The 60,948-nt window shown below is 40.0% G+C and overlaps 6 protein-coding genes and 1 pseudogene across 8 annotated transcripts; 3 read left to right on the forward strand and 4 right to left on the reverse strand.

Annotated features, from left to right (window-relative positions):
- Positions 1-3,147: 3,147 nt before the first annotated feature.
- On the reverse strand, positions 3,148-7,909 carry emx2 (empty spiracles homeobox 2). Its single transcript, XM_022196328.2, has 3 exons — positions 7,176-7,909; positions 5,857-6,041; positions 3,148-4,369 (listed from the first exon to the last, which is right to left on the reverse strand). Exons 1-3 carry the CDS (start codon positions 7,564-7,566, stop codon positions 4,202-4,204), a joined length of 744 nt encoding a protein of 247 aa, XP_022052020.1. The 5' UTR covers positions 7,567-7,909; the 3' UTR covers positions 3,148-4,201.
- Positions 7,910-9,784: 1,875 nt separating this feature from the next.
- On the reverse strand, positions 9,785-15,126 carry LOC127537461 (nicotinamide riboside kinase 2-like; annotated as a pseudogene).
- Positions 15,127-15,233: 107 nt separating this feature from the next.
- eif3s10 (eukaryotic translation initiation factor 3, subunit 10 (theta)) lies at positions 15,234-25,220 on the reverse strand. Its single transcript, XM_022196330.2, is given in 23 exon segments — positions 15,234-16,095; positions 17,436-17,626; positions 17,740-17,860; positions 18,520-18,983; positions 19,066-19,169; positions 19,493-19,674; positions 20,085-20,238; positions 20,328-20,450; positions 20,543-20,656; positions 20,730-20,834; positions 20,920-21,267; positions 21,698-21,883; positions 21,988-22,104; positions 22,196-22,294; positions 22,430-22,534; positions 22,668-22,795; positions 22,798-22,838; positions 22,920-23,128; positions 23,336-23,535; positions 23,849-24,012; positions 24,146-24,282; positions 24,368-24,558; positions 25,036-25,220. Coding segments are annotated over 23 exon segments (3,717 nt in total). The 5' UTR covers positions 25,085-25,220; the 3' UTR covers positions 15,234-15,910.
- Positions 25,221-28,093: 2,873 nt separating this feature from the next.
- Positions 28,094-37,154, forward strand: dennd10 (DENN domain containing 10). Of its 2 annotated transcripts, XM_022196333.2 has the most exons (10): positions 28,094-28,273; positions 28,356-28,410; positions 29,591-29,787; positions 30,647-30,726; positions 30,807-30,955; positions 32,584-32,695; positions 32,777-32,877; positions 33,039-33,146; positions 33,227-33,321; positions 34,372-37,154. In XM_022196333.2, exons 2-10 carry the CDS (start codon positions 28,365-28,367, stop codon positions 34,537-34,539), a joined length of 1,056 nt encoding a protein of 351 aa, XP_022052025.2. In that variant the 5' UTR covers positions 28,094-28,273; positions 28,356-28,364; the 3' UTR covers positions 34,540-37,154. The 2 variants fall into 2 exon arrangements, with proteins under 2 accessions (XP_022052025.2, XP_022052026.2); XM_022196334.2 differs by lacking the exon at positions 28,094-28,273 and having other exon boundaries at positions 28,393-28,410; positions 29,591-29,668.
- On the reverse strand, positions 36,512-43,302 carry sfxn4 (sideroflexin 4). Of its 2 annotated transcripts, XM_022196335.2 has the most exons (14): positions 43,138-43,302; positions 42,962-43,027; positions 42,789-42,845; positions 42,675-42,701; positions 41,824-41,878; positions 41,234-41,259; positions 41,094-41,147; positions 40,951-41,013; positions 39,969-40,037; positions 39,768-39,858; positions 37,862-37,977; positions 37,696-37,781; positions 37,492-37,609; positions 36,512-37,415 (listed from the first exon to the last, which is right to left on the reverse strand). In XM_022196335.2, exons 1-14 carry the CDS (start codon positions 43,174-43,176, stop codon positions 37,338-37,340), a joined length of 945 nt encoding a protein of 314 aa, XP_022052027.1. In that variant the 5' UTR covers positions 43,177-43,302; the 3' UTR covers positions 36,512-37,337. The 2 variants fall into 2 exon arrangements, with proteins under 2 accessions (XP_022052027.1, XP_022052028.1); XM_022196336.2 differs by lacking the exons at positions 42,962-43,027; positions 43,138-43,302 and adding an exon at positions 42,373-42,435.
- A 1,826-nt stretch (positions 43,303-45,128) lies between these two features.
- On the forward strand, positions 45,129-59,344 carry prdx3 (peroxiredoxin 3). Its single transcript, XM_022196339.2, has 7 exons — positions 45,129-45,255; positions 52,494-52,605; positions 53,443-53,584; positions 55,916-56,051; positions 56,322-56,425; positions 58,030-58,195; positions 59,170-59,344. The coding sequence occupies exons 1-7, from the start codon at positions 45,220-45,222 to the stop codon at positions 59,218-59,220; spliced, it is 747 nt and encodes a 248-aa protein (XP_022052031.1). The 5' UTR covers positions 45,129-45,219; the 3' UTR covers positions 59,221-59,344.
- LOC110952679 (uncharacterized) lies at positions 45,265-52,487 on the forward strand. The gene is made up of 2 exons (XM_022196337.2): positions 45,265-48,888; positions 49,874-52,487. The coding sequence occupies exons 1-2, from the start codon at positions 48,759-48,761 to the stop codon at positions 50,665-50,667; spliced, it is 924 nt and encodes a 307-aa protein (XP_022052029.2). The 5' UTR covers positions 45,265-48,758; the 3' UTR covers positions 50,668-52,487.
- Positions 59,345-60,948: the final 1,604 nt, after the last annotated feature.

Below are 60,948 nucleotides of genomic sequence, written 5' to 3' on the forward strand. Positions count from 1 at the left end.
TGTCTGGGTGGTGACCTCAGCAAACATGGCCAATGGAGCACCAAAACCTCCTGAGTGAAACCCTGCATGGCTCTGTCAGAGCAGCTTGTAATGTGGCGCTTGGCTTTGTTCATCCATTAACAATCACATTTTGGTGCCAGGCTCTTAGTGTGTGTGTCTACAAACTGTAACCGTGCTCCCAGTCCATTCATCCTGATGGGGGAATTTAAAAAAACACCTCACTTAGCAGCTTCACATATTTGCCACCTCTATTTAGAAAATAATTTTGAACAATATGTTCACTGAGATAATTTTCTGTAATGGTTTGGGCTTCAGTGTGCTATTGAACGCAGCAGCAGGCCGACGTGCTGCGTCTGTGTGCGTAATCTCGCACGTAAACGCATCACCTGCTTCAAAATCTTTCAAATCCGATAAAGAACGTGTTATTTTTACAATTATTGTCGCGCCTGCGCAGTTCATGCGGACTAGTTAGTGAGTCCGAGTCAATAAGTGCTGACTGTACCCGATGGCAAATTGGAAAAATTGCTGCGTTCGGAAAACATAATCATTGGAGCACATCGTGGCTGCCAACGCTCCTCCTTCGTTATTAATAATAAAGAAAGAAACAGAATCCGAGGCTGCGATGTTTAATTTATTATTATGTAAGCTATTTGAAGAGTGATTGTATGGTAATTGCTCATTAGTCTTGTATATTTATCGCTGCACCTTATGTCGAGGCCAGGGGAATTGTGTAGGGTTCATTCTCTCGTTTCAAGGATCAATTTCAGAGGCAATTTGTGAAACAGGACAGATCAAGTTAGACGTGGTTTGAAGACAGGGTCGGCCTACAGGTGCCACCTCACACACACTTCTGCTGCTCGGTGGAATAAACCCAGAAAGGCTCCCTGCGCTGTTGACAAACTCTCCAAAGCCATCCCTTCACAAGCCACTTCTCCCAACTTAAAAGATTTCAGCTCGATCAATTATTGACACTAATACGGAGCCTGTCTCCTGCCTGTTCCCTCCCTCAGCCACTATTCACATTAGTGGTGTCAGCGGACGTAATTATACCTACTAATTGCAGATTAGAGGTTTTGGGTCAGTGGGGTCACATGATAGGAGCGACTACTCTTTTCAATGACGGATAATCATTTCACGTTGCAGACTAAATGTTTAATGCGGCGGGGGCTTAGATCCAAAACGTCCAAAAAAAGCGATTGAATATTTAAGGAATAATCAAATTGGAGCTGTGATGCTTTTTGGAGGGGAGTTTGGCCCCTGGACCGAGCGCAGCAGCTTCAGTTAAGATAAGCGGGTCAGCAGAGGTCTCCACCGCTGGCCCTTTACGCGCAGCAGAGGATCTGATATGTGAGGGCCCACTTCACATCATAACGCACACACACCGTTTGAATTGTGTCCAAACCAATTATATTCATGTGACTTTAGTCTCAAATAGCGCTCCAGTAGGTGCAGCGTCTGAAGGAAGGAGCGCGTTGAATTTTTAAGACGCATTTATTTACATTTCAGGTAAAGCTGCTGTTTTGGAAAATATATTATTTCACCCCGGACTGGACTCCAATCAATTGTTGCGCTTCCTGCAGCTATTATTATTTAAAATGACACTTTAATGTTTAAAATAAAAAGTCACTTACATTTTTCTTAGAAAATTAAAATATGAAAAACAGCCGCACATGAGAGTCTGGTCAATTTTGTTTGACATTTCCGTAAAATATTATGTTTATTTGCCTAAACAGAGCTGCCGCTAATTTGTTTTTTTTAATTTTTTTTAAGGAAGGAGAGATTTTCTGGTTAAAATCAGACGCGTTTAAATTAATCAAACTGTGCCAGGCTCTAATGAGAAGCCCGTCCTGTCTCCTGTGTGTCCATACAGGCGCACACAGAGGGGGGGAGAGTGCGCCAAATTTGTTTGCGGCGGATCAAGGCTCACCGCCTCCACTGCACTTTCTTTATCTTAATTCCAACTTGAAAAGATATAATTATCTAGTTTGAACAGGACTGCTATCAAATCCTTCTTTATAGGCAGGGTAGGGAAAAGCTCGAGTGGATTGTGAAGCTCTGAGCCGCTCGGTGTTGCCCGAGATAGGAGTAATGAAGTTGTGGAGTCCGGAGATACAAAGGGCATTAACCTCATTAGCATGAAACCTTTTCTTCTAACTATTGTGGGACCCTTTCAGTCCTCTAATCCCCCCTATTTCAAAGCTGGGTTTGTAATAAAGCTTTTAGGGTTTTTTTTTCAAAGCTAATGGTATTCTCTATAGATTTTTATTGCTGTTATAATCTATGGGCCGATTAAGAATTCCCTATATGCCATGCCCCCCCAACACAAACCACAAAACAGCTCTTTTTTTACTTTGTGAAACAATTAAACAAACACATGCACCTCGCACCAAAAACCCTGCAGTTCGGTTGCATTCACAAGAAAAAAAAAATCATAATCCAGTTTAAATGTGTCTGATTTTTTAAAACTGAGCTGCTGTGTTTATTGTTTTGTTTGTGCGTAAATGGGGAATAATTTCCTGCTGTAAATAACATCTTTTGAGTTGAGCCCACAGGCTCCTAAAGAGTCCTGTAATGTTCCCGTTCAGTCCAAAGTAGCAGCTTGCAGCATGATGGAGCCTATAAGACAAGATTTTAAACAAAGATCCCATTTTGCGGCACATTGCAACCTTCCCTTATCGCGTCGTGAGGGGTAGTCAGATTGTACTAAATTATGTCCAACCAAGCCCCCTTGGATCCGTGGATTAAGAGATTAAAGTGGACCACTGGGCAATGCATCCCCTTTCCCCCTCATATTACTCGCATGATAATTGCCCAAACTGATTTGCACTTTCACAAAAGCTTGTAGGGACTCTTTGTAGCTGGAGCTGGAGCAGACGCTGCAAGCCCCTGAAAAAAAATAAAGCCACTGCAGTCTGTGTCAGAAACAAAATGCAAAAGCGGAGGACAACAAATTACAAGCTGCAGCATTTTTCTCTCTATGTTTTTAAATCAGCCCCAAACTCTGGTGTCCTGACGCCACATCAGCAAACCCTCACTCTGCGCCCTGAATCCGAATTATTCTGCGCAACAATAAAGATCATTTTTGTCAGAGGCCTGCATTCAGCTGCTCTGTATAATCAAAAGCCTATACTTTTACTGCGCGCAACATATTGATAAAACTTTATTGACAAAATATTGACAATTACATACTTCTTGGAAGTATACTTTGTGTTAAAATTGTAGCAAACTTAACACAAACACAAAAATTATTTACATTCTGTAAAAGAGGGTTTAACAGAAACATTAACTTTTAGCATTTCTGTACATGGAATACGCTCAGTGCTTGGAGTTTTTTTTTCTGTCAATTCTTGCATTTAGTCCTTCGTAGCAACTTTCTCTGGAGGGTCAAGTCCTGACAGAAGGCTGCATGGGGCCACAGCGACACATTGGTAAAGCTTTAGGTTAAGGGAATGTCCTGATACCGTCCCTTTAAGTACTTTATCTGTGGTCTGATTCACTTTTAGAAAGAGTTTTTTTTTCATCGAAAATCCACTTTTTGTTCTCTTTTCTTTAAAAAAAAAACACTATAACGCAGCACCGCTACTTCATATGTTTTCACAATCACTTTTACACGAGAATCATTAATTAAAGACTGCACACTTTGTAAAAAGGAAGAAGCACGACATCTCTCAGTTTGAAAATAGAGTTAAAAACAAAATCGATTCTTTTTTTTCTCTTCTTGGTTTGATAAAACTTGTCAAATTAAAAACAACTACCAGGGAAAAAAAAAAACTATATCATGCAATTCAAGTTTTACAAAAAAAAAAAGCAGTTTGGTGTTTTGGTATCTTGAGTGGAAACGTTTGAAAAAATAAAATAATTTGTTTTGGAAAAAAAAAAAGAAACTTCTGAAGTGCAAACGTCCAATGTGAATTGGAGAAAAATAGAATTATGTGGTGGTAGATGGGGGATTGTAGTGGTGGTGGTTGGTGCGTGGAAGGGTTCAGGTAGGTGGACCGAGACTCTGTCAGTCACGTTTTCCCGGGTCATTTGGACTGACAGACCCGCATGGTGACAGCAGTGCCAATCGGGTTTCTCTCACCCTCAGCTGCCGATCTCCGGAGATCTGAAATGTGACGTTGGCTTTGTACCCTCTCACTGTCTCTACACGGCATCCTTTATCCATGTCCTCCTTCATTCAGACGCTTAAATAGTCTTTCTCTTAATCGTCCGAAGTGACATCGATTTCCTCTGGGCTCGCCTGTTTAGTCGCCAGTCTCCACCGGTTTATGTGATGCGATCCTTTCTTCTTCTGCTGAGACTCCGAGCCCTCCTCCTCCAACTTCTGTCGCTTGAACTTCGTCCTTCGGTTCTGAAACCACACTTTTACCTGAAGAGGCAACAAAAAGAGAGAGAGAGAGAGAAAGAAAAGAGGGGGGAAACCCGTATCAGTATCACAGGATAAAGCGCGATTGGTCAGTGCGTAAAAGCACGCGTAAAAGGAGAATAGCTGGACTGAACGCAGGCAGCAGGCAGTGCGGTGGAAATAAAAAGCTAAACTGACTTGCATTCGAGAAAACAACAGTCACAATTAAGAAAGATCAGTTGTAATTTCAAGAGAGCATAAATTTAGCCTTACAGAGAGCCAAATGCTAACATAAGAATAGTTACTCAAATTAATAATATTGATTTACTCCAAAAAAAGGCGTCTCCAGCCTTTAAAACTTTAATAATACGACGGTTCCAGTTCTAAACATTAAATGCAACATTAAGCTTTGCAATAAAAATGGAAATAAAGTAAACTCAAGGAGCTGCAATAATGTAAAATATTTTTGAAATGGGCTCATAATCATCTGATGTCTGGGGAAACTTTAACGCCTCATCCAAACTAGGTCAGAACACATTTCCACAATATTTCTGTCAGCATGTGAGCGTTTAAAGAATTAAAGCCACGGCCTCTGTGTGGATTGTTTAACATCTATATTTTCACACACACTCCTCTAAATCGATTTGTAATCATCGGACCGCCCCATGGGGAATCAACAACATCTAAATCGATAAATTATCTTCTCCTGCTTTGTCACTCTGCAGCCCTTTTAGCTCTTAAATGGTAACTGAGGTGCATTTAATAAGCCTTCAGTGGGCTAATTGAAGTAGGTGATGGTTCATTTCTCCCTTCAGCTCCTCCAAAGGCCCCGCCGTCCAAAGGAGACACAGCGGACAAAAGACAGCGGCTGATGGGCTCAAACAGCATCTTAAATATGGCAGGGGGAATTCACTGAACCCGCCCGGCTCTTTGTACCGTCTATCCCATAAAATGGTTAACTGGTTAATTTGCCCTCCATTTTGAAAGGCAACATTCTCCCCCCAAAACAAAGTAATTCAACCCCTCCTAAAATGAGGTTAGGCCCATACAATGACGGTGGATTTGGTCCAGCAGAAAAGCCTCTGTCTTCGGTTGACAACATGCATTTACGGACTCCGGTTTGTAGAAACAATTCGCTGGCTGATTATTTCAAATGATTGTTTTGCAAATGATTTTACTCTTGTTCAGTTTCGTGCGTGAGCGTGCAGTGGTTTCACAGCGGCCTGATTCTAAAGGTCTCCATTACGCACGGTGTCACGTTAAAAAAAATAGAAAAAAGTGCCACATATAGTCCACTTTATCTGACATGATGTAAGGGATATATTTTTGTGATGACAAAATTACACGCCAGGAAGTCCAAGCAGGTGTGTTTTTGTAGCCAGAACGTCACCCAACACGCTGAGAAGCAGCATAAAAATAAACCCAGAATCAAGCGCGTCGCTGCCGTGTCCAGGTGGAATAAAGAGACAACATGTGAGCTTCAATGTTGAGCAAAATGCATCTTTTCTTACCTGAGTTTCTGTGAGGCTAAGGCTGTGGGCGAGCTGTTTTCTTTCTGCTCCCACCACGTAATGGTTTTTCTCAAACGCGTGTTCGAGCCGCAGGAGTTGCGAAGGTGAAAAAGCTGTCCGGATTCTTTTGGGCTTTCTGGCCAGCGCGTTGTGCAAAAGGAAGCTCTCTGGACTCGTTTCATTACCTGGGAACGAGCAGAAGACGTGGATCCTTAGTGGCTTTAAAAAAAAATCTAGATTCTATTATGGATATGAACATTTCCATAACAAGCAGCAGGCCTGAGCACAGCTAGCCCTGAAACAATAGTCTCCTGAAGGCAGCACTGGAAATATGGACTCATAACAACATCTGCGGTGAATCTGCTCACCACCGAATTAAAGAAGATCATTTATCGAAAACGTGTGGATTTTAAATTCTTGCTTATGGTCGACTTTCTTCAGCCAATATTTGTCAAACCCTCCCTATGAAGTGAGGAAGGAACCAAAACAAAGCAGAGGTATAATCCTGGGCTTAATTAAATTAGCTCAAAACCTGCCTTTGTGGGCAAAATCTAAATAAACAGCAGTCAAGAAGCACTTCAAAAATTAATCAACATTAAATTGCTTTAAAATATAACAACAGTGGCTTTAATTTCTTAGAAAAAACGAATAATCACAAGTATAAATGCCATAAAACGAGCAACTAAGCAAAAAAAGCAATAAACGATTTAAATTTCTCAGTTAATAAAATTATAATTTAATCCAAATTTGCCAAATGTCAGAATTAGAAAACGACCAACAGCAGAATTAAATAACCATCCAAAATGATTTTTTTTCTTTAAATACAAAAATGTTTAGATCTTTGCAGTTAAAATGTAAAATAAGTCCAAATCGCAGAGCAGCCACATGCATTGTTTGGTTTTTAGTGGTGAATATACATCATGTGCTAAATATAACCTGCAGACTAACAGTGTACAAATATGTCAGAATTTCTGCTGGTCTTTTTTTTTCCAGCCCTTCATTAGACACTCCAAACAGCAGGCGGCTTCACAAACCAAGCAACAATTATTTCTGTTCTCGGGATTGTTTTTCTTTCCTCTAAAATAAAAGAAAAAAAAGGAATCACTTAAACGCTGTTTTTAGAGCGAAGTAACCCTTTAAATAAGCGTCTGTTTTGCCCTTTAAGGTGATGAGCTTTAAAACTGTTCTACTTAGCATATTTTTGATTCCATCTACATCCTGCTGTCTGCACTGATGGAGAGAGAGAAAAAATCACACCGCAGCAGCTCGGCGCATTTCGTGCGTAAAACTGAGCCAAACGGAACACTTCGATAACTTACCTTGAAATCTGTGTCCCAAGTACCTATATCTGTGTAATAACCAGGGGTAGAAAGTTGAGGGGTCCCTTTGCTGGCTGGCGAAAAGCGGATGCGGACTGTGTGAGGATGAAAGCGGGTGAGCGGCCAGAGCGTGCGGCGGGGCCACCGGGTGCACCGGGACGGCGGAGTTAGGCGGATGAGAGACCGCCTCGGCGAACACCAAGTCCGGGTTAGAGTAGACGCCCCTGCCGCCGGAGTGAAAGCCGTTCAGAAATGGGTTCATCTGGCCGGAGTTTGCATAGCTGAGAGCCGCTGGCCTGATGGGCTCCTCGGAGCGGGACGCCGGTACCGGATTATCCTTCGCCACTAAAGACTCTATAGTAAAACACCTCTTGGGTGTAGGTTGAAACATGGTCTGATAGTCCAGATTCCCCAGTTTAAGTTAAAGTTGTCGTAGGCGCTCTTGCTTAAAAAATACTCCACACCCAAGAAAGGGGGAAAGTTTCTGCGCAGTAAATAAGTTGGGAAAAGGCGGCAGTGTCGAGAAAGCCAAAATAAAAAGTGCTCGGCTACTCCCAGACTAATCCATGGATGTGATCGTTTTCCTCGCCGGGTTCGTGCAGGCAGATTTGTTAGTTCATGAGCCTAATTAGCGCTGCAGCCCCATAAACAGCTTCCTCTGAAGGCTGTAATGGCATGGTGATTGGTCGCTGCCGCTGCTGCTCGCCTTAAGGTGGAGAAGGGAAGACGCTTAAAAAGTGCGTCAATGGGAAGCAGGGGCGCGGAGAGGCGGACTCGAACGCGCAACACGGAACGGATTCGTCCAGAGAGGAGCCCCCGCGTGCACGCGCGCGCGCACACACACACACACACACACACACACACACACACACACACACACCAACGTGCACATATCTCCAGGACATTTAACACATTCATCCGAAGCAGCAGAAAAGCTCTAGGTAGTGTGCTTATTTGCATTTAAGGCCTGTGACAGGTTCAAACTGATTTTTTAGAGTGTGTGTTGGCAAGTGATTATTTTTAATTACGCACAACAATGTTGCGCAAACATCAAATCAGCTCTATTAAAGTCTGTTTTGGAGGCTGTGTGCGTGGATGATATTTAGGAGCAGCGGCTTAATTGCGCCATCAGTCAGTCGGACTTCATTTATTTCTCTGTTCTGTTTTGGGGTTTTCTCACTGGATGTTTGTAGAGAAATGTACTCCCGTTTGGTTCCTGCTTGTTTTCAATTTTTTTTTGTCTTGAGATTCTATTAGGATAAGTTCCAAATTGAAGACTCTCTTTTATTCCTGCTGGATGGGATGTCTGGAGGAGCGGAGAGGCTGTAGCTCAGATTTTAGAGCTCTGTTTTTTTTCCTTGTCAAGTGTGCGGGACGCGACGGTGGGAGACTGACAGCCAGCATTCAATAAGAGCGAGGCACTGACGAGCCTCAGTGTGTTCCGGTGGAAGGTGTGAGCGCTCAGGTGTGAGGTGTAGCCGTGTACCTGTGCGGCTCCGGGCTGGATCTGCGGCTGAGGGCAGCGGCGCAGAGCTGCGGCCGTGGCGCACCGAGGGCCTTCAGCAGCACAACACACACTCAGAGCGCACAGGCTGCAGGGGAATTAATGGAAGCAGCTCTCAAAGTGGAAAATTATCTACAGACAGTTGTTTTTATATTTCTATTCATCATTTTTATTTCTGTTTTTGTTTTATTTTGTCGTTTAATGGAACTCTGCATAGACTAGAAGGCGATTATTTTATTTAAATGGCCCTGAAATCCCAGAAAAACAATTACCTTGTATTATTATTATTATTATTATTATTATTATTATTATTATTGTTATTATTGTTGTTGTTGTCGATAACTTGTAGGCCTTTGGGCTGCTTATTATTTGTGCGGGTAAGTTAAGCATCTCCATTTAATCAAATGCAATTTAAACATTAAAACAATCATTTCCAAAGCTGCCAGAACAGATATATACACATGTAGAATATGTATAATGGAAATATTAAAAATCCAGATTACATCTTGTTGTTTTCAACACATTGAACAATCTCTGTTGGATGTTTTATTTACTCAAATAAATGCTTGTTTTGTTGTATCTCCTAATGTCAATGTCTCAACCGTGGGACACATTATTATCATTATCATCATCATCATCATTATTATTATTATTACTATTATTATTATTATTATTATTATTATAGTGGACTATAATAAAGCGGCCCAAATTCAAAAGTAATTTGTTGTAATGAGACAGGAAGTTCAGCAGCATGCTTGGATGTTTTTTTTTTTTTAATTTTACAGCTCCAGCAGCTCGTCACTGCTTTTCTAATTCGCCTCCATTGTGAGCATCGCCTGCGTGTTTATGTGTCCCTGAGTTTTATACACTCAGTTAATTGCTCATCATGAAGCCACACACTCCTGCTGCTCCCACATGGAGCCTGTCTGCCCGCTGCACGGTGCTTCACTGACCTCTACTGGTGACAGCTGCAGCTCACATCCTGGACCACAATGGTGAGATTACTGTTGTCCTGCTGCCAGACAGGGGTGGATCCAGATTCATTTTGGGGGGGGGGGGGGGGGGGCACAGGGGGGTACAACAGATTTAGAGGGGGCCACCGAAAAGTTGTAGGAAAAAATGAAAGCTACAATAGACCTCTCGCTTCTACAAAGTATTTTTCATGTTTTTTTGTGTTTTTTGGCTCTTAAACCCAATAAGAAAGCTGTATATGACCTTTTCATTTTGGACTGTTAACATTCAAATTATGATGGACTTGTTTTCTTGTTTATGTGAATTACATTAGCTGCAGCATCTGCCTGTTATGTAAAACTAGTAAGCTCAACGACAGAATCCTGAGGGCAGTTAAGTGACAAATATTGTGCAAGAACAGATACAACCCTGTTAATTTCCACTTCTTATAATGTTTACTGACAATTATCACACCTACAATAAGAAATAATATTCTGTACTTTTAGCAACTAGTTCTCAGCTGTAAACCATAAACATCATAGGGTTCTGTATACTAATCAGTCTAAATCAAAATGAGTATCCAATACACAGTGAACAACAACAATCTGTACCCTTGATCTACGGTAAAATAATCTGAAATGTTCTGTGCAGTAATGCAAATTTAAAAATACAATAAAATACAGTAAGTAGCACTCTGTACATTTAATAGTAAACCTGAGAACAATAATAAACAGTAACAATATTCCATATTATTAAGTCATTTAATAGTTCACAGCTCAGCAAACATCATAGTGTTCTGCATAGAAATCACAAAAATCTGCTCTCAGTAATCTTTCACAGTGAGCAGATGTTCTTGTGTTGCAGGTCCATGGTCCAGATGTGGCCATTGAACAGGCCGGGGCGGTCTGGCACTGTGTATTTCCTAGAGCATCTCCTCTTTTTGCATTCTTCATATGGGATGGATAAAAGTAATGTTGGTTTAGCACGTCCATCAAAGGCCTGTAGGTGTAAAGCAGGAAGCCCTCCACAAGGAGGATGTGAGTCTCCTCCTCTTCCTGCTTGTGGTCGGACTTCAGGACCATCTCTGTGTCCAGGATGTTATTAATGCCATGAGACTTCTCAAACTTCACCGGGTTCTCCAGCCACGTGTAGATCGTACTCATCATGCTGTCCATGTCCAGAGCAGTGATGACATCGTACTGCTTAAAGCCATCTTCACCAACTTCAATCTGAGCTTGGGGCTTGAAGAAGTCATCCTGATGGACCATGCAGCAGTTGGGCAGGTTCTTGATCAGGCGGTTGGTGAGGGTGGTTTTCCCTCCATCGGTTACGCCACCGATGCCGATGATGTACTTCATGTTCTCGGATTGATCAAAGCTCGAACAAAGGTCAAAAACGTCAACAAAAACAGGGTCAGGAGCGATCGGATGTGGAAGAAAGCTGAAAAAGAGACGGTTGCAGCAGGAAACGTCAACTACTGCAGTCCTCCATGGGACTTGAGTTTAGGGAGTAAAGAAAGAGCAGAAAGGGAGCTGCCACTCGGTCACAATTGTTCTATCAAGAGAGGACCTCTTTTGTTGTCGCTGCTACACATAAAGCCCTAGTTGAGGTTTTAGGTGGAATATTCCTTTTAACCAGCCCCTCAGGTCTCTTTGAGGATTTGGGATGGAATACTCGGTTAAACCAACATTTTAGGTGCATGTTTTGGTGGAGTGTTCTTTTAAGGTGGATGTGTGAGGAACTTGTAGGTGGAATACTTCCTGAAACCAACCTTATAGAATAGAATAGAATAGAATAGAATAGAATGACTTTATTGATCCCCGAAGGAAAATTCAATTGTTTGGTCTTATCTTTTTGCTTTTGAATTAAACAGTCTGAGTGCTGATTTTAGGTCAAGATTCAAAGATTTAAGGTGGAAGATTCCTTTAAACCAACCTAAATATCATGTTTTGATCATTATCAAGTGAGAAACCTCAATCCAGACTCCTCATAAAGACGTTTGAGATTTATGCTGCTGTTATTTGTTTAGTCCAGACTAAATGACAGAAATCCACAACTGTAATTTTTTTTCAGGACTCGGTTATTAAATGTCAAAACAATCCATGTGACTCTAAAAACTCAACAGCTTTACAAACTCTAAGATTAAACTCTCCACAAGGATCCAAAATAAGTTGGACTTCTACATGAGAGCTTTAATTATTCTTCATCTACTTCCTGAAACGTTTAGCCAATAAAAAAGACAACTAATATTTTCAGCTGAACTAAAAGACTGTGATTTTTCTGCTCACATGTTGTGTTGTTAGAAACAACCCCCTGGAAACCAGCGTCTGCCCTGTTTTTGTGTTGCTCCTCAGCGACCCTAGACAGCCGGTTGTAATGTTTTTTGAGCAACACACCATACTATGACGTTTTTACAGTGAAGGTTCTTCTATGAAACCAGTTTGACATGTTCAGGTGTTCTATGTGTGAAAACTCAGAGATTTCAGGTATCAGAAGGTGGTTTTCAACTTTCTTTGTTAACTTTCTGCTTCAACTTTAAACTAAATTTCCTTCACTAAGCCAGCCCTCTGGACTTCCAGTAAGCTGTGTTCCTATTGGCTGTCCAAGTGGCTGCTTGGTGTTATCAGGAACACCTGAGCAGCTCAGTGTCTTCCTGCTTTATGTCTGCAGTCAAACATTTCCTCTGCTTCTCTTCACTGAACCGGGTTTGGCTCTGTTGCTTTAGTTTGTTCTAAAAATTAAACATTGGGAAAGAAAATGAAAATTTTCAAACAAGCCAATAAAACATTTGAAAAAAACAACAATTAAACATTAAAAAGACAAAACATTTCAAAATCCAATCAGACATTAGAAAAGAATAAAAGATGAGAAAAGAGCAAAACTAAACATTTAAGAAGAATCAAACTAAAGACAAAACATTTTAAAAGACACCAGTTAGACTTTAGAAGATCAAATTAAACAGAAGAGACAATAAAACGATCAAAAAGAGCAAAAAACAGATCAAGGTCTTGAAGCGTTTTCTAGTCTGAAATGAAAACATCAAGTTGTTTCTTCAAACATTTCCTCTTTCTATATTCTTGGTTTGTTTGTGGACAGATTTACTAAGAACTCATTTCAGAAAACTGCTTTCCAGATAAAGTCTACTAGTAGTTGAAAGCATCGATCAAACTAATGTTACCTTCTGATCTCCACAAACTTTACTGTTCAGTGAAGAGAATCAAAGTTTGTTCAGGATTTCTAAAGAACCCACAGATGAAGGTCTGAGAAGAACTCAGATGGATGGTCTAAATGTGAAATCAAGACTCATGGTCACAAGTTTTAAGGCTTCTGTTCACCAGAAAGTTCAAACTAACAGAGAACTGCTGAGAAACTTTTAAAATTCCATCCCTCAGACTGTCTAAAGGTTCAAACTAACAGTGAACTACTCTGGAACTTAGAAGATATCAGTCCTTGGACTGTCTGAAAGTTAAAATCTAACAGAGATCTACTGTGGGACTTAGAAAATTTCAGCCCTCAGACTGTGTGAAAGCTCAGGTCCTGAGGACTCAGGAGGTCTGGAGGCTTTGGAAAGTCTTGGAACTGAGGGTTCAACCCTCCAGCACAAAGGTTGAAGTCTAACCTCCTGAGAAAAACGGTCGAGACAAGACACGAGTTAAAAGAAAAACTCAAAAATGACAAAAAAAATGATAAATGCACAAAAAAAAAAAATAGAGGACTTAGTAGCTCGGGGTAAGAAGAGAGACCACTAAGTGGAAGGTAGCTGGTTCAAGACCCACTGCTAGTGTTTTTCTTTGTCAGGATTTTGAAAAGATTTAAGAAGGTTAGGTGTTGAACCAACAACCTGGAGCTCCTGGACTGTTTTGTGTTGCTCCTCACCTACTTCAGACAGCCGGGACAGAACAACATTTTGTGGACCAAAGGCTAAACTCTTGACGTTTTTAGAGCGACATGCTATACTATAGGCTTTTTTTAAATGACATATTACTTTATGACTTTTTTGGTTTTAATATATTCTAATAATTTGAACAGTTTTAAAATTACTATACTTTAACTTGTACAATGAACTATAATTCTATGGCATTTTTTTAGATATTATACTCTGATGTTTTCTTGAATAACATACTATTTTCACAACATACTGCACTATGACATCTTTTGAACCACATATACATGACAATTTTAGGCAACATCCTATCATTTTGTGCTTTTTGAGCCACTTAATAATCTATGGGTTTTGTTTTTTGTTTTTTTTGCTGACATGCTATACTATGAACTACAGGCCATACTATGTTATTCTTGAAAAGTATACTATACTTTGACATTTTCTAAACTACATCTTGTACTATGGCGTTATACACACAGTGCTTTGGTTACATGTTGATTTATAATCTAGATTTTTCTGTTTGTTTTTTTCACAGGATTACCACAGACCTGACCGTGAACACCGTTGACACCCACTTGAGGGAGACGCTGCCTAAGATCTCCAGGCTGCTTGGTCATGGTCTTTCTGGTCCGGAAGGCCTTCATCAACTACGTCTTCTTTTAAAGAGGCCCTCAGATGCTGCAACCTCTGACCTTAAGGAGGAACTGCTACTTTCACTCTGTAACGAGACGGCGGTTATTTTAAAGACCCAGCTCCTGGCAGCTTTGAGTGAAAATTTAACATCCATCAAAACAGAACTGCAGACAGTTAAATCTGAGTTGTCGGTCAGTATTTTAAACATCAAGGGTGTCCTAAAGCGCGCTGTGGGTGAAACGGAAACTTCAGTCTCCACATCACAGACGACATCGTCTCACTCCAAAGCAGAGCACCTGTCTGCTGAACTTTTAAAAGTGGACTATAAAGGTGAAGAATGTGAGCAGAGGAACAGGTGTGATCAGAAAGAAGTCATTTTCTTATTTCTTTTCTTTCTGGTTGACTTGATGCTGTCTGATGCAGATGTTGGAGCTGATTTTGATCTTTCAGGAGAAAAAGCTGCTTTTCCTTCATAGACTTTTCAGGAAATTCTTCTCTCAGGTTTTCTCTGCTGCTTATATTTGTATTATCTGTGATTATTTCATTATTGTAAAAAAAAGTTTGCGGCATAAAGACTCAGTTATTTTATTCCTGAAATCTTTGAAACATGTGGAAACATGTAGCACATTCAGAGAGTTGTCTTTCAGTGATGTAGGAAATGTCTTATATCTTAAAAATTGCATATTTTAGCATTTTTCCTGGCTCCTATAATGTCTTTGGGGGTTGTTAAACATGCTCCATGTACAGTGAATCTGTCACTTTGACAGAAAACTGAGGATTTTCTGGAGCTAGAATCTCTCTCAGTTGCATCTACAATATATCTGATGGGGTAGAAAAAGCTGTTATACACTTAATTTTTAAATATGCTTTTTATGAGGGAAAAAAAGACAAAGTTGTCTTGTTGCTCTCTACACACCTGTAGACTTTACAGGCCTCCAGCTCAACTTAATACTAAACTGTATTTACAAACAGGCATTTTCCTTCTTTTCTAATGAAATGTGTTCATTTTCAATGTTGCTTAAATGTAAATGTTGGCAGAATAAGATGTTCTTAATGATGTTCATTTAAAATGGAATTAACAAAGCCCTGGTGAGCAAACATCTTTATTAATAAAGGCTTTATCTGTACACAACCTGGTTTGACACCATTGATTGCAGAAAGATAGAAGCACACACTGGATATCAAGCGAGACCATTTCAATACTCTTAGCATGCACATCAAATTGTAAATTCCACTAGTTCTTAGAGGTTAAGAAGCATCTTGTATTTGATGAAGAGCAGAAATCATTGAGGCAGATGACAGATTTCTTTTCAGTGTTATAGCAAGAGTAGCTGTAGATTTGTGCTGTAATATAACATCTATGGAAAGTATAATTATTTAGAAGAGGCAGTTGGTGATACACTGAGATTGCATTGAACGTTGGAACAGGTACATTTCTTTTGAGTTTAGTCAGTTTCACTTTGTCACGTGAGGTTATAAACACTCCTAACCACTGGGGGCAGTCGTGCTCAGAATGTTTGTATGAGGCTGCAGTGCACATGTGGTCATTCAGTGATGGCGTTTTAGGTGATGAGTTGCAGGAGGTCAAAATAAAGATAAAACTAAATCAATTCCCAGGAAAACTAGCCTACAAATATTGAATTCAAAGGAATAACACACAAATATCAGAAGCTTACAGCCATTAATTCAAGAATGTGGCCAACTGGCTGATGGGGTACTGAATTATTTTATTCTCAACCCATTATCGTTAACTGGAGTGGATGCTCAGCGGCGCACAGTGGTCCAGCCATCATCGTCTGTCTCATTCTTGGTGCGACGAGGGTTTTCTTTGTCGGAGCGCCATCCCTTCTCTCCATCGGCATCACGCTCCCGATCTCTGTCTCTCTCTCTGGGCCGTTCCCTATCTCGTTCCTCACGCTTATCATCGCCTCCACGACGCCAAGAGCCACCTGGAGGAACGTAGATGCTGATTATGACGTAAACAAGCAATAAGATGTTGACTTTACAACAATAATGACAGTTCAGAAGTCTGTACGTGAGTGTGAACTTGTGGTTGTCTTTATAAGAAACCTTCAGTAGTAGTTAAACAGTGACACCTGCTGGCTAAATTAAGCACTTTCACATAGTTGTCTTGTTTGTATCAGCTTTGAAGTACTGTGTACAATTTTGTATAGTAACTGGCCAAAAAAGGCTAAAAGCTAGTCTAGTGTTTAAATCACATCATTACTGATCTGAGGATAAATCAGTAGGGCTGGCCCGAATAGTGGTTTCTGGTCTCCGGATATTCGGGCCCTATTAAAGACGAATATCCAAATATTCGTTCCGCCCCGTAACGTCCAACGGGGGAGGGGGGAGTGGCGGAGACGGCTGAATATTCGGATGCATTCCTCTGGTCTCCCAGATGGCAAATTTTGCACGCTGCCTTCGTTTTGTCTTCAGTTAAACTGAAGAATTCCCAAACAGCGGAGGTCTTCGGCATCTTGTCTTGTGTTTATGCAACGAAGTGAAGCGTGACGTCAGAGTCGGCAGCCACCCGGACATTCGGGTGGTGTTTACAAACACGAATGGAGGAGCCGAGACAGCGGGATGAGCCGAAGGCGAAGGGAAGAGACGAGCTCCGAATATTCCTATTTTTGTCTGGGGGAGGAGAGGGCGATTACATAGACATATGTGTATATGTTTATGTGATCACACGACAGGATGAGCCGAAATGAGCCGATGTGGGCCGAAGGCAGAGGGAAGACAGTAACGCCGAATATTCGTTTCACCCGGTCAAGTCCGGGGGGGATATCCGGATACCGCCGTAGCAAACGAATATTCAGATATTCAGGTCCAGAGCCTTATAAATCACACAAGTTGGTAGCCTGAATGCATCTCATATTTTGGCTTTAAAAATGAAGTACCGTCACATCGTCAAGGAAAACTAACAATACAGCGCCCTCCATAGTTATTGGCACCCCTAGTTAAGATGTGCTGAAAGCTTTAAAAATTCAATTTTTATTGCAGAAGCATACTCTCACACAGAAAATTGTAGAAAAATGTATTATAGGAGAAGATTAGGTGCTGTTTTGTTGGCAAAGGGGGTTGGACAAAGTTTTAACATCAGGGTGCTAATAATTGTGGCACACATGATTTGATGTAAAAGAATTTTTTTCCCCACTGAATAAATGCACTTGAATTAAAGGTTGGATTTTCCTCTTTTCTCCATTGTGTTCCTAAAGAACACTTCTTAACCAGGGGTGCTAATAATTATGGAGGGCCCTGTATGTATGAATCCCACTCTGCTTACCGTCGTCATGATCTCTGGGTGGACCTCTGCTTTCACGATCATCCCGGCGGTCTCTGTCACGTCGGTCACTGCGGCGATCGTCACGGTCACGACGATCATCCCGACGATCATCACGGTCAGTGTCGTCTCTGCGAGAGTCCCTCCAGCCGCTTCCTTCATCTGCGCCTCCTCTTCTCCAGCCACCCTCATCTCTGTGAATACACAGCAATACAGAGTTATTAAACACTGACAACTCACTAAAAGATAATCCTCTGTGCTCTTACTAAAAATACACCAGCACTCCTGAAAGCTCTATCAGGCCCACCTCTGTGGACGACGGTCTCTGTAGCGGTCGCTGGATCTTTCCTCTCCATCTCCATCGTCATCTCCACCACGGGGAGGTCCCCAGCTCTCCTCTCGGGCTTTCTCCCGCTCACGCCAGCCACCTATAACAGAACCATTCACATATTATTTAGTCAGACTTTACATTGAAACACAGAGCTGTTTCTTAACCCTCGTGTTGTCCTCAGGGTCAAAAATTACCCGCTTCCACTGAGCCTCAAAAATAGAGCAGCCTAATTGAATTTTCAACCAAAAATCTAATTTTACATGAAGAAACAACCTGTCCTGCATCACACACTTTGTGAATGTCTGGGTTTTCCCTCTTCGGAAGGCAGAAAGACTGTATTTAATCAGTGGACACCACTTGTTTATAATCACATATTAGAACTGTTTTCTTTACTAAAGTTGAGGTTTATGATTATTATTGCTACTAAACGTACTGCATAGGTGTAAAATCTTTTGTTTAGCAAAAGATAGTACTTCTATATCTTAAGAAAGAACCAGAAATGTACATAAAGTAGCTTAAAATGCATTTTTGAAGGAAAACAACAGTGCACTGTATACTGTAAAATGGAATGGTACAGTGTACAGCATGGAAAAGTCATCCAATTTCAAGTTGAAACAAGGTCATTTAGGGTTTTTTCTATGCTATTAAACGTAGTGGCTGGCTCATTTTTGACCTGAAGATAACACGAGGGTTAAACAAATCATTCTCCACATACATGTCTATTACTTGCTAACAGCTAAAAGGCCACAGACTTACCAGGTCTGCCCAAAGGTTTCCAGGGTTTGGAATCATCACCGCCATGACGTGGTCCATCCTCCATGCCTCTCCTTCCACCTCTGTCATCATCTCCTCCTCTTCTGGGACCCCAGTCATCATCAGCCCCACGCCTGGAACCCCTGGAGTCATCCATGCCTCTGCGAGGCCCTCTGTCATCATCAAAGCCACGTCTTGGACCACGGTCATCATCAAAGCCACGTCTCATGGGACGGTCGTCATCTCCACCCCTCCTTGGACCACGGTCATCGTCAAAGCCTCTGCGTAGAGGACGATCATCGTCCATTCCTCTGCGTAGAGGACGGTCATCATCGCCACCACGACGTGGGCCTCGATCGTCGTCAAAGCCTCGACGAGGTCCTCTATCGTCTCTGCGTGGACCTTCTCGTCTGAAGGGCCCCTCTTTGTCCTCTTTGTCTTCGTCTCGGCCCTCCTGTCTCCAGTCCCTACAGAGAACACAGGTGTTGTTGGAGCAGCCACTCACAGCTGAATGCAGTTAAGAAGATAAAAGGAAGCACCAGCACTCACCTGTCAGGTACAGGACGACGCCACTCTGAATCCCCTCCCTCTGTGCGTCTCCTCCATCCTCCTCCTCCGCCTCCGCCTACCTCTTCCTTGTCACCCCAGTCCTGCTAAAAGCAAAACATGTTTAGGGCACAGTGTGTCATTACAGTGTAATCATTCCCTGATCCCACCCTGTAAGTTTGTCCCTACACAATAAAACACATGAACACATATGCGCTTAAAATCAGAGTGTGAACTTATGTGACAACATATTTGAGTTCTCCATCACATAGAAATGGTAAAAATGACTCATCAAATTTAGCACAATGATTCATGGAAAATCATGTCAGATTCCCATACGTAGTATATAAAAGTTCAGCTGATTGGTAGACTCAGTGTACAGTGTGTAGGCTCTGACTGTGAGTTCAAACCTAGAATATGTTATTTGTACCTTGGCTCTCTCCTCTGGTGGGCCTCTTCTCTCCTCCTCACGACGGCGTTCTCGCTCCTCGATCTCCTGCTGACGAGCACGCTGCTTCCTCTCCTGCTCTTCAAGCTTGCGTAGACGCTCCTGGTACTCCCTTTCCTCCTCCTCTCGCTGTTCTTGTTCCAGGCGTTCGCGCTCTTCTCGCTCTGTACCAAAAAGCAGGAAAGATGCTGAATTCTATTCTGATAGAAAAAAGCGTGTGGCACACATTAAGCAGCTGCCATAATCAGAAAACGGTACCTGTGACTAAAGTAGAACACATTTCCTGAACCCTTTCATGACACCTTTATTGACTCTTGCCATATTTAATTTGCCACAGGAGCTTTTTCTGCTAAATGGAAAGTACTAGGTGGCATTACATTACACAGAAATACTTAAGTTCCTCAAAAAACCTACTTTAGTTCCTTAAAAACAACTTTTTTCTTTACTACTGCCAAATTTTCCACCACAATTTCCTCCATTTTCTCTCTGCCAGTTTTCAAATCCAGATGAAATCCTGTCATCACTTTAACAGGACTGGTTGGATGACATGTTTTACTGAAAACAAATTCAGTACCTTTCTTGAGTTGCTCCTCGTGAATGCGCTGTGCCTCCTCCTCCTTCTGGCGGTAGTAAGTATTACGCCTGTCCTCTTTACGCTGCCGCTTCCTGTCCTCCAAACGCTTCTTCCTCTCCTCGACCAAGCGCTCTTGGAATGCTTTCAGTTTTTCCTTAGAAGACAGAAAAGTGATTCTGAAACCACAGCTTCTATCTTACAGGTAGTCAGCTGAAGATACTGGGATGGATTAAATTGTCTTACCTCATAAATGAAGCTACGGGCAGCGGTTATTTTTGACAGGAAGTTTTCTTTGTCCTCCATCATCCTGGACATGCGCTTTTTGTGCTCCAGAGCCTTTTCCCGTTCAACTTTCATGTTGCTAATCTACAACAAGATAACAGAAAATTCTTACATTCTACATGCTGTATTTGATGTATTAAATTCTTGGAGCGAAACTTTTCGACTAGTTCACATACCCTCTCCTCCTCTTGGAGCTCCCATAGCTCCATGTCCTTGATACGCTGCTCTTCATAAGCTTTTTTGATAAGTGGAATCTCTTCTAGACGTTTTGCCCTCTCGAAGTAGTCAATCTGGAGACAAATAAAAATTAGTGCTCGATGCTCATCTAGGTTATTTATAATTTACCACATTTCTCTCATTTACTTTCTTCTCCTGGTTCTTCAGACGCTCCTGAAGTTCCTTCTTCTCCTTCTCCAGCTGCTCCACCTGTTTAGCCATGATGAAGTCAGGATCCAGTTCCTCCAGGTCCTGTACAAAACAAACTTGTTAGTGTTGCCTGAATAAATGCATTCTATCAGGAGTCAATCAGTTTGTTTTTTGGACAACAACTTACCTCAATGTCAATATCCTTAAAGGCCTTAGCACCGAGTTCGGTCTTCTTGATCTGCTCCAGGCGTTCACGGACTGTCTTCTTCTTGATCTGCTCATGCTCCTGCATGATGCGCTCCTTCTCCCGCTCTTTGGCCTCTTGTCGCAGACGCTCCTCCTCAGCCTTTCGAACCTTCTGCATCTCAGCTTCTCGCTGTTCCAGCTCCTCCTTCTCACGCTGAATGTTCAGGCTCTCCAGGCGCTCCTTACGCTCTTCAATGGTCTGTCTACGAGCAAGGATGCGCTGGTGATCCTTGCGGGCATTTTTCAGATAAGCAGCGATGGCCTGCTGGTTTTGCTCATCACGCTCTTGCTGAAAAAGGACAAAAAGATCCAAGTCCAATTTAGTACTGAAAAATAAAAGCAGACAAGAGACTACACAAGAAAAAGATTTAACCCTTATACTGCCCTCCCAGTTGCCATACACCTTTTGTCCTCTGGGGTCAAAAATAACGCCGCCTGGTTTGATTGTTATTTAAAGCACATACAGTAGTATAAACTGTCAATCAAATTCTTCCTTCAGTCCAACCCATTACCACAAATTTTCCCCTTCATTTTGGAATTCTGGGCCAAATGGATCTTGTTTACATAAAAGTATACGACGGCTCAGAATGACAGCAGGACAACAGGAGGGTTAACACTACATTAAGATGTGTGCATATGGCTGTTAGTATTATATGCTAGTATGTAAAAAGCTTAAGTTCATCAGCTTCCTCTGTGTTTCAGTGAGAGGATGAACTCACCAGGATGGAGGCAGGCTTGATGATTTGGATGGCTTTAGCCAAAGAAGCAGACATGGCAGTCAGTTGGTTCCTTATCTGCTCTGAGGGCATGTTCTGCAGGAAAGGACCAACAGGAGCATCCTCTTTCGTCGAGTAGTTCAGGTCAGAACCAAAGCTCAAAGTTCGAGAGGTGTGGTCTATTCGAACCTACAAGGCAAAAGAAAACCAAAGTCAAACAATGCGTACCTCATCACTTTTGTTTACCAGTCATTAGTGTCCCAATTGCATCATCTCTGCTGATTTAATCTTACCTGCAGATCACAGTGCCGTGCAGCGTCCACGATGGAGCGCTCCAGCTGGAAGGCGTCCACAAATGGAACCAAAGAGGCCAGACGGCTGAACTCGATGCTTTGGTAGATCTGTGCAACCTAAAATAATGGAGGCAGAGAAACAAGAGACATTACAACTATTACAGGGGAGTAGTGATTTAAGGAAGAGTGACAAGAAGAAGAGGTTTACCTGTTGTAAGAGTCTTAGGATGGTATTACTCTGCAGATGTGGGACATACTGTTGCAGATCTGCCTCCTTCTCAGCCTGGTCTCTCACCCAGTTCAACACCTACGAGGAGAATATGTTTGTTACTACAAATTAGTAGCTTTGATAACAAAATGAATATTCAGTAAATTGCAACAAAAATGCTGTATGTTCCTTATTATTAAATCATCTGCTGTCAAACAGTGCTGGATGTTTTACCTTGGTCACTCTCCCGCTCAGCTTCAGAGGATGAAAGTCGACCTCCAGCCAGTTGTAAAGTTCCTTCACTTCAGGTACTACATACTGCAGCAAGTTAAATCTCACCTAAAACCCAAACATTAAAACAGTCATTCACAAGTATTTATTTCTTAGGAGTCCTAACCAATGTACTTATTACAAAAGAAGAATTCATGGGCATAACATAAAACAAGTCTTCTTTCTTGTTCTCATAATGTACCATGTCATTGATGAGACTCTGGCGGGTCGGTGGAGACTGCAGGCCCAGGAGGGTGGCCAGCCTGCGGTGTTTCTCCACAATGATACCGTCCATGTCCAACAGCCGAGCGATGTCAGTGCGCTCGGGGTGATGGGAATAGACAGCGTGGCCAGCAGGACTCTAGTGGACATCCTGAAGATCAAAGGTAAGTGTTATTACCATTTGTCCACTACCAGAGAGAAACGTCACATCATTTATCTGCGAACAACACACCTCTGCATCTCATCCTGGGTCAGATTCTTACGCATCTCCCTGGACAGGTGATAGAGCCGGTGGAGAGTGCAGGCGTGGAAGAGAGCATTTCCAGACTTCCAGAACACAGTAGAAACCTTGTTGTAGTAGTTGGCCATCAGCTGGGGTTTGGGAGGCTTTTTGGAAAGAGCAAACAGGCCATGGATGTCCTCAACAGCCTTAAAAGCTTCCTGTAAAAAGAAAAACGGAATCAGTACCAATACTAGTCCCTTTGCTTTTATTTATCACATAATTACTATGAAGGAAACTGGAAGGACAGTAAAGGATTTTACAAGTTTACACAAATATAATAAGTATTACCATTGCATATTTTATTCACTCATAACTACAGGGAAATATGTTTTATAATCAAGTATTCTAGTGATCGGTTTACAAACCTGCCAGAGCTCCATGCTTATGGCGCTGTCCAGCTGCACTAGACGTGTCTCCAGGTGCATGGACTGGCTTTCAGGGTTGTTCAGATTGATGGCGGTGCTCTGGTTGTGGTGGCGCTGGATCTGACCCAGATGCATGCGCAGGTTGTCACACAGCTTGCGAAATTCTGCTTTACGCGTGTACTGCAGGCAGAACTTGAATGCTGCAAGGAACATTTCCAAAAGTTACTTCAAATAAACTGTTAACTACTAAAATTTTATCACAGGCAAAATACTTTTTTAACATTGAGAGTGATTGTCCTGTAAAGATATTACAAATATTATTTACATAGTTTTAACCATACAGTTTATTTTATTTCTGGCAGCAAAACGTATTTACCCAAAGCTTCATCAAAGTCTTTTTTTTTTTTTTCGGATAGTAGCTTTAATTTGGCCTTGACAAAATCCTAACTTTGAACAGCGACAGATCATATGAACACAACAAAGTACTTCATTCATTATGCAATGTGTCATTACCTTGCTGGGCAATGTCATGGTACAGGCGCTCCACTTTGGAGTTGTTTCTCAGCAGGTCCAGGCACTGGCGGTAGGACTCCCACAGAAACTTCACCCAGGGAGTGAGCAGCAGGCGATCAGTACGATCCTGAGTGTCCTCTCCACTCACAGCACTTAGCAGCACACTAGAGTCACAACAAATTCCAGGTCAACAAACCGTCAAATTTAAAAGACAGCAAGATGTCAAGTCTGGCTTGTGTGCAAAACTACAAACTGCCCAACAACATGGTTGAAGTCATTTGTGAAAATTTAATTTGCCTTTCTGGGGTCTGGATGTTGTCCAGATCCTCGATGTCCAGGACCATCTGCTGGGATTCCTCTTTGGCTGTCTCAGTCTTCTCCTCAGCCAGCTTCAGGTAAGCCCTAACCACATCCTCCAGAGATTTGATGTTCACCTGAAAGCAAAGACAGATTACACTTAGACTGCAGTATAAACAACAGCCAGATATGTGGAAACATCACAGACTTTAGCTCACAGACCTGCTGGCAGATGTTCTTGTACTGATAGAGACCCTCCTTGGCCAGGTGGCTCTTGCGGAGATCCACGCAGAGCTCCAGGTATTTGAGCATGATGGGCTCGTGGATCTTCTGCCATGTTCGATGCTTCTTGCTCTTGATGACATCGTACAAAACATCCAAGGCTGGCTGTTTCTTCCCAACCTCAAGAAACTCTGTGTCAACATATTATTAGGACGTAAATAAACGGGAACCACGATTACAAACTCACAGAACCCCTAATGTTAAGCAGCAACACACAAAAATCCAACACTGTGCTTAGCTAAACCTGTGTGACTTAGGTAGGCCGACACTGGTGCTTTGTGAACATGCTGAACTGGTAATAAAACAGAAACTATCAGGCTCAGTCAGTCACATTAAAACGGTCAGGTGGTTTTAACGACTATCTAACTAGTCCTTTCTTTTAAACGTATCACTAATTTGATTTCCTAACAGCCAAAAGAAGGCCTAGCCGGTTAGCTACACACTAACGCAGTTAAAGGAAAGCGATGTGGCCTCCCCGCCATTCCGGCTAGCATTAGCAGCTAGCCGGCTAACAGCCTGCTGCAGTGAGGTGACGAGGCTCACGTTAGCTAGCTGGTTAGCATGAATGTGAGACGTCTGTGAAAACGAGACGCTGCGTTTCTACTCACCGTTCGCTCGTTTCAGAGCATTCTCTGGCCGCTGAAAATACGCCGGCATGTTGGTGCCGTTTTACTGAAACTCAAACTGGGCTGACTTGGGTAAATTTTGACGACTTTCACCAGTCCATCCAAGCCACGCACTCAACCGCTGCAACGGTGCTGGTTGAGAAAGGAGGAACCTCGTGAGCGACCCAGCTAGGGTTGCCAGGTAAGTCTCGCGATATCTCAACCACAGTGGGACAATACACTGTATCAAGATATCATCATTAATCATTCAGTCTGTGAGTGGAACCAGCACCAACAGACTGAGAAGTGAAGACAAATACAGATAATTATGTCTTAATCAAAAACTTTGATAAATCTTGATGGTTAATTATCCACATTTAGTGTCAAACTTGGGGTCGTCTTTGATTCGGCACTAAAATTTGACAGATTTGCTCCATCCTATGTCTAAATGGCTAAAAGATTGTGATCTCTGCATTAATTCCCTCAAATATAGACAACAACTCTGTCTTTTATCATGCTAAAGCTATAAGTTTATTTTATCTTAGAAAATGATTTGCAAATTTGTCTTGTAAGTTTTGTTTGCTTGTATTTATTGAGTTCACAATTCCTGTTTTCTGTTGAATTTATTGGACATATTTTTGTTGTTGCTTTTCTTGTACAGCACCTTGTTCAGCTGCTAAATATACTGACTAGATATAATTGCATTTAATGTGTGTACAGTACTTCAGCTCTCTGACCCAAGCATGTCATTTTTATTTTATTTCTTATATTCTGCACTTAAAAATGTGTTAATGTACATCCTTACACACTTTAATATCCTGTAACAACCACTGGTAAGTTTTTACAGCATCTGTACAAGTTGAAAATGTTTATTTGTATTCATACTGGATAGATTTTTACAATTCAATAGCTTCATAACAAATTCAGAAATAACACTTTTCCAAACGGGGGTTTTTAACTAACCTGGCAGCCCTGGAAGGGTAAAGTTCCCGTATGTTCTCCAGCGATGGTACGTTCATGAACCCCTGGAGGAAAAAAGAGTTCTAATCTATGTTGGCCTAGATTTAACTTCACCATCAAAACAAAGACACGCAGCTCACAAACGACCAATCCAAAGAGTGATTGAAACTGTGTAGTCATCAACAATTCTTTTTCTCTTTTTGTGTTGGCATGATGCTTTGTCAAGTGACAGCTCAAATCCTTAATGAGGTTTTTATACTATGTGTAAAGTGTAGGACGACCCCCAGTTTTAACTTAATTGATTGATTGATTGATTGATTGATTGATTGATTGATTGATTGATTGATTGATTACAAGCTTTGAGCATTACAAAGTCAAAACACATGAATGGTTTGTGGTTTGGCTAAAATAAATGTTGATTCTTAAGGGGGCTAATAATTTTGACTCTGGTAGTTTTTGTTTTTTGTTAAATAATTTTGTTTCTGTGTTCAAAGTAAATGTAAGCATCCAAAATAAAACTAGGATTTTTGGAAAAGCTGTGCTAAAAATTCCTTGATGTGTTTAACAGCACTTGGGATTAAAAAAAACCCTAAAATGTCATAGCGTGACTAATAATTTTGTATTCATCTGTATTATACTTTTTTTTTAAAAAATAACTTGAGTTGTCTATCACTAAACATCTTTAAGGACGAAGAAAAAAATGCTACAGGTCAGATACTTACTTGGAAAATGATTGAAATTGTTCCAAAAGAGAGAGCTGGAGGGGTCAGTGGAAGACAGACATGTTGTTTGAACTTGGAATGTGGTATGTCTTACAGCATTAATATTTTCCTGCCAAAAATGTTTTAATTTTGCAGTTCACAGTGTGGGATGCTGGGAAATGTAGTGTTTGTCTACATTCAGTCACAAATAGGTACAGCCTTAAATTTATTTATTTATTGTAATTTTGCAACTGTGGGCCTCAGAGGGTTAAATAGATTGTGCAATACAGCACTCATGGTGAATGTGACAGTTTCACAAATAAGTGATAAAGCTGCCAGTGTGGAAAGTCTATCACATCGTAATGCACTTATTTTAACCCAATGTACATTTTTGTACCACTTAGATTTGGTCACCTGAGATGGTACCAATATCTGGTCTGAGCAATGGACTAATATTTTTTTTTCACGTAGAGATGAAGGCAGGCTGTCTAAATCATCTCCAAACCTTATTGCAACACTCCTATCACAGACGTGATGCTGTAACTGATGATATAAAATCATCAAAGGAATCTAATGAAAGTTTCTTTGCTGTATTGGAAATTCACAACAGTCTTAAAGTTAGTGAATCTTGTGTGCTTTTTGATAAATCCAGGGTTATCAGGGATTATTTGCAACATAAAAAAAGACTATCCTATATTTTATGATCATTGCTCACAATTCTTTGTAGTCTATACTTAGTTAGTTGCAGGGGTATTGGGGTGATTAAAATAGTGAAAATCCAAAACTTAACACTGCATTCTTGATTATCTTGTGTAAATCTCTGAGTGTGTGGGTGCAAGGAATATGTCTGTACAGCAGCTGAGTTACACTGGCTCCCTATTTATTTATTGTTTTTTGCTAGAATGCCTTGGAACAACCTCCCCTTGACTGTCAGAGCACCTGGGAGATTGCTTCAGTTTAAAAAGCTTTTTAAAAAGCAAACAAACAAACAAACAAACACCTGTGAAGAAAGGTAGTTATATAATATTTTATAATTTATTTCCTAGTGTTTTATTGTTGCCATTATAAAGAATTTTATTTACTCTTCTAGCGTTTTATTGACTTTTTTCAATATTTCATTGTTGTTTTTAATGTTTAACTGTTGCTCTTTTTGTAGAGCATGTTGTAAAGTGTGTAGTTGCAATAAAATGTTACTATTATTCAACAAGAAATTGGTTTTAACACATATCTTATATTTCATGGTTATCACTGACTATATTAGCTGCTGTACAGAGAGTACAGATTTGACTGATCCAAGCAGAACAGCAGCCTCTAGTTTAAAGTGCAAGCAGTTTTTTCTAGTACTGTAAAAATCTTAGGTAACTGAACGCATCGTCGCAGCAGAGCTGCAGAGCTGTGATTGGCTGTGAGCAGGGAGTCTCCTCCCACTGAGTCCCGGAATAAGGAAGAGATTTCGCAGAGAGGAAAGTCTGTTGACAGCAGAAATCACACCCGGATTACAAACAAGTTTGAACATTTTTTGTCTATTGAATTCACCTCGGATCGTATTGTAGTGCTTCGACCTTGCAGGAGCCCTCAAGGTAACTCACAGCTGCATTAGTGCCCACAGAGGAGCAGGCTGCAGGTTGGTCTGCTGCTAACTTGTGTTTTGAACTCTTCAAGGTATGGAATATGGCAACGACTGAAACGCAGTTCATGTTAAGCGTCGGGTTAATCGGTAAGTTTCGGTTCTCGGTTCATTTCTCTTGCTTCTTGGTTGGTTGTGAGGTGAAGTTTTCACCTCAGACTGTCTGAATGTGCATTAGAGTCACATGACAACAGTGTGACCTGACAGCAGGGCTTCACTGCTGCTGCATGTGTGGCCTGAATGCATTAATGAGCTGCTCACTGGTGGGTTCCTGAATGCAGCCAGACCACACTGGGATGCAGATTTACTCCCACAAAACCTTCACTGTGTTCAGGTTCATATACAGTACCAGTCAAAGGTTTGTTGTCACCCAGAAAACTTCATGTTTTCCATAAAAACTCACACTTTTATTCATGTGCTAACATTATTGCACAAGGGTTTTCTGATCATCAATTAGCCTTTCAACACCATTAGCTAACACAATGGAGCTTTAGAACACAGGAGTGATGGTTGCTGGAAATGTTCCTCTGTACCCCTATGTACATAATAAAAATCAGCTGTTTCCAGCTAGAATAGTCATTTACCACATTAACAATATCTAGACCAGTGGTGTCAAACATACAGCCGTGGCCCAAAACCAGGCCCCCAGAGGGTCCAATCTGGCCCATGGGATGATTTTGCAAAGTGTGAAAAGAAGACATCAGCTGCAAATTGTAAATTTGTAAAACTGTAAATTTAAACTAATTTTGAGAACTTGACAAGTTGTTTTGATCATACAGTAAAATACTAGATTGTTCAGTTCCTGATGCCTGCGCCTGAATGTTTTGTGTTTTTGTAGATACACTGTGATCTGTGACATAGTTTTGTTGAAAATAAATGTATTTTCCTAAGAAACTTCAGGTTGTTGGTAGTCTGTTGTAAAAATGATAATTCCTCAAATGTGAACATTTTCAGAATGTACTTGTTTGCACTAAAACAAAGGGAAAATGTAGGAGTTGTCATTGTTGATAGCTTATTATGCCGTGATTTTACTGGTCCAGCCCATTTGAGCTCAAATTGGGCTGAATGTGGCCTCTGAACTAGAATGAGTTTGACACCCCTGGTCTAGACAGTATTTCTGATTCATTTATTGTTATCTTCATTGAACAAAAACTGCTTTTCTTTCAAAAATAGCAGAAATAAAGAGATAAAGGCATTTCTAAGTGACCCCAAACTGTTGAGCGGTTGTGTGTGTTGCTCCTCTTTGATGTTTTTTTTTTTTTTCAACCAGAGAAAGATGTGAATGGAGACACGCTGTGGGTGTGGTGTTATCCATCTGTGGGCTCCGAACTGAGACAAGTCCTGCTCAGTAAGTGCTGTCTGACACAGGATGGCCGAAATTTCCACACCTTTGTGTTTGGTCAGTTCTGTCGTACGTGGTACTACATCACCACAGCGGAGGTGCAGGAACCTACAGCACTGAACAAGGTACAGCGTCTTCATGCAGAGAAACCGTAGTTACTGATAGGTTGCACTACTGATTAATCTGTTTATTATTATCCCCCGCCTCGACGAAGTGGAAAAGGGGGATATATGTTTGGCCTCCGTCCGTCTGTCCGTCCGTCCGTCTGTCCGAGATGAAAGGGACAGCTTTTCTCGGAAACTATTACAGCTAGGATTACGAAACTTAGTGTGTAGCTTCACACTATGGACACCTTGATCAAGTTCGAAAATGAGACCTGTGCGATAATATTTAACAGAGTTATGGCCCTTGATCACTATTTTGGATATAGACTCATAGACATTACATGTGGCGGAGGATATTGATGACCATGTCGTCTTGTTATTTTATTGATTATTTTTATCGTTCAGTTGTTTGATCTATAAAATGTCAGAAAATCATTTAAAATTTTTATCAGTGTTTCATAAATTCCAAGATGTTGTGTTCAGAACCCAAACATAATTTACTGTTGTAGGAAACCAGAAAAAAAAATCAAATTTATGAACCTGGAGTCAGAGAATTTAGATTTTTTTTTAATTACTTAAACCAATTAATCAAAACTGTCTGAGCAGCTGATGATAAATTTGTTCATTTGATTGTTTTGTCCAGTGAGCTGCCCAAAATTCTAAGTGGAGAAAACAGGAATTCCTCACATTTAAAAAAAGAAAAAAACTGGAAGAAGCAATCATGTGGAATCTTTTCTTAATAAATGACCTAAAGAGTTAATAGCAGAATAGTCAGTTTAGATTCTGTTTTTCATCAACTGTTTCAGCACTAACTGTTTGTAGCTGAGAATGTTTTTCTGAAATAGTTGTATTGATTTTTTCTCTACTTTTCCTTTTCTAGGTCACCCATTTTTCCATAGTTGTTACAGCAAAAGACTTCAACCCTGAGAAGTATGCAGCACTCAGCAGAATACTCTGCAGGTAAAGATGTTTGTGAATAAGGAGCTTTTTAATGGTCATTGGACTCTGGACTTCACTTATACACTGAATCTGTTCTTCAGGATGTACATCAAACATGGCAGTCCAGTGAAGATGATGGAAGCCTACATCGCCGTCCTCACCAAAGGAATCTGTCAGAGTGATGAAAACGGCTCGTTTCTCATTAAGGATCATGATGTTCGGAAAGCGTACTTGGCAGGTTCAATCAAAGGTCAGACATCATGTTTGTTAGAGGGAAAGATTTTGCCCACCTTTGCCTGATTTCTCTCTCATCTTGACACATTAAACTTTTCACTGTTACAGTTGATTCATTGATCACCTGAAACACAATCTACTGTCTTGCCATTTTTAACCCATTGTTAAAAATGGGTTTAAAAGGGCTTTTGTGATTGGCCAGAATGAATAAGGGAGTTTGTTCTGGCTTGTTTGTTGCCAGTTATCAGGTTTTTCTTGCATAGGAGGAATTTTTGGAGACCGTCCTAAAGAGATTTTGGTTGCGTTAAAGGCTGCTCACCATGAACAAAATGATCAGAATTGAAAATATTGTTTGAGAATATTGGCTTTGTTCAATGGAGTGTCATTTAGTCAAGCACATTAGACATTTCTGTTTATGAAATGTTCAGAAATAACAGGAAGATAAATCGATTTCTTTTAAATATAGCAACAGAGCCCTTGTCTTTACTTTACACAGGCCTATCACGCATATTTTTGTGTGTAGTCGCCTTCTAAAGGCCCTTCTGAGCCAGGACATCCCTGCAGAGATGATAGTAAATCAAGTATCTTTTTTCACATGTGAAAAAAGAAAAGCACCCAGAGAGCGCAGTATTCCGCTAAGGATGCTCAGTGGTATCTTTTTTGACGGATAAGTCTGCAGTGTTGGATTTGTAGCAGAATCGCGATCATGTGATCGTCAGCAGGCAGCCGACATAGTGTTCACTTGTTGTCATAGTTACAGTGACACCGTGCCGCTGTCTCACCATAATACAGAAATCTTTAACAAATCTGTGAATCCAGACTATAAACCACATCACTGCCGAAATCTAATAAGGTGGTCCTTGTGTCATTTCTGACCTTCTTTGAAAGTTTCATCCAAATCCGTTAGTCCATTTTTGAGTAATGTAATGCACAGACGGACAGTAAGACAGACGTACGCTGATCGTCACGTAACTCTGCCACGTTCCTTAGCTGAGTAATAATTGATTAATTAAGAAAATTAAAGCAACTGGTAAAATGAGTCATCAGTTGCAGCCTTAAATTATGGTAGAATAAGTCGAGCCTACGATAAAGTATTCGTAGTATATGTGTGTAGGTAGGGCTGCATCTAGCATTTACATTCATTATTAATTGCTCTGCTGATTGTTTTTTGAGTAGTTGAAGCATTTGGCGTATAAAATGTCAGCAGACAGGGGCGATCAGAGAGCTGAGTGTTTAGGGTGCATACCAGATGAACTCAGATGTTCTCAGCAGCATTTCCCTGCTTCATTTCCTGGCTGGGGATCATTTTCAGCGTTTCATTCCCCTGCTCTCTTCCTTCACATTTACTATCTCTCTCCCCTGCCACTATAAAATGAATGCATAAAAAACTTCTAAAAAATGTCAGCAAATAGTGAAAAATGGCTCCCACAGGTACAAAATGTTAAGTAGAGGAATGCAGAAAAAAACCTGTTTTATGTTCGTCCTCACCTGTGATGCATATAGAGAGGACATTTTAGCGTCTGAAACAGCAGGACAACACGAGAGAAAGTGAAAGTGGTTCATAAAACTGCTCTTGGCACACAGCCCAGATTCCTCCAGAGATGAAAGCTGGTCATCCAGTTTACTGTTTCCGCTCTATCTCAGATGTGGTGTCTCAGTTTGGCATGGAGACGATCATCCTGTACACCGCTCTGATGCTGAAGAAGAGGATCGTCGTCCATCACCCTCGGATTGAAGCGCTGCTGGAGTTTACGAGGTGAGTTTAAGACTTTCATCGCTACTTGGTGGTGGAATGTGTTGTCATATGTAGGTAACTCTTTACTCCGTTTCTCCTCAGAGTTCTGCCGGCGCTGACCTGGCACAGGAAAGACTGGTCCATCCTGCACCCATATGTGCACCTGACTGATGCTGAGCTGGAGGATTTAAAGAAATGTCCTGGTGAGGCTGCCTCCTGCTGTATTATCTTCATTACCAGGAAACCTTTGTGCAGAGTTTCCTCCTCACGGCTAGAGATTAGCCACCATCTGTGCTGCGACGTCTGTGATGCAATGGCGAGAAAATGAATTATTTATACTCCAACATGTCGGTTTTCTCCACAGGATACATCGCAGGATTTGTAGATCCAGACGTGAGCAACAGATCGGACTTGTTCGATGTGTTTGTGAACCTCTCAGACAGTGTCATCACAGTATCCCAGAGCGCCAAAGGTACAGCATGTTCAGAGGGAGCGCAGTATGTTTCTGGGAGTGCTTAGATCCCCTCACTGATGTTCAGTATGTCACCACAGAAGCCATGGCGATGGGGAAGTTGCACAAGGAGATTGGGCAGCTGATCGTTCAGTCTGCAGAGGATCCTGAGAGGTCAGACAGTCAGGTCATTAAGGTGAGAACACTGAACTGACAGGAAAAAATGCCCCTCTCAAAACAAGGGAAAAAAAACTTATTTCAAGGAACTTTTTCCTTGAAATAAGTGGAAAAAATTCTGCCAATAGAACAAGTGAAAAATGGCTTGGTAAGATTTCTTGAAATAAGATGTGATATTTAGAATATCGAGATCTTAAAATTAGCTGGGAAAAGTTATTTTAAGCTATATTTGACCAGGTTTGACACGTTTAGGTGTCTTAACCCTCCTGTTGTCCTCATTTACGGCACCAAAAATGTTTCCTTGTCTGATTTTTTTTATTTTTTTTTAAATTCTCCAGATTTATAAAAAATTACAAAACCTCCAGGAAGAAAATTCCCCACAAGTTTCCCTGAAAGCATTACTTCATTTTTTTTTTTAAAAATCCCCAAATTTGGCAAGAAATAAAAACAATTAAAAAATTAAAAATTGTAAATATTTTCAAAAAAATGAATACAAATCTTCCAAAAACATCTTCAAAACATCTAAAGTGATTACATTTATATCAGTCAAGCTTCTAATACTTTTTCAGAACATTCACAAAAAAAATCCACCAAAATCCAGTGAAATTCGCTGGATTTTGGTTGATTCTTATGTGAATGTTCTGAAAGAAACATTTAACATTTCTTTTTTCCACCAAAAAATGTTCATAAATTTCCCCAAAAATGTTACAAATGTGGACATCAGAAGTTTCACTGTGAACATTTTTTAATTTTTTTTCCACATTTTTAAACTTTAAAACAGGTCAATTTTGACCTGCAGGATGACACCACGGTTAAAACAAAAATAATTTCAAGATTGTTTGACTTAACAAGCTATTTAAGATGCATTGTCTAAAAAGTTCATCTTGCTGAAATGTCACTTGTTCAGTGAATTTAACGTGAATCAAGTGGGATGAGACATTTTGACTAAAAATAAGACAAACAGACTTGGTAAGATTTTGAGTTTTTGCAGTGTTGTACTGTAGTACTCATCAGTTGTAAAAAAAATATTGTCCTATATCTGACCAGATGTCTACATGTTCATTTACAGGACATTTCTGTCAAGACAAAGGAGATCCTTGCCAACCTGGTTGCCCTGGCTAACGAGTGTGAAGACTCTAAAATCACTCTAGAAGGTTTAAAGCAGCGTCATTTCCCTCCGGCCACAGAGAACTTCCTCTTTCATTTGGCAGCTGCCGAGCAACTCTTACGGATATAAACATGTTTTCAGGTGCTCTACTGCAGGGTGGCATCAGTGAGCATCCTCTTCATTACGGTTTCCTGAAAGCCACTTTCTTACAGAGATCTTAATGTGAGGAAAGAAAAGTGTCACTAGCATCAGGTTTGATCAAAGTGGCTCTTGTAACAGCAGGACCACAGAACAAGAGGGTAAGCTTGGCAGAATTCAACAATTTTATGGCCAACAAATTCCATGAAAAGACCAAAACCAAATGCATCCAAAGCCTGATAGTGTATCTTCCCTGTGCCATAGAGCTTCACTGTTTCCATAAAGTTGCAAAAGCACAAGCAAATGGCACATCTGTCAGTGTGATGAACTGGACTGTGGACAAAAAGAACGAGGGGTGAAGATCTGACGGAGAACTCGAGGACGCTCCACATACCATAGTGACCTGTCAATCACGATAGCTCTACCAGAAAGCATACCGAGTCTGTTTCGCTCTGAACAAGAGCGTGATTTATTATATTCATAAAGTCTGAAAACGAGCAACTGAGACGATAAAGTCACTGGAAAAATGTTTTCTTGAGTAACAAATCAAGTGAACAGTAGGTTCATTTTCTCATAGGTTTCTATACAGTCGGACTCCTTTTTACTTTATCAGGTGCTGCCGCCTGCTGGTCGTTAGAAAGAATGTATGTTTAAGGCACTTTCATATTCCATCCACTTCTCAGACCTATATTTAATCTACTTACCATGTGACTCTCACATAACGCTGTAATAATACACAACTGAAAGTAGTTCCCTACAAATGCACTACTGGTTGGCTTTTAGGTAGTGTTTTGTGAAGTCCTCGGTGCCCAGCTGTTTAAAGAAGCTACTAAGCCTTTTTAAAATATGAAATGATCCCTACATTTTAAATCCCCTTTTGATACATACTGCAGCTTGAAGTACACACAGATGCATGCATACAATTGGAACATAGTACTTCGTCATAACATTGCACCTTGCTCATACATCTGTTGCAATCTCAGCAGCTCAAGTTTGTTACACCGTGATATGACTTCTGTCTGCTGCACAAAGCATTGTGGGTGAGAATGGGCAGAAAAGCATGAGGTCTTGTATACTGCAAAATGCGACGGGATGTCACAGGACAGCCTGGTGTAGCTGGCATACTGCATTTGACATAGTATGTATTGGGACACACTAAATCTTTATTTGGCATGCTACATAGAGTCACCCATGTAATGGATTAATTTCAATACCCAGAACTGTTTTCAGTCATGCTACAGACTTGCTTTGGGCTGACTGCTGCAGACATAAAGATGAACGAGTGCAGTGTTGGTTATGGTCTTTTCATAGGATTTGTTGACCAAACTACAAAACAATGCAAGTGTCATCCTCTAACATTTGCAGACATGGGCAATAAGGAGCTGCAGTTTTTGTCTGTAAGACTGTGGAGTAAAGACAAATGAGCTGATCAGCTGGTACATCTGCCAGTGTTTTCCAGATGTTCTCTCCACAGTGCAAACTTCCAAACATCACAAATCTTGGATGAAATTAGTGAGTGTCCACTGTGAAGAGTCTCACCCTAATACACCACCGTTCAGAAGTTTGGGGTCACTTAGAAATGTCCTTATTTTTGAAGAAAACATTAAATTAATCCTAAATACAGTCTAGACTTTGTTAATTTGGTAAATGACTATTCTAGCTGGAAACGGCTGATTTTTAATGGAAAATCTACATAGGGGTACAGAGGAACATTTCCAGCAACCATCACTCCTGTGTTCTAATGCTACATTGTGTTAGCTAATGGTGTTGAAAGGCTAACTGATGATTAGAAAACTTGTGCAGTTATGGTAGCACTTGAATAAAAATGAGTTTTCATGTCTGGGTGACCCCAGACTTTTGAACAGCAGTGCATGTCTGAAATAACCCAGATGTGACGAGCACTTACTATTAATTAGTTGGTAGAAACTGCGTTGTACGTGGTCATCGAATCGCAGCTACAACAGACATTGCACACATTTTATTTTTTGTTTGTTTTTCTAACAGTGTCACATTTTCTATTTTACTAATGACATTAGTGCCAAACAACTGAAATACAAGTGAACTGAGTCGTGCCATGAGGCTTTTTCAAACACACTTTTCTAAAAAGGTTCAGATGGTTGATGCTTCCATATCCACATCAAGCTTCACTCACCAGCCTCTTTAAAAGGTGTGAAATGTACTTCAGTCCAGTGGAACAGCTGTGCCACAAATTCTACTTCTACCTTACTTTCTTCTTCTTTTTTTTAAATTCTACTTTATTATCGAGGCCATGGTGGTTGGCAGCGCTTACTGTACTGTATTACATTGAAAAGTGTTCCTAATATTTTTAATTTTATAAGTGTACCTGGTAAATTGGCCGGTGAGTGTATGCTGCATTATATGTCTCACTGTTCAGGGTCTGTTTTTAATTCAGTTAGATTCCTGTTGAGTCTATTTTCTGCCACATTGCCAAACAGATGGTTTTGTGTCAAAGTATTTTCAGATCTCAGCGAGAATACAGAAACACTCATGTAACTTTCAAACTAAATGTATTTTCATGATGTAAGATTTGCTATATCTATAAATACATCTAATGTTCCAACTAAATAAATTTACTATCAAAAGTAGCATCTTGCTTGTTTTATTAAATATCTTTTAAACAAAATATCTCACATGAATACTACATCTGATGTTGGAGTCTGTTACACGTATCGAACTTATCCAGCCGTATGATGTTACAGGAGGATTTTACTGTCATGCTATCAGTAACGGCACCATGTGCTGTGGTTGATTGTGTGTCTGGCTGCTCCTCAGAGTCCTCTGTGGTAGAATAACCGTCCACCAGCTGCTCTGTCCTGCAGCTCCTCCTCCAACATTTCCCTCTTTATCTGTAAAACAAGGTCAGTGATAGCCGAGCTCATCATGAGGAAAACATTAGAGGCGAGCCGAGGACCCTGAACTCACCGTTCCCAGCTGTGGAAAGAGACTGAATGAGACCGGAACCATCAGGCCCAGGACAAATGCAACGCTCATATGCCGGAAAGGAGCAGCAAGCAGGGAGTTCCTCTGGAAGAGTCTTGTTCTGCAAAGGAAAATGTATTCAGTCCAACCTGACAGGGATTTTTAAACAGGAGTTCTTAGACTGAACTGAGTTTAACAGTCACCAACCTCTGTAGGAGCAAAACCAGCAGATTAGGAACAGCAGCAGTCGTACCAAACAGCACCGCTCTAGATAACGCAGTTTCCATCACAGCCTGATAACGGGGGAAAAAAACTTAATATGGAAAGTTTTGAAAGACAAGATTTACTGCTGTCCATTTAGGCCATTTGAAACCTTTTCTGCTGCTGCTTTAGAGATGCCCACAGGATTTCCATTGCGGTCGAACACTTGGATCCCAGTTTCTGACTCCTCACTTCTGATAGTTAGCACATTGAAGAAGGCCAGAGCAGCTGGGGAGTTGCACAAGATGTTAGTGATGGAAGCTTGCCAGTAAGGAAAGGAACAAAAGTTATGAAAATGACCTTACACTGAGCACAGGCGTGTGTCCATGATGCACAGATACCGAATTGCGTGACCTACACTGCAAAATCTCAAATTCTTACCAAGTCTATTTGTCTTATCTTTAGTCAAAATGTCTCATCACACTTGATTTAAAATATTTTTTTTTATTTATTTATTTCGTCAAGGATGTGTAGCACATTGTGTACACATTTTATGATCATCAGATGACCAGTCATACACACGTTATGCCATACACACCCCTGCTCGAAAAATTCACTTAACAAGTGACATTTCAGCACGATGGAGGGACTTGTTTTAAGACAACACATCTTAAATATCTTAAGTCAAACAATCTTGAAATTATCTTGTTCTGAGTTGTATTTTACAAGAATGCTCAAAATAAGTTTGATACATTACGAATTAGGAGGTTACATGAAAGCAAAATCGATTTTTGAGTGAAAAACTGCTATTTTTTATAGCATGTCTGGCTCATTTTAAGACACCTAAGCCTGACAATCCTGGTAAAATATAGCTTAAAATAAGTTTTCTCAGCTAAGTTTAAGATCCCAATATTCTAAGTATAATATCTTATTCCAAGAAATCTTACCAAGCCATTTTCACTTGTTCTATTGGCAGATTTTTCATTTATTTCAAGATGAAAGTTTCTTAAAATAAGTTATTTTTTTCTTGTTTTGAGAGGGGCATTTTTTCCCAGTGTAAATATGTAGAAGGTGGCAGGAACTGATGGGACTCTGAAACACCCCCACAATTTAATCAATTGTTCCTTGTATCATTTCCGACGGATAAGTCTGCAGCGGTGGATTTGTAGTAGGATCAGGATCATGTGATCGTCAGCAGGCAGCTGACGTAGTGTTCACTTTTTGTCACAGTTACAGTGACTCCTTTTCGCCATCTCGCAATGATACAGAAATCTTTAACAAATCCGTAGATCCAGACTATAAGCCGCGTCACTGCCAAAACATAATTATTGGTCCTTGTGTCATTTCTGACCTTTCCTGAAAATTTCATTCCAATCCGTTAGTCCAGTTTTGAGTAATGTTGCTAACAGACAAACAGACGGACAAACGTACGCTGATCGTCACATAACTCTGGCGCGTTCCTTGGCAGAGTAATTAAACACTATTTGTCTGACATCAGGGTGAATTTATAATGTATAAACAAGGCTATGTACAACACTATTTATGCCGCAGTATTTTAGTGTTTATGGCACCCTACTGGAAAACTTCTATAAAGAGCCTGGGTGTTTTTTTGAGTCTTTTTTTTTCAATTATATGTGCAGATCAAACCAGTAGTCAAAGTTAGATTTTACCTAAAGTCAAGGCCTTTCCTTTAAAGATCTTAAGAAGGCCACTCCCACTTTTTTCACATCCAGGCTGGACTATTTCAGTTTGTTGTCCATCAGAGTGAGTCAGGTATTAATATCCAGGTTACAGATGGTTTAACATGTTGCAGCTGGGATCCTGAATGCAGCACATTTCATCTGTCCTGACATCCTCACATGGCTACCTGATCAGTACAGGACTGACTACAACATTTTGTTACTCGTTTAGAAGTGCTTGAATGGATCAACTCCAGCTAATCTGTCAGATCTGTGGTACCCTGATGTCCCTTGTTCAGTGTTTATCTAGATGTACTGGTCAACATTATGTTGTGTTTAAATGAGCTCTATAAAAATAACTGCCATGACTTGACCTGTCTTTCTGAATAAAAGTCTTACCTGAAAGTGGGATTGGAAATAATGACCTGAAGAACGTCTGGACTGCTGGGCTTCTTATACGGAGTCGGTTAATGAAAATCTGAGGAAGGGCCTGAAACAGAAAACACAGGAAATATACAATGACGACAAAAAAGGCAACACTTGGCAAAGTCTTTCCTTGAAACATTGGAGTAGATATCAGCAGAACCAGGTCACACACACCCCTGCACATGATGTGTAGGAAGCTGTTCCAGCGATCAACAGAAGCTGCTTCAAAGACGTCTTCTTGTCCTGGTGGTGGGAGATAAAGACAGATAGAGTGAAGCACAAACAGGAGGAACACTTTACATGAAGGACAACAGGAAATGGAGAGCAATGAAGCATTAGGCTGAGGGACATGGACAGGGAAAGGTAAAAACATCCCAATGAATATTCTCAATTAATCAGGAATGAAAACTATTAACTGGTTCAAAAACTTTCATGAAGCTACAAACTCAGTGTGTCTGAGTTCAAACAGCAGAGAGTTCTATAGATTGAGGCTCTAATAGCAGAAGTCCAATCACTGTTTATCACGAGCTCAGTCACCTGCAGGGCTCCATCTGCAGCTCTCACTGATGGAGAGGACACATAATAGAGATGTATTCAGGAGCACAGCTGTTTGAGGCCTTTTAAAATCAATTCAAAATCTAACAGGGAGCCGAGAGCTGATGTTTCCTCTGGTAATGAGTCGAGTATCGGTGGGTTGGATCAGCTGGATATAGTGACGAGTTCAAACAAAGAATAAATAAAAGGATGCACAACTTTTGATAGATCACACAAAGAATCTAATTTTAGATGTAAACTTAAGCTGAAAAAAGCAAGACTTAACACGTTTGACTTATTACCCCAAGTTTCCTGGCAGTCTCCTTAATATATTAACCATCTCATTATCTAGCATCTTGATGTGTGCTGCCCATCCGAAACAAAAGTTGCCCAGTCTAGTATTTCATTGGACCACCTTTAGCTCTGAAAACGACACTCATTCACTGTGGCATCGTTTCGATAATCTTCTGGAGTGTCACAGAATTTATTCCTATCCAGAGATGCATTCATTTTCTACCTATATGCTTAGTTAAATTCAGGTATTGACGTTTTTTAGACAGGCTATGTATTTGGGGATTTTGTTTGTATGTTTGTGTTATTGACATGTTTTGAAGAATCATACCTGCTCTGTTGAAGAATTTCTGTTGGCATGGTTGAACCCTGCACAGTAACTCTGCAGCAAAAACTGAAAGAACAAGTTATTATATAACATTATTAACATTAAGGCCTCATGTTTTCATTAATATGATGAATGTGCTTCACTACCTGCCAAAACAGAGCCGGTTTGACGCCGCTATGTGGCAAAAGGCTGGCAACAACCTAGAAAAAAAAACAACTTTTGTTTTACAACCACTATTGACAAAGAGGGATAAAAGTGACGCTTACATAATGAACAACACGCGTACCAAAGGTGCAGTTATTGGCAGAAATGCTAGAAAGAAAAGGACAGACAGAGAGGCATTAACATCATAACTCTACTTTGAACGATGAATGTGATACTACATGAAATAGTTATGAAACACATTGTATCCTGTGTGCATGTTTTGGGGGTTTTCTTTGTTCAGAATGGCCCACAAAGAATAACAGAACTGAGAGGATTCAATGCATTTTCCTGTTAAATTCTAGAGCTGTTCCTTTGTATTTTGGTGCTGGTGATTTTCTCTGGTTAAAACCTCTTGGATGTGGCTAGATTACTCTGTGCAGGAAAAGCTTAAGCTGAATACATAAAATTTGAAATATATAAGTAATTCCTGATTTCTACAGGAACAACTCTGGCAAAAGCAGCCCTTCACTGACTGAACACAGCTGATCAAACCTGTCTTTAAAACTCTTAAGATGCTTTCCTAAAGTCCGGTTTACTCTACCGTTATAGTTTCTACAACAACAGTTCAAACGGCTACACAAGCTGTATGAATTCCTTGTATCCTAAGTTCGTTTAAATAATGAATGAAAACTACTGAAACATTTGGAAGAGCCTTCATGTTACAGATGTTACCTGGAGGGCGGAAAACTATTGGAAGAGCAGCACCAGAATCAGCGTGGACAGACGACTGTAAACACAAAGTAGAACAATAAACTCTGTCAGATCACATCTGAACAACACGGCTGTCAGCCCTTGTGTAAATGTAGCTTTACTTTACTACAGATAAATACACTACTGTCCAAAAGTTTGTGGTCACTTAGAAATGTCCTTATTTTTGAAAGAATTTCTTTTTTTTTTTTCAGTGAAGATAACACTAAATTAGTCAGAAATGCAGTCGAGACATCTTTAATGTGGTAAATGACTATTCTAGCTGGAAACAGCTGATTTTTCATGGAATATCTACATAGAGGTACAGAGGAACATTTCCAGCAACCATCACTCCTGTGTTCTAATGCTACATTGTGTTAGCTAATGGTGTTGAAAGGCTAACTGATGATTAGAAAACTCTTGTGCAGTTATATTAGCACATGAATAAAAGTGTGAGTTTTCATGTCTAGGTGACCCCAAAACTTTTGAACAGTAGTGTGTATAGGAAATAACCCAGATGTGACAATCACTTACTATTATTGAGTTAGTTGACATGGAAGTTGTCTGGTTGACCACAAAATTCCATCACCCATTAACCTGACAGTAGTACACAGGGCTGTGATAATGTCTATGTATACAGTAATGTGTGTATGTATGTATATATATATATATATATATATATATATGAATGAAGCAATTTGAGAGAATAGCATAATGTCCCAATAGCTACAGTGGTGCTATCATACCTTGATAAATTATTCATGTTTACAGACAGAAATATCAGTGTGTTCTCATTCATTCAGAGACTAAACAAATGCTATTTTGGCGAGACTTACAAGTGAGAGGGTCAGCGCAGATTCATCCTAGAGGAGGAAACAGACCAGAGAGATGTAAACAATCTGCAGCAGGTTTGCAGCTGACTGATCACTGAGTAGTAAATATAATCCGACCTTTTTATCCTGTGGCTGTGAACTTCCAATAAGGGTGTGGGCTTTTTCTATTTCAGGCTGAGGAGAGCAAAGTCACCAGTTAAACATCAGTTTTATTCTACTGATCTCTGCAGCAGAGTCACCAGTTAAACATCAGGTTTATTCTACTGATCTCTGCAGCAGGTGCTACTTACATCAGAGGAGAGCAGGAGGGTTGGATCAAGCAGATTAATCCACGTCTGGAGTCGGCGGAAGAAAGACTGAAGAAGGAAGGGTAGAAGTTACCACTTATAATATTACAGGAACTAGATATCTTCACTGTCACCACCCTCGGTGATGATAACCTGCATGTTAAACTGTGTGAACTCACCCGACCCCGGTCTCTCCAGTGCAGCAGATTAGGATCCATTAGAACAAACACAACATTTACTTTTCATACATTCAAACACTGACAGCAACACTACTGCAGTGCAAATCCTACAAACATGGTTTTCTCATGCTGTTGAGGTCACTTACGAACCCCTTCCGCCTTCAATCACGTGTTCAGAGTAGGAAGCTTTATGGTGCATTCAGGGACGTCGGAAAAATCAGAGACTGTTATTTCTGTATGCCCAAGCCGTCAGGTGGCATATGATCAACACGATATTTCACATGGAACAGCTTCTGGTTGTTGCTTTTAATGCAGTCACAATGACAAATTTTTGTAGAGAAAATGTTTTTTTTTCTAGCAAACTTTGCAATTTACAACAGTTTTTTTTACAGCTTGGGTTCAACACTTAGCTACTGTAAAATTAATTTAAATGAGTATTACCACATGAGACACCCTCAGATCATTACTGCTCTACATTCTAATTAAAGGAGAAGAACTTAAAGATATGAACTGTTCCTGGCAAACATTTGACATTAGTTTTAATTGGTGTAGAAGATAGAACAATGATCACAACAGCTATGATTGAGTTAAACTATTTAAATAAATATAACTATCTTACATAAATTATATGAATATTCACAACAACAAAGAGGCACAGTAGGTCATAATGATAACAATAATAAATAAATAAAAACAATGTCTAGGCCAGACATACTTCATAATGTATCTTCGAAATTTAATTTTGAGTTTAATAATTGAATTGTTTCAGATTGTGATTTTGATGCCAAATCGATTCCTTGTTCAGCTATGATTCCTACAAGACTTGGCAAAGCGTTGGGTTGCAGAACTGGATTTACAGACCAACGCACACAGTGAAATAAGACAAAAATATTGGATGAATAATTAAGCTGATGGAAGGCAATTAAAAGCTGGTACAAATCAATGAAAATAAAAGTATAAACAATTTCACAACTTCAAAGCCTGATGTATTAAGGGTAAAAAAAATCACATCGATTCCATATATTTCTGTTAAGTGGACCTCATAGCTTTGTACTACAACTTGTGGGTCATTTCAGTTTTATGTGTGGTTTGCTAATCCTACTCTAATCACAGTAACAGGGTTGCTAATCCATGCTAATGTTAGCTTTTTCTCAGAAGTAGAAGCTAGATATTTACTTAGCCGTTACTGCTGATCAAGAGGACAAACTTACTGATGGAAAAAAGTAAAGAAACAGCTAAAAAGAATTTGTTTTATCCTGATAATATGCATAACAGGTTGCATGAGGTAGAGTGAGACATTCAATCAAGGCTGACAGTGTTATGAAAACTTGAAAAATAGAGGAGAGGATGTAGCTTTGCTCTGCCCATTCCCATGATGTTAATTCTACCTGTCATGTGATTCATTGTTTTCTTCTCCTATCAGCTAAAAAGGTTTTGGTAACATGTTGTGGGACACACGTTTCATGCATAATAATTATTATTTAAAAAATTATGTTTATGAAAAAAATGTTCCCACAATTACAAGAGACATCAATGAAAACACAATAGCAAAAAAGGGAAATTTGAATAAAATTTTAACCGTTTCACTAAAGATTCAATTTGGTCATCAGGGGAGTGCTACGAGAAAAATGGCATTTTAGGGGGAACTCCAGACTAATGGGATATTTTTAAAACATTCCTTTCTCCTAGATTTTTTTTGTCAGAAAGTTACAGAACAACTGCATGTTTTAGTATTTTGTACATGAATTATTTGAAATTTGATGGATGGGACGTAAAATGTCCTCCAATTCTCTTGTTTTGTCCTGTGAGGCGTCAAGTGTCATTCATAATAGTTTTGTCAACATCATGCGGTGCACCTGAAGGCAGCATGACGACAGAATAGCCCGCGGTTATATTTTACTCTTTTTATTTATTTATTTTTATTTGGTGTAGATGTTTGAGAAACCAAGCCAGCAGAATATCAAAAACTTAAGTTGATTACGTTAATATTTTTCTCCGTTTCCTGTTTAAGGGGTTTACGTCGAGCACGTGCATAAATGACGCACTGAGCCGCTCTGACCGCTTCCAGTGACATAATCCAAGATGTCGGCCTCCATCGGAACTCTGCTCAGGACTTCTGTAAGTAAAACTTCTCTCAGAGCAGCAGCTGCTCTCCGTCCCACAGCCCTGCAGCGCTCATTAACCAGTAATTAACCAGATCCGATCGCAGATATCGATTATTAATCCTCCTGCTCGCTGAGCCGCTGTCATGTCGTCTGTCGCACATTTGAACCCACTGTGATGCCAAACTTGTGGTCCGCGGCCGCAGCGTGAGACGAAAATGTCTTATAGGAAATACTCGAAGGCTTTTTTTTGTCTCGTTTGTTTTATTGCTTTTTACAAAACAGGTATCTCTGTTTGGTGTGTTTATAGATACGTTTTGGTAATATAACTATTTTCTATCCATACAGAGGACACATACTTTAACCCTCCTGTTGTCCTCATTTATGGGCACCAAAAAAATATTGTTTCCTTGCCTGAAAAAAAAATCCAAAAATTTACATGAATTTTCATTAGAAGGCTTAAACTACCTGCTTATGAAAGGAATGAAGCAGTCTACAATGATTAGGAGTTTTTTAGAGGAGTGAATCTGCAAGAAAGTAAAAAAAAACAATTAAAAAGCTGAAATAAACAAGTTGGAACCTTTTCATAAATTATATAAAAAGCTTGCCTTTGCGAGTGTTTCATTATATTATAAGGAAACACTAGCAAAGGCATCTACAATGTCTTTTTGCTTTAATGGTTTTCAAATCCAGAGCTTTGTGGTGCGCACTTAAATGGCCAGCCTGTATATTATTAATCTGAGTGTCTGGTAAATAATTGTTTTAGAAACCGTGTATAGATAGGTCCTTTTCATAATCATTTACAGGAAATTACACTGCCACAGTAGTGTCAGAACAGACATAACACTCATTTCCTCAAATAGATTCCATACTTAAAAAATTTTTAAAAAAAGAACAATGACTACATATTGAAAAATGCAACGTTATTTTATGCATTGTAAAACTTTATCGCAGCGGGTATAAAAGACTTCCTGTATCTCTCAGATTTGCACATCGGTGCAGTCAGTCTGACTGAAGATGCTGCTGTTGATCACCTTCAAGGTATGGTGTAGGGTTGGTCATTATTGAACCAAGTTTGTTGTTCAGCCCCGACCACTGAGCAATCCTTCCTAATCAGCTTCTCCAGACTGTTACTGCCCCACTGTGCGGGTGCCTTCTCCCCAACAGCCATGGCAAAAAAAAAAACAGAGCACTGACCACCACTGAATGGTAGACACTGCACAGCAGGAGTTGGCAGATGTTAAATGACCTTAACCTCCTAGCTTTGTCCCTTCCTGTCCACCACCTCCATATGACTCTTTCAGTCCAGTTCACTGTGGTTGGTGACCAGCCCACCTCAGTGCCCCTGATGGTGACCGGTGTTGGTTGGGTCCTAAATCAGAGTAAACTACATCATATTAGACATACTTATCTTGTAAATTATTCGTAAAAAATGAAAGCCATCAAGTTTTGTTCATGTATCATACAACATAAAAGTTAATATAAGCCATGCCGCTTATTTGCTTTACATTGTTTTTCTGTGATGTGTCTGTTGTGCATGTGCACATTGCTATGTCAATCCTGAAACAATATGGAACAGCTGTACGATGAAGTTTTTCCAGCTTGGAGCATTTTTTTGATATTGACCAGCACAAACAAGACTTTTTAAAAAGTTATTCTTAAGCAGTTTTATTAATTTCAATGTAATTTACTCAATGCATATCGGGACATTTTGTTTATCAAAAGCTCAAAAATACCAGAAAATGCAGAGATCTGTTACATAGGATAACATAGACTCACTACTTTGACTGTACATTGATTGATCAAATGAACTACAGTCCAAAAATATGCTGAGGTTCATTGATTATTCTGAATTTCCCTGTAGGTGCGAGTGTGATTGCTTGTCCTGCTTTAAGTTACTGTATTGTTTTAAGATATTGTCTTGTTTTTCATTGTGAAGCACTTTGGTCACCCTTTGGGCTGTTGTAAAGGGCTATAGAAAGAAACTTTGATTGATTCATTACATTTGCTGTCATGCATAGTCTCCCCCAGGGCTGAACATTTATTAGTAACATTATTCAAATCACAATCCAAAGCACAGGAGCTGTAATTTCTTCCTAAATGTAAACAGCTCCACCAAACGCCATCAGAAGTGAAGCATTGTGACGGTACAGAGAAACTCCCAGACTACAAATCACGTTCTCCAGACGTTCGGGAACATTATTGTTCAGTACAGACTGCAGCAAAAAGCATCCTATTTCTTCATTTTTGAATGACATGAATTGTAGAAATTTCCATTCCCACTAAAATTGCGACTCATGTTGCAATTTTAGCGTCTTTCAAAGTAATGACTGATTTTTCTTTGCATATTTGTGAGACACTCCACAAGCCAATTCTGAGCCACAAAAAGCCTGTTATGCGAGCAACAATAGGCCACTTACAGTATGTTACTGTGCTATGTGTCTGTCCTTTGTCTGAAGGAGTTTTCATTCTTAAATAGATGTCTGTCTGTGGCACCACATCTTCCTTTGTCCAGTTTGATGAGAAGTTCACACGCTCGGCATTCCTTCTCTCTCCTGCATACATGATCTCTTGTATTCAGAGACGTGGAGGGATGTGCGATACACGTAACTGGTTTATGCTTGTATAAATTCAGCCGGTTATTGAGAAGGTTTTCACGGTTAAAGCTTCTTCTGCATGTATCAACTTGTGCTGCTGTTCTCCATAATAAATGCCTCTTTGTAGGACATCTGGAGTCTCCTGTGAGCGTTTCCAGCCCGATCTAAGCCGATCACATTCTGCATTTATATCAACAGCCTGCCTGTACTTTAAATTGCAAAGACTCGGTTAGAGGCCACGAGTGCTATTGATTTTTGTTTTATTGCCAACAGAGCTGCAATATTATTACCGACACCTGTGTGACGAGGCACAATGTCTGCTGTGCTGTGATTTCAAGAGAGTCATTTTTAAATGAAAGAAAACAGCAGCTATTCGTGACCTTGACCAGGATTCATCATTTTTATTTTAGTAAGTGACTAGTCAGCAGAAAGCAGAGGGACAGAGTGGAGCAGATTGACGTTTGCAGGAAAATAAGAGCATAGTCAGCTAATGCAATCTTAAATTATGAATGACAAACAAATAAAGGACACATGCACAACCCTGCACTGCACTCGCATGGAAAACGCAAACCCTCGTTGGTCCGCAAGACACCTGTTCTGTTCTTTCTTCACATTTGAGGCACGGGAAGAAGAAAAAGGCGATATTCAAGCGACAAAATGAACTTACTGTTGCTGGATGTTGAACCACTCCAGGTCTGAATGGAGGTTACATAGAAAGGTGAAAGCTGTAGTTCAGTCATGCTGAGGAGTTCAATCAATCAGCAGCTAATGATGGACACCTGCACATTGTTGCCGTCTTTATCTGGGATTGGCTGCAGAGTATTTGCTTTCACCTTTAACCTGCACTCTGAAAGAGGAAAAGAATGGTTCAGCTGACTGGCAAAATGGCTGCTTGGAGTTTTGCAAGGTATGTGATGCTTAAATGACCTTTTTTTTTTTTTTACTTATGACTCGACTGATTTTCATTTTTGACCGTTCTGTTTTACTTTGCAGCCAGCTGCTCCTCGTTGCTCTGCTAAGCTGGACAGTCTGTTGCTTCCCTGCTAGAGGAGGTAAAACTACTGAACTTAAATGTTATCGCATTGTTTCTTCACTGGAACAAATGCCCCTTGCAAAACAAGAAAAAAACAACTTATTTCAAGGAACTTTTACCTTGAAATAAATGGGGGGGGGGGAATCTGCCAATAGAACAAATTAAAAATGGCTTGGTCAGATTTCTTGAAAAAAGATGTGATATTTAGAATATTGAGATCTTATAATTAACTGGGAAAACTTATTGTAAGCTGTATTTTACCAGGATTGCCAAGCTTAGGTGTCTTAACCTTCTTGTTGTCCTCATTTATGGCACCAAAAATATTGTTCCCGTGTCTGACAAAATTTAGCAAAAAAATTCTCAAAATTATAAAAACTTGCAAAAACTTCAGGAAGAAAATTCCTTAAAAATTTCCCTTAAAGTATTTTTAAAAAATTGGCAAGAAATAAAAATTTAAAATATATAAAAATTGAAAATATTTTCAAAAAATAAATAAAAATCTTTCAGAAAAATCCTAATAATATCTATAGTGATTCCATATATCAGTAAAAGCTTGAATATTTTCTTTAAGAACATTTGGGGAAAAAAATTCACCAAAATCCAGTGAAAGTTTTTTTTTTCCCCTAATTTTCTTTAAGAAACATCTTTTAAAATAGTTTTTCCATCAAAAATTTCCCAAAAATGTTAAATATGGAAGTTTTCACTGAAAATGTTTTTTTTTTTCCTGCGTTTTCAAACTTTAAAATGGGTCAGTTTGACCCACAGGACGACACGAGGATTAAAATGAGATAATTTCAAGATTGTTTGAATCAACAAGATATTTAAGATGACTTGTTTTAAAACAAGTCCCTCTATCTTGCTGAAATGTCTCTTAAGTGAATTTATCTTAAATCAAGCGGGATGAGACATTTTGACTAAAAATAAGACAAATAGACTTGCTAAGATTTTGAGTTTTTGCAGTGTTGTGCTATTAAATTTTACCACAAACATTATTTCCCCCATAGGCTCAGGCCAGAGTCTTCCTTACAGGGACGTGGATCCTGGCTTCCCTCCTCCACCCACTAATATACACGATCCTACTGTTTCATACCTGGTGGATCAACGTCATCCTCCACCCAGCTTCCCTCCTCCGCCTACTGATATAAATGATCCCACTGTTTCATACCTGGTAGATCGACAAAACCCGCCTGGCTTCCCTCCTCCTTCCAGTAATCTGAACGGTCCTGGTGTCTCGTACCTGGTGGATGGTCCTGTAACCTCCTCATCAGCCGACGTGGAGCCCGGACCCGGCATCCTCCCTGTTCCTCCTGTACATCAGGCAGGAGAGCTTGAACGCTTTGAAGGAAATGTTGAGCATGGTAACTCAGAAAGGGAAACTGAGGAGCTGGGTATTCTGCCTCCCCCTCCACATTTGGAACGCATCTACCAGGGAGGTGAGCTGAGTAGCTACGCATCCAGCTTTGAGCACGGAAATTCGGAAAGCGAATCGCAAAATCAAGGTTTCAGGCCGGGGCCTCCTTTTGGTGGAGCTGAGCTGCAGAGTGGATTCACAGTTGGTGGAGGCCTCGTGCAGTCTCTTCCACGGCCCTGGAGACCGTCTCCACCAGGTGACTTCTACCTCTTCCTGACTGGTCAGCTTCCTCCTGGCACACTGTCACACTTCCGAACAGAATATGAAGCTGGTAGAGATCATTGGAATAGTGACCATTATGAAAAGCACAACATCCAAATATCTGAAAACCCAGACACTCCTGGTGATGGAGTCCAGCAGCAGATCCGGTACTTTCCCACAGTTTAGCAGGACTCCTGCTAAAATGAAACTTTAATAATAAAACCTACATGAAAAAAAACTTGAGTTTGCAGTGGTTTGTTAGAGGTAGACTTCATAACTTTTACTCATAGGAGCAGCGCCTCTATATTTGTGGGAACATTGTTTTGTGTGTGTGTGTGTTTTTGCCTTTCAACTAAGAACTTGGTACCAAATGTTCAATAGACTTCTTACCTGAAGGTGGTACATGTTGGCATGACAGTGACTCTGCTTGATAACAACCATGGAGTGATATTCTTTTCTTCAAGTCACTAAATCTTACCAGTTATGGTGGCATAGACTTAAGTTCCAATCTAGTCACTACTACTCTGCAAAAAAACTGCAAGGGTGACATGACTGCCTGATCCAGTAGTTGCTCTTTAGTGGGGCAGATACATTTCCAACATGAGGCTCATGAAGTCTTATTAGTAAAGCTGAGTGCAGACACTGATGAGGGGTAAAATCCTGGATTACTCAACATACTGATCAGGATTTGATTCATTTCTGCTTCCCTGAAAAAGCTGCTCATTAGGCTTCACTGTAGACTTGGTTGATATATTAACTAATAAACAAATGCTGCATTTCTGACGATGCCATATGGGGGAATGAACAACCTTGGTGGAGTACTGCACTCTGAGTGCTTTTCTAGTTTCATTTTTTTTTACATTTATATCATCCTTCGACTTCTCTTCTTGCATCTTCATCCCTCTCACTTAAAATGTGAGCAGAGGAGGCCGAGAACAGACGAGTTGAGGAAACCGACAAAGTGAGACCTTCTTGCTTTGAAGTCATCATTTAAATATGACATGCAACACGGTTGCATCTCCTGTCTATAACTTTTTATTTTTTTTTACTGCTGCTGTATTTTATTTTATTTTTTTTTTATGGCAGATGAGCAGAGCAGTGCTGATAGCAACTGAGAAAATGCTAGAGGAAGGATGTCTTTTATATGAAAAGACACCTGTTCGTCCTCACTCACAGCTCCTCCAGCAGCCTGCTACCTCCAGATGCATTTTAGTAATTCAGAAATCCTTCAAGATGGTGAAGATTGATTTCTGGTTCAAAGGCTGGAGGACGAAGGAGGCTCTAAATAGAGAAATGAAATGAGCCTCTGGAGTTTGTGTTAGTCTGTTTTTCTGATATATATAAATGAATGTTCTTTCACTTAAAGGTGAAGTGTCTTATGTTTTCCCAGGGTTGTCTCTACTTAGCCTTAATAGCAAGCAAGACTTCTTTGTCCCTGTTTTTAGTCATATCATATGCAAAAAGTATTTTTAGAAGATAAAAGCAGTAGCATTATTGAAGTGTTGTGGATATTCAACATGTAGAATATAAAATCTCTCAATAAAGACTTAAAAAATGAGATAATTAATGGTGCCACCCTTGAAAAAGATTAAGCGTCTGTTTTTATTCAGCCTGGAGAAACCGCTGGTGTCCTTCCTGCTGCTTCGTTTGCAGACGCACGTTTGGGAAGGTTTTCTTTAGCAACCCTCGCTAAGTGCCTCAGTATCTTGCATTAAGCATCATCATCTTCACTCACTAGATTCTTTAGTAGTAGAAATGAAAAAAAACTATGAAAATGTTCAACGGAGGGAGGCCATCTGTGGAGAAAAGCATCTCTAAGTAGTATGAACTTGAATGAAACACCCATTAGTTTGTATTTGTATATTTTCGTTTTGTTTTTTTTTACTACATTTTATCATGCAGTTGAGGACAAAAACAATGCTGATAGTCTGGACAAGAAGTTCTGATGAGCTGCTTAGTATTGTTCCAGTGTTTTTGTGGATTATTCATGTTGGATTAATGTCTTTTTCTAGGCGAGGGTTGCAGTAGGAGGGCTGAAAGTTGCAGCAGCAAGCCAGCATGGAGCCTGTGGAGCTGCAAGAGTCCTGGCTGCTCCTGCACTGCAGAGATCCTGCTTCTCCACCAGTAAGAACACAACCAGTCACAGAAACAGGGAGACTGGCAGAGATGTTTTGCCATTTCCTGCTTTATAGACCAAATCATTAATTGCTCAATCAAGAAAGTGTTTGGCAGAAAAATCTATGAAAATTTGCATTTTCTGGCCACAACACTATTTTAATTTTTATTACCTTTCTAGTTACATAAAAATCATTGAATGAGAAAGGATGTCCAAACTTGTGACTGGTAGTGTATGTTCTAGCTAAAGTAGAAGCTCATCTTCAGATTTTAGCTGCAATTACTTTCAGAAAATGTTGTGTTTTTCTGCTATTGTTGTACATCACTTTGTAGGAAATATATAAATACCATGAAAAGTATTAAGATTGATGTTATATGGTAGTTTTTTGTTAGCTTCTAATGAGATTTCTCTTGGATTCAGCTGTTTAAACCACAGAATTTGACTCGATATAGTTCTATCATTACGATTCAATTAAAAAATATCTGCATAACATAAACGTGCATTGCCCCACCTGGTTAGAAAATGAGTCTGCTTTGCTAAAATACTGAATATGAAGAAACTGTTCAGAAAGAAATCTGAAATTGCAGTTGCATACAGTTGTTTTCTGAAATGTTATCTTTACTTTATAAAGAGTTACCACTGTGGTATCTGTACTTCACACTGCAAGAACTTTGATATTTCCAAGCTTTGTCTTTCTCTCTCATACCAAACTTTACATGCTTTACAAGACATGCATCCAGAAATATATTTACAAAGGCTAAATATCAAAAAACCAGAAAAGAAAATGCACATATCTAGAGCTGATCCTGATAAATGAGTAAATGTTGTTTGACTTCCTCTATCAGCCTCGTCCAGATGGGCCCCTGCTGTCACTCAGCCTGCTCCGGCTTTCAAGGCCACAGCTGTCCACAATGGGGAGTTTAAGGAGATGAGTCTTGCTGACTTCAAGGGCAGATACCTGGTTCTTTTCTTCTACCCTCTAGATTTGTGAGTATTTTTTAAGGGGACATGAAGAGATGAAGTCAGTAACGTGAACTTTAACCCTCGTGTCGTCCTGCGGGTCAAAATTGACTCGTTTTAAAGTTTGGAAATGTGGAAAAAAAAAAAAAAAAAGTCACAGTGAAACTTCTGATGTCCACATTTTCAACATTTTTGGGAAATCTTCGAACATTTTTGGTGGGAAAAAAGAAATGTTAAGAATGTGTAAGAACAATCACGGTTGATAGTTTTACTGATATATACACACGTGGACAAAATTGTTGGTACCCCTCAGTTAAAGAAGGAAAAACCCACAATTCTCACTGAAATCACTTGAAACTCACAAAAGTAACAATAAATAAAAATTTATTGAAAATTAAATAATCAAAATCAGCCATCACTTTTGAATTGTTGATTAACATAATTATTTAAAAAAAACAAACTAATGAAATAGGGCTGGACAAAAATGATGGTACCCATAACTTAATATTTTGTTGCACAACCTTTTGAGGCAATCACTGCAATTAAACGATTTCTGTATTTGTCAATGAGCGTTCTGCAGCTGTCAACAGGTATTTTGGCCCACTCCTCATGAGCAAACAGCTCCAGTTGTCTCAGGTTTGATGGGTGTCTTCTCCAAATGGCATGTTTCAGCTCCTTCCACATATGTTCAATGGGATTCAGATCTGGGCTCATAGAAGGCCACTTTAGAATAGTCCAACGCTTTTCTCTCAGCCATTCTTGGGTGTTTTTGGCTGTGTGTTTTGGATGGTTGTCCTGTTGGAAGACCCATGACCTGCGACTGAGACCAAGCTTTCTGACATTAGGCAGCACATTTCTCTCCAGAATGCCTTGATAGTCTTCAGATTTCATCGTACCTTGCACACTTTCAAGACACCCTGTGCCAGATGCAGCAAAGCAGCCCCAAAACATTACTGAGCCTCCTCCATGTTTCACCGTAGGGACAGTGTTCTTTTCTTCGTATGCTTGGTTTTTGAGTCTATGAACATAGAGTTGATGTGCCTTACCAAAAAGCTCCAGTTTGGTCTCATCTGTCCAAAGGACATTCTCCCAGAAGCTTTGTGGCTTGTCAACATGCATTTTTGCAAATTCCAGTCTGGCTTTTTTATGAGTTTTTTTCAGCAGTGGTGTCCTCCTTGGTCGTCTCCCATGAAGTCCACTTTGGCTCAAACAACGACGAATGGTGCGATCTGACACCGATGTACCTTGGCCTTGGAGTTCACCTTTAATTTCTTTGGAGGTTGCTCTGGGCTCTTTGGATACAATTCGAACGATCCGTCTCTTCAATTTGTCATCAATTTTCCTCTTGCGGCCACGTCCAGGGAGGTTGGCTACTGTCCCGTGGGTCTTGAACTTCTGAATAATATGAGCCACTGTTGTCACAGGAACTTCAAGCTGTTTAGAGATGGTCTTATAGCCTTTACCTTTAAGATGTTTGTCTATCATTTTTTTTCGGATGTCCTGGGACAATTCTCTCCTTCGCTTTCTGTTGTCCATGTTCAGTGTGGTACACACCTTTTCACCAAACAGCAGGGTGACTACTTGTCTCCCTTTAAATAGGCAGACTGACTGATTATGAGTTTGGAAACACCTGTGATGTCAATTAAATGACACACCTGAGTTAATCATGTCACTCTGGTCAAATAGTTTTCAATCTTTTATAGAGGTACCATCATTTTTGTCCAGGCCTGTTTCATTAGTTTGTTTTTTTAAATAATTATGTTAATCAACAATTCAAAAGTGATGGCTGTTTTTGATTATTTAATTTTCAATAAATTTTTATTTATTGTTACTTTTGTGAGTTTCAAGTGATTTCAGTGAGAATTGTGGGTTTTTCCTTCTTTAACTGAGGGGTACCAACAATTTTGTCCACGTGTGTATGTAGTCACTTTAGATATTTTTAGGATTTTTTTTGGAAGATTTTTACTGATTTTTTTTAAAGAATATTTACTTGAATTTTCTTGTCAAATTTGGGGGATTATTTTAAAATCAAACCTTCAAGGGAAACTTTTAAGGAATTATTGGAATTTTCTTCCTGAAGGTTTTGCAAATTTTCTGAAATTTGGGGATTTTTTTTTTCTGAATTTTGGGATTTTTTTCAGAGAAGGAAGCAATATTTTTTGGTGCCTGTAAATGAAGACAACAGGAGGGTTAAATGACCTACGATGTTTAAGCAGCTCTTCCGATCGAAAACCTGATGAAAGTCATGAATGAAAATAATGAATCCTCATCAACCGTCTTCAGAGTCACTGCAGATGTTATTTTGTGATTTTTACTCACAGTGCCTGTCATTTTTTCTCTGTAATTTTTATGCTGCAGCACGTTCGTGTGCCCAACAGAGATCATCTCGTTCAGCGACAAGGCCAACGAGTTCCACGACGTCAACTGTGAGGTGGTGGGAGTGTCTGTGGACTCTCACTTCACCCACCTGGCATGGATCAACACTCCACGAAAGGTACGCCTACTTACGGGTAAATTATTCAGTAACAGACACACGGGGCAATGTTCAGCTGGGGCCGTCTTTGAAATAGGATAATCATGAAACCTTTAGTAAATGACTGACCTGAACGTGTTGTTGTTCTGTTCGCAGCATGCAGCTAAAAGATCTGAAAAGCAGTAATTACTAGACGTCTCCTAGGTGCTTTATGAACTGTATGCAGCAGCTGTGTGTGTGTGCGTGTGTGTGTGTGTGTTTAACTGCTCTTATTTCATGGTGTGCTGTCAGGCTGGAGGTTTGGGCAACATCCACATCCCCCTACTGTCAGACCTCAACAAGCAGATCTCTAGGGACTATGGGGTGCTGCTGGAGGGTCCAGGCATCGCACTGAGGTGGGTGACATGGAAATGTACCTGAGAGAACGTCAAGAGTGTGCAAAGCAGTCATCAAAGCAAAGGGTGGCTACTTTGAAGAATCTAAACTATCAAACGTGTTGACTTATTTCACATTTTTTTGGTTTACTACATAATTCCATTTGTGTTCGTTCATAGTTTCGATGCCTTCAGTGAGAGGTTGAATTCACCCAATATTACAGTTGGTCATTGTGTAGCTTGGAGTAGTTTTACAGTGTGTGAGCAGAGCTGCAGGTGAGCTGGTGTGCTCGAGCTGCCATACATAGGATGGCCTGGAGTTACAGATAAGAACACTACATCTGTGCATACTAATGAAGGAAGAAGCTGTAGAGTTGTGTCCAATTCATTTTATGGTAGGAAGGGATTATCTCCATGGAAAAGAACAGTTTTAGTGGTTTAATTAATGACAGGAGAGGATTTTAATTAATAAACACAATTTACAGGAACATTATTGTCCTGAATGCAAAAGTAATTTGTTTATCTTCTCACTGACACAGCACTAATATAACTTCGCATCAATACAATCCAGTAGAAAAAGAGTGCAGCTCTGATAAGAACCCCAAAGAGAATCATCTAATTACTGCTGCTATTACACATCATCTAGCTAATGTCATTTTTGTCTGCCACTTTTTCTCATTTTTCTTAAACCAATTCTGCAAGACTATTTTATTTTTGTTTTTTTTGAGAAGCCCCATCCACATTGCTATTTATTTTTTGCCAACTCAGTCTGTGCTGCCTGTTCACATATGCTCCAAGTAAAAAGGAAATATGTCTGCCATCTGTTTCGTGTGACTTTAACAGACGACACATTTGGTGAACTTTCACAATGTCAGTTTTAATTTTCGTCCACTCACACCTCTCACACTATATTAGGAGGTTTTCATTAATGCCTGAAGAGGAGGAAGTCAGAGAAAACACTTAACGGTCTGTATCAGCTGAGCTCAGTGAACTTTCAGTGAACCAGTAGGATTTTTTAATTTATTTTTTAAATAAAGATTTGACCTCATTAAAGCTCAGAGTTCGGCTTCAGAGATGCTGTTTATTTTTTATCATTATGTAAGTTAATTACTACGGTTGCTGCTGCTGCTCCTACTGTTGGGGTTTCCATTTACACAGAACTGATTTATTGTGGCTTTAATTTTTTGATTGCCTGTGTGATAGTGTTTTGTCTTTCATGTGTTGTTAAGGAGAGCTGCAGTCATTATCTGATTAGTTGCCAGCTGCTTAATTACTCCCTGCCTATAATAATAATCAGCTTAAATCGTTTCTTTAGAACAAAAAAGTCAATATTCCAGCTTATTAAATGTTAATATCTCCTGGTTTATTTCCTCTTTTATGACACTAAACTGAATATCTTTTGGCTGTGGGCATATCAAGACATTTTAGGATGTTGTCTTGGGCTTTGGGAAACAGTGATTGACATATTTCACCATTTTCTGACATTTATTAGACCAAACAACAAATCGATTAGTTGGAAAATAATCAGCAGATTGATTGTCTATGAAAATAGTTGCAACCGAACCTGGTGGGTGTTGTTTAGGAGGACATTAATGCTGATAATGTGCATGTTCTGTTGCTATTAGGGGCCTGTTCATCATCGATCCAAGTGGCACCGTGAAGCACATGAGTGTGAACGACCTGCCGGTGGGCCGCTGTGTGGAAGAAACCCTCCGTCTGGTGAAGGCCTTCCAGTTTGTGGAGACTCACGGCGAGGTTTGTCCGGCCAGCTGGACCCCTGAGTCTCCAACGGTGAGTCCACTCAGCATTAAAATGTAATATTTCTCTGAGCTCCTGGGTCACATCTGTGTTTTTCTCTGTCACTTGAATTTCATTAATTACTCACCTGGAGAACGTGTGTCCAGGAAAAGCAACCTGGAGAAGCTGCTGCTTCAAATTGTGCATAAAACCCAAGTTTGTAACTAGAAAAGGAAACATGAGATTCTGAACAGGGACCATTGTTCATCTACAGTATATGTCTGACATGGATTCCTCTGGTGTGAATCTGTCTTTCACCTTCATTATACTAAAGAAAACTGAGCCAACATTCATCCTTATGTGAACCCCACATTAGAGGCATCAGGTGTCTTTGTTCGGTTCAGAATCCAGAGGTTCTAATTCAGGACCTGCTCCTTACTTGGTAAACACCGGGGACACATATTCAATACTCAAAGGTATTTGAGATCCCCCTCAATCGATCACAGCTGACAGAATCATTTGGCGCATTTGCTGAAGAAGCTGACCGTCCACAATGTAAATGAAATGCTGCGGCCTTTAGCTCTCTGTTTGCTAGATGACCCATTTTTCCTAAGTTGAAAGATGAAACACAGCCCACCTATACTGACTGGATTAGAGATCTAACATAGTGTTTACAAGAAGAGAAAGTTCGATCCACTCTGATGGGATCTACTGATAAATCCCTTAAGATCCAGCAGCCTTTCATCTCACACATCAATAACTGGACCTCTTCAGGATGATTGTCTGAAATGTGTTGTTTGGTAGTAATAAATCTGTTCCAGGTAGCATGGTGTAAATAGTGCTTTCATTGTACTACATTTTTACTTTCCCCCTTCTTTTTCGTTTTTTAGTTGTTTATATTCAGTTACTTATTTTCTGGACATTTCTTGTGGTTTGTTTAGAAATTGAAGTTTCCAAAAGAGCATCCATTTGTGTGAGACGGGCCCATTGGACACTCATTAAGTTTATCTTGTCTGTTTGCTCTTCAGATCAAACCAACCCCAGAGGGATCGAAGGAGTACTTTGAAAAAGTCAACTGAAGATTTCATCAGCTGCAACAGTAAATGATGCAAACCTAAAAATAGCTCTTCTAGTTTGTCATTTATAAGATGTATTTACTCAAACACAGCTGAACATACCAATAAACCTATTCTTTATAAGTGACAGCTCTTCGCCTGGATTCATTTTCTGGTCTTCACGTTATAAGCTGTGGCTCAGACTAATTTATGGAAACCGCTTTTTCACTGCAGCTACTTTCCTGACTCCATTAACCCTCCTGTTGTCCTCATTTACAGGCACCAAAAATTGTTTCAGGGTTCCTACACGTTCTGGAAAACATAGAAAATGATTGACCAATTTTCCAATCATGGAAAATGAGGAAAAAAAGTCAAATGTCCTGGAAACAGTTAACTTATCCTGGAAAAATATTTACCCTCCCCCTGTCAAGGCAAACGTGTTAAAAGTTATGAATGTCTGTTGTCACCTTATCTTCTGGGCAACATTAAGGCATATATATATATATATATATATATATATATATATACATACATAGTCAAAATAGTATGTTATTCAAGAAAACAGAGTATAATATGTCGTCTAAAAAAATGCCATAGAATAATATTTCATTGCACAAGTAAAAGTATAGTAAATTTTAAAACTGTTCAAATTATTATATGTTGCTAAAAAACAACAGAAAACTAAAATAAAAACAGAGTAATATGTCAATTAAAAAATCCTATAGTATAGCATGTCACTCTAAAAACATCAGTTTAGCCTTTGGTCCACAAAACGTTGAAATGTCCCAGCTGTCTGAAGTAGGTGAGAAGCAACACAAAAACAGTCCAAACACTGGTTTCCAGAGGGTTAGATGAGTATTTATTTGAAAGAGTAAGTTTACAACAACACAACATGTGAGGGGGTTAAAAGCAAATGGGTGTTAGTAAAATAAAAATAAACAGAACTAAAAGTGAACTTCATGTTGACATTGATGGGCATTCCAACCAGGAACAAAGTAAAAGATAATCAAGATGAAAAAATTACTCTTCCTGTTCACCTCTTAAAACCCAAAAACACACCACAGTAGCACCCTAAACTAAAACTACCAATGGGTTCCCAGTTTTCCTTTCTGAACAGTTCAACGGGCCCTCTTTATCTCCCCAAACATCCACCAACCACTGGAACACATCTCCAAAGTTCTGCTGAAGCTCAGCTTCCCCTCAGAAGAAGTGCCGCCAGATGAAGGAGCTCTTTGAGAGGCAGCTGGCATCGTGATTGGACGGTACTTTGGTCTGTTCCAATCCAGCTTCAGCTCCAGAGACGACAGGCGGGACAAGTCAACGGTGGACGAAGGCATGAAGCTGAGAACAATCCAGAAAACAACAGAGGAGGAGTGCAGCGGCCCAGGGCCAGAACCAACAGAGTAGCATAGTATGTCTCTGAGAAAACACCATTGTGTAGCCTTTGGTATGAAAAAACACCATCATATAAATCGTATATTGTACAAATACGTCAAAGGAAAGAGACATACATTGTAGAATTGCAGTAATTGTGGGCTGACTAATTTACTGATTTAGCCTAGCCATGCTATACCCATGTTTCTGACGGCACAAGGGTCTAGGGAAGCTCGACAGGGAGGGAGGTGCGCTAAAAGGTTGTCTATCAAATCCCTCTGCAGCAATTGGGTAGGTATACAACCAATCAACGCAACGAATAGGCTGACGTAGTTCCGAGAGCACCGGCGGATTGTGGCTAAGTCCCATTAGCTTCCC

The sequence above is a fragment of the Acanthochromis polyacanthus genome, chromosome 15, assembly GCF_021347895.1.
Source record: "Acanthochromis polyacanthus isolate Apoly-LR-REF ecotype Palm Island chromosome 15, KAUST_Apoly_ChrSc, whole genome shotgun sequence".
Taxonomy (NCBI): Eukaryota; Metazoa; Chordata; class Actinopteri; family Pomacentridae; genus Acanthochromis; species Acanthochromis polyacanthus.

What these genes read in the sequence shown, in the direction of transcription:
- emx2 (XM_022196328.2), bottom strand. Translation starts at nt 7,566, where the DNA reads ATGTTTCAACCTACACCCAAGAGGTGTTTTACTATAGAGTCTTTAGTG. An exon ending in CTTGGGACACAGATTTCAAG is followed by an intron (nt 6,042 to 7,175) that starts GTAAGTTATCGA and finishes GCTCGTTCCCAG; the next exon opens with GTAATGAAACGAGTCCAGAG. An exon ending in TTAGCCTCACAGAAACTCAG is followed by an intron (nt 4,370 to 5,856) that starts GTAAGAAAAGAT and finishes TTGCCTCTTCAG; the next exon opens with GTAAAAGTGTGGTTTCAGAA.
- dennd10 (XM_022196333.2), top strand. Translation starts at nt 28,365, where the DNA reads ATGGCAACGACTGAAACGCAGTTCATGTTAAGCGTCGGGTTAATCG. An exon ending in AACCTACAGCACTGAACAAG is followed by an intron (nt 29,788 to 30,646) that starts GTACAGCGTCTT and finishes TTCCTTTTCTAG; the next exon opens with GTCACCCATTTTTCCATAGT. An exon ending in GGATTTAAAGAAATGTCCTG is followed by an intron (nt 32,878 to 33,038) that starts GTGAGGCTGCCT and finishes TTTTCTCCACAG; the next exon opens with GATACATCGCAGGATTTGTA.
- sfxn4 (XM_022196335.2), bottom strand. Translation starts at nt 43,176, where the DNA reads ATGGATCCTAATCTGCTGCACTGGAGAGACCGGGGTCGG. An exon ending in CCTACACATCATGTGCAGGG is followed by an intron (nt 39,859 to 39,968) that starts GTGTGTGTGACC and finishes TTTCTGTTTCAG; the next exon opens with GCCCTTCCTCAGATTTTCAT. An exon ending in TCTTTCCACAGCTGGGAACG is followed by an intron (nt 37,416 to 37,491) that starts GTGAGTTCAGGG and finishes CTTGTTTTACAG; the next exon opens with ATAAAGAGGGAAATGTTGGA.
- prdx3 (XM_022196339.2), top strand. Translation starts at nt 45,220, where the DNA reads ATGTCGGCCTCCATCGGAACTCTGCTCAGGACTTCT. An exon ending in GAACTCTGCTCAGGACTTCT is followed by an intron (nt 45,256 to 52,493) that starts GTAAGTAAAACT and finishes GTCTTTTTCTAG; the next exon opens with GCGAGGGTTGCAGTAGGAGG. An exon ending in GGACCCCTGAGTCTCCAACG is followed by an intron (nt 58,196 to 59,169) that starts GTGAGTCCACTC and finishes TTTGCTCTTCAG; the next exon opens with ATCAAACCAACCCCAGAGGG.
- LOC110952679 (XM_022196337.2), top strand. Translation starts at nt 48,759, where the DNA reads ATGACCTTTTTTTTTTTTTTACTTATGACTCGACTGATTTTCATTTTT. An exon ending in TTGCTTCCCTGCTAGAGGAG is followed by an intron (nt 48,889 to 49,873) that starts GTAAAACTACTG and finishes TTTCCCCCATAG; the next exon opens with GCTCAGGCCAGAGTCTTCCT.